Source organism: Chrysoperla carnea, chromosome X (assembly GCF_905475395.1).
Source record: "Chrysoperla carnea chromosome X, inChrCarn1.1, whole genome shotgun sequence".
NCBI lineage: Eukaryota > Metazoa > Arthropoda > Insecta > Neuroptera > Chrysopidae > Chrysoperla > Chrysoperla carnea.
In genome coordinates, this window is record NC_058342.1 from 9,947,932 (window position 1) to 10,020,020 (window position 72,089).

General features: G+C 30.9%; 1 protein-coding gene across 1 annotated transcript; it reads left to right on the forward strand.

The window, feature by feature from the left end:
* The first annotated feature begins 19,433 nt into the window (after positions 1 to 19,433).
* On the forward strand, positions 19,434 to 37,157 carry LOC123302884. Its single transcript, XM_044885977.1, has 3 exons — positions 19,434 to 19,518; positions 20,272 to 21,943; positions 37,079 to 37,157. The coding sequence occupies exons 1-3, from the start codon at positions 19,434 to 19,436 to the stop codon at positions 37,155 to 37,157; spliced, it is 1,836 nt and encodes a 611-aa protein (XP_044741912.1).
* Positions 37,158 to 72,089: the final 34,932 nt, after the last annotated feature.

Sequence of the window (72,089 nt, forward strand, 5' to 3'; positions counted from 1 at the left end):
AACCGAAATTTCTATGTTCAATTCAAATTTCGCGTTTAAAAATGACCACATCTTTTTTTTCATCTCAGGCAGCCAATTGACTCACAAAATCGTGATCAGCGCACAAAATAGCCCCTTAGAAAAGTGTTTTCAGCCATTCACAAAAAAGAAAAAATCAGTAAAACCAACCAGGCGACTGGGCTGATATGGTCTTTGTATGCAAAATATGAAACAACGTCATATGTACCCCTGTGTCACAAACGAAGCACGTGTTTTACCGTTCTAAGTGATATAGCTATAACACTGTGAATTACTTCTACTGTTATAATAATGACACTTAAACTATTGCGTTTATTTTGACACATAACAACAGATTTGCCATATATGACATGCGTAAAAAATATTTTTATCATAAAACTATGTTTGGTCGGGTTATTTGCCATATATCAATTTTTTTTTCGCATATAACAATTAGTCTTTACTTACAAAATATTTGTTGTAATCCAACCTGTAACATGACTAATATTATTCTCTAAAAAACAGGGCAAATAGCACTTTGTTTAGACACTTTCGCTTATTTCTCGAGTTCAAGTGAAAATAGGAAACTCTACAGAGTCTAATTTTCAAGCTAGAGGCCTAAACATTTAGTTTAAGTATCATACAACACCCAAATGCTGTTTAGAATGAAGTTAAACCGGTTAAAAATCATGAAATTTTACAAAAAAATTAAATGTTTTAATCGTTTTTTACAAATATTTCCCACATAACTAGACATCTCTAGCTTCATTTTTCCCGGAGATTTAATAATTTGAAGTTAGATGCCGGTACTAGAATTAGTCGTATTTACTGCAGCAGACTAGGGACTATTTATTAACTTTGTAAGGGTCCCGAGGGAGTAGGAGGGATGTTAAAAAAACACAACACGTCCTTATTTTGGGGGGAGGGGGTTTAGTCCAGTCTTACGTAATATTATGTAAGTGGAAATTAATATTAAAAATCTAGTTTCATTTCGGATGCCGAATGGTTTTCTTCATTCTACAATACTTCGATTGCAACTATATTTAAAAAAATTATTATTGTTTAAAAAAATTTTTAAATCTTAAATATGTTTATTATTAAACATTTTCTTTAGCTGAATATGGGAGCATCAAATCTTGCAACGTTAATTTAAGTGATTTCCGTGTGATGAAAATTGATGAAACACGTGTATTCCCGTGACAATAAACGAAAATGATTTAAACTAATTTTCAGACTTTAAGCTAATTCACTAGGTTCTATTTTACGCAGAGACTTAAAATTTTCACAACTTGTAACTTGTTTATGAAACTAAACATAATTGAACAGTTTTTACTCTTTAGTGATAAATAATGATACTTTTTAGTAAGAAACTTTTTTTTTAAATATATCAATCAGTAAACACAAAATAAATATCAACTACTAAAAAATCAATAAAAAATTTTTAAGCTACATAAACTTTTAAAACAAAATGGAAAAAATGTCACACATTCGTTAAAGAAAAGCGTGGGGCACGTTAAGCTACGATTTTTCACTAATTGAGCCTTTCAATTAACGAATGTGTGAGATTTTTTCCATTTTAATTTAAAAGTTTATGTAGCTTAAAAATTTTTTATTGAATTTTTTAGTAGTTGATATTTATTTTGTGTTAACAACTGATTGATATATTAAGCGAAAGAAAAGCGTTTCTTAGAAAAAAATTTTTTTATCCATTTGAATTTTATAAATAATCACTATTGTTTATTCTTGTCACGTATTAATTTTATTTTATTGTTTAGAAAAAAAAAGATTATTTTCTTTTCAAGTAACAATAGCATTGAATGAAAAAAAAATTTTTATTCGAGATAGAATCTTACATAAGAAAAGGGAGCGGTTCGAGAAATCTAATGTACCCTTACATAGGAAAAGGGGGACTATCTCGCTAATAAGCTTATTTTTATACCATGTATATGTGAAATATACATAGTATATTAAGTTTAGTTCCAGGTTTGTAACGCTTAAAAATATTGATGCTACAAAAAAAATTTGGGTATAGGTTCAAAGAATCATCTAATTAGTCCATTTTCGGTTGTCCGTTTGTCGACACGATACCTCAAAAACGAAAAGCGATATCATGCTGAAATTTTTATAGCTTGCTACGGACGTAAAAAGTTGAGTTTGTAAAGAGCAACATAAATCAATGGGATCTTGGGTTCTTAGAACCCATCTTTTAAACCATTAGAGATAGAACAAAATTATCAATGTCAAAAAATGTTCGTTATAAAATAATAAACAACTTTTGATTGAAACATTTTTTCGTAAACATCAATGTTTAGCCACTAGGGCGAAAATAATGTGCAAATTTTTTAGTATTTATTTTATGAATTATCAGCTATGTGTAAGTGAATATCTTTCTTTATTTATGTTGCGTAATAAAATAAACGATTGCGTCATCAACACTGTCTATACATGGTATTTCAACAATTAACTTAGTCAATTGTTTATTTTTACTTGTTTTTGTTATTAAATTGGATTTTACATGTCATCAGATACAAACACGAAAAAAGTCAATAACTTTTTGTTTTCAGTAATGAAAGTCTATGTGAAAAATCAAATTTTATATTGTTTATAAAAAAATGTATATATTGTTAACTGGTTTGAAATAACATTTAATTTTAATTATATTCATGACAAAAAAGTTTGCGAAACCAAAGAATATAGTTTTAATTATATTCTTTTGTTTCGCAAACTTTTTTTAAAACTTGTTTCGTTTTACTCGATTTCTGTGCAAAACACGAAAGTTTTGATATATTTTATAGAAAATTGAACCTTTTTTATTTGATTTTATTAATCAAACCGTGTGTGTTTCTACAAAGTTTACCTTGTTTGCATTTTTTTGGAAATTTGTGAAATAAACTGTTTTAAATGTGTATATTATATTGCATTATGCGTTTTTATAAATCGTCTAGTTTGTTTCAGGGTCGACCACAGAATATTGAGGTAAGTACAGCACATTTTAAAGTAAATCCCTCACTGACCCTTAATAAAATAGAAAGATTTACTTTTGACGTAATTTTCTTGGTATATCGATTTAAATATAATAAATTGTTCAGCAAAAAAGTTTGTATTTTAATAAAAAGTAATCCATATATCTTATCTATTCTTCATAATTATTTTATGTACATTTTTACTCAAGCTCACCTTGAGTGAAAATATACAATGATGATGTAAACTGATCTCTAAATATACTTACTATCTTAAAGCATCAACAAATATGCATTTTTCTTCTAAAATTATGTCTAGAATTCTAAGTTAATTACAAAAATAAAATTATTTTAAATTACCATATTTGACAAACCCGTAAATAGCAGAAGGAAACTATTCATTTCTTTCAAGAATATGTTATTTGCAAGCTTTATATGATTTTTAAAACAAATGATTAATTTAGATAATAAGTTTTTCCGGTTTTTTCGACATGACCAATTATACAGGGTTGTTCACGCTATTCGACACTGAAGATTATGGCTAAAGGCATAGATTTAAATAAAATTTCTTTCGGGAAGAGATTTTTATTTTGTTAAGTGGAATCCCCTTTTTATTTTTTCATTTTCGGGTTCTACGATCAAAATAAAGGTGTTTCTCATGAGGGTAGAGAAATTATACGTTAAAATTGCTACTTTAGTTTCAGAAAATTCAGAATTTTTTTACCTCGCTTAAACTTCACAGTTTCTGTATTTTTTGAAAATATAGTAGCAATTTTAACGTATAATTTCTCAAAGTTTATATCAGTTTTTGAAACCAAATTTCATTTGGATGCTGCTAATCAATGAGTTTCTTGTTACAACTGTAGAATAATTGAATAACGTATACAGGTTGTATAAAATTATGCATAAAGAATTACAAGTTAAACGATAACACGATAATAACTTTTTTAACTTAAATACAACACAGGGTTTATGTCCACAGCAAAGGTAAATAACTGTTAATTATCAAATACCATTAACTTTCCTAAAGTCAAAACATTTTTAGTAGTTTAGTTATTCTTTTAGCCTATAGAAGCTTTTTTGATTTTTAGTTTGGTATCCAAAATGAATTCAAGAGAAAAGCGGATGGACATGATTTTTATTTTAGGAGAATGCCTGCAAAATTCCTTATTGGAATTCCGAGTTTACGCCCAATAATTTCCTAACAGGCGTCATTAAATAAAGCTTTCGAAAAACTGTTGACTCAATTTAAGTAAACTGGGAGTCAAAAAGAAAAGTCAATTTTGACAGGAAAATTTGACAAAAAATGAAGAAAATGTATTTGCGGTTATTGCATTTGTAATAGAATTCAAAAGAGGCAAGAACCGACAATTCGCCTCAACCACAAATCTTCTAAAACGAATTTTGTATTCGTTTCGTATTTTTCGGATGCTTTGTATATTACGAAAATAACTTTAAAATGCACAGTCTGTAAGGTTAAATCATCGTTGAAGTACTTATTATTAATATCAACCGATATGAGGTTGTCTCACACTCATCGCGACATCAAATATGGCGAACGGGGCCAAGAATGTGATACAACTACCGTACGGGGTTGATGCACAAACGCATGAGTTGTTTGTATGAAAGCAATATACTATCTAACAAATTTTCAAATATTGTTGTTTTGAAATGCAACATAGTTTTAAACAATCTTTTGATTGGTTCTACCACTTATAAATATTATAACAAAATACTGGTGTGATTTTCACAACCACATGAGCAGGTTTATTAAATTTATTTAAAAAAAATTAGATTTCTTCGAGTCGGATCGGAACCAGCGATATATGGATTTCTATTGATTTTAGTGTCTTAAGTCCATCGCAGTACCAACTGCACTTATATTATAAAAATGATACATAATTTTATTTCAAACTCACTGTAAGTTATTAACAACAATCTTCACGTAGTTAGTACAATCACATATACACTAGAAATGACAGTTATGTGCTCGTAATGACCAAATCCTATATTTAAAGCAAACGCACAGAAATTTTCTTTTAATTCATTGATTCGCATTATTTACACGATTAAATATTTCAACTAAGTACAATGTTATTTTCAACCAATAAAACTAAATGACTTTCAACTAAAATCAGTCTCTTTCATAGAAGTAATTATTTTGTTTATTTAAATTCAATGATTTTGTATCAATGAAGTCATATTTTATATTCAATCCCATTTTATTGTAAATACAAATATTTAGCTGTACTTGTTCCAATCATTGTTAAATTGCTTAAAAAAAAAAATATAAGACGTATTTCCTGTCACGTATCAGAATGAAATCCATCATGAACAATTATTTACAACAGGTACAATTATAAATGACTCTAAAAGTATGATAGAAGAAAACCAATATAGATATCTAACTGTAAATTTACCAGAAGATATAGCACCATTATATATCGACGAAGGCGGGATTTTTGTTTTTAAATGTGTAAGGATTCAAATACAATATGACGAAAAGAAAAGACAATGTTTGAAATTTTTTTAAATGACAGCGCAAAAGATTGATATTATTCAAGAAAACACAAGTTATCGTAACGTAGCTTATTAGTAGATAATTTTGGTAATGCAGAATAAAATAATATATGCTATTTGATAAAAAAATAGACGGCATTTCCAAAACACAAACAAGATGGTGGAAAATAAATATTTTATTAAGAAATCTTATAGAACTTCTATTCCGGACAAAAAGGAAATAGAATCTCAGATAACAAAGCTACAGGAAACAGGTTTGATTGAGGAGTCGAATTCTTCTTTTGCTTATCCTATTACATTGGCGTACAAAAATGAATAAAATAAAAAATCACGCCTATGTATTGATTTTCAGGACCTTAATAAATTAGTGGTTTCGAATCCACAGCCATTTCCAAGAATAGAAGATGTAACCGTGAAAGCTGTATCTATACTGTGCTCGACATAAACCCAGCGTTTTGGTCCATTCCAATTAAATTAGAAGGCAGAAAAAAACAGCCTTTGTAACGCGAGAAGGGCACTGCCAATGGAAACGTCACCCATTTGGTTTAAAGACATTGTCTTCAATTTTCCAACGAACAATATTAAATATCTTACGGAAATTTGTGTACTTACTATATTGACGACATTTTAATTTTTTCAAAAAAATTTAAAGATCACTTTCACACACAAAAAACACAAAATTTAGATTCTATAATTTATGCTCTTCAAGAAGATGGAGAAATGTGTCTGCTAAGCATTCGGTTGAATACTTAGGGCACGTGATTGAAAATAGCAGAGTCCGCTGTTTTAATGGCAATCTCAAAGCCATTAAAGATTTCCCCGCGCCAAAAACAAAACAAAAATGTTTGTAAATTTCTTGAAAAATAAATTTTTACTACAAATATTTAGAAAACGCAGTGCAAACTGTAGAGCCAATGAACAATTTATTTAGAAAATTTTCCGTTTAATTGGTGTGACAATTGAGAAAAAGCATTTCGAGCGGTAAAATCATATCTATGTTCCAGCCCTTTATTGAGAATAAATGATTTTGATAAACCAGTCTATACATACACTGATGCTAGTGGTGATGATTTTGGAGAAATCTTAAAACAATCCAATGATCATAATGAATTTCAACCGGTCGCTTAATTCATCTAGTGTTGGGCTATTAAAAAAGCCAGTATATATTTGCAATATTAGTTAATTGGAAGAGAGTTCACTGTTATTACAGGCCATAAGCCCTTAGAAAATCTATCACAATATAACTTTAAAGTAATTTAGACTCCGGGTAAAGATAATGTGGAAGCCGACTAGTTATTCAAGAACCCAATACTTGAAATATTTGAGAAAAACGACGATATAATAAAGGTCGTAAATTCAGTAACAATGCAAGAAATTGTTAATGACCAAAAAGAACATAAGGAAGAGTTTTGAAGAATAAAATGTTTAAAACGAAGGTGAAATATTTTTCAAGACACAGAAGGGGTTCAAACGAATTTTTCTTTCTCAAAAATTAGGCCAAACGTTAATTGAGAAAATTCATTGGAAATTTGGGCATATTGGAGTTACCTTATGTTACAACAAATACGCCCAAATTATTACTTTTATAAAATGGACAAAATGGTTGCAAATTATTGCAATCATGTCTTATTTGTAAGAAAAACAAATCCCGAAGAGTTACCCCTATTAAAAAACTTTCTCATTTAGGTCCGGCAACTAGACCATATGAAATTATGTCGTTAGACACAGTTGGTGAATTTGGTGGTAATAATATCACAGAACGTTATTTGCATATTTTGTTCGACCACTTTTCAAGATTTGCTTTTATATACACCTCCAGTGAATAGAGCGCGAGGGATTTCATACATATCTTAGACCTTATATTAAAACAAAATAAGATTAAATTACTTCTAGCTGATCAATATATAGCTATTATATCCACAGAGTTTCAAAGTTATTTAACTTCAAAAATGTTACTTTATTATTTACGTCGGTAGATTGTCCACAATCCAATAAGCTGAATGAACGGCTTCATCAAATTCGATGTAAAATAAACAGCGAAGAAAAAAAAACGATTCTGAAAATCTGTCGGAAAAAAGAATCTGTGTTTTTATTGCAAGATTTCAAAATGGAACTGAATAAAAAATCACCTTTCTAAAAGATTTCCATTATCAGATATTATTACCTGCGAGATGTTGAATAACAGACCAGATAGCAAAAACTGGAGTTTCAAAATCGAGGCAACTGAGAAACTACAAGAATAAATCTACAAAGCTGGAAAACATGTTCGGAAAATATAATTGTAAAAAAATACTTTGTTCAGCGGGCCAGTGCAGTGTTTTAAAGAAAATAAAAAATGTGATCCGTCAATAAATAATCATAACCGGGAAAATATTGAAGTTGCCTATATCAATGTTCAATGAAAACATCTAGAGAAGACCTGGAAGTTGTCCTGAATAAACCCGATGGGCCAGACATCTTTCAATAGTGTAATACTGGGCAGTACAGCCTAACCAGCTTTATCTTGAAGGATATACCTTAAAATTTTTTTTGCCGGATAGATGTTATACACGGAGGAGTAGCACTGTACCTATCAAATTCGTTTAGTGACAAATGTAAATATGGAACAGAGAATGTGTGTCGAAAAGATTTTCGAATTGTGTTGTGTTAAAGTTCAAATTGGGGCAACCATCGTAAACATAATATCATTCTACAGATCAATCATTAGCAATTATGAAATATTTTTTGAACACCTGGAACGTTATGTTGAAAAAATGTACCTGAAAAATAACAATGCAACATTATCAAGTGTGGTGATTATAATATCGACATTCTAAAAAACTCGAGTCAAACAAATTATTTTAACAATCAGTCTTTAAACCTTTTAATTAAGAAATTTAAAATATTCCGACGCGTACCTTTAAAAATAGTACTAGTTTAATAGATAACTTTATAACAAATTATACTTGTTTAAAAAGTGTGAGTTTTTGGATATGGAATGTGTTTTAGATGTTCCAAAAGCAAGTGTTGAAAAATCGGAATATTTTTATAACAGATCATGTAATGACAACAACATTGATTACTTTTTGAGAGGCTCGTGCACCAGTGAGAATCTGTCCCCACAAATTTAGAACTAACAATAAAGTCTTGTAAATGTACCCATTTATGAGACGCATTTCCACAAACGAATCAGATATCCATGCATATTTTGAGCTCGGTACATTCTTTGACTAGTAATTACAGCCTTTGAGTCGACTACTTCAAACAGAAAATCTGGATCTTGGGCAGGCTATCGAACTAGCTGCTGCTGCGAAACATATTTTGATTGAAAGAAGAGGAAACGTTGGAGAAGAATTCAGGAAAATTTTCAAAACCATAAGCGATATCTGCGATGAATACGACACAGAAGTGCGGAAGCCAAGGTTCGCATCTTAATAGACCCAACGCTCGTATATACAGACTGATTCAGTTGAAAATTATAGATCGAATTTTGAATCATCGGAATATTTTATAAAATTTTAAAAGTTTCTCAACCAAATGAAAAATTTGGATGAAAACTCTTGTTCGACTTTTTGAGCTAGACTGTTAAATTTTGTACGATTTCCATGACATCTGGGTCGACGAAATTAAAATTTGTCTACTAAATGCTTCGGATTCTGGCAGTTTTGCCTGTGACAAAGTGACGAATGAACGCTCCTTTTCAACTTTTCGACGTCTCAAATCATACCTTAGATCGACAATGACTGAAGATCGGTTAAACTGTTTAGTCCTCACTCAGAATAAATCGCGGTGTAGAGGTCGATGTTTGATAGAGTTTTGCCAAAGTTTTTTCTGTACCTCGCAGAATTAACTTATTGAAAGACAGTGACTGATATAAAATTTTCAGTTAATTAAATGTTTTATCGTGATCTCGATGATAACGTGGTCCTTCTCTCCAAATCTCGACTTGCTTCAGCTGTGAAACGAGCTGAAATACGCTCTCTTTTTGAAGGTCATCGGAATCGTGACCATCAGGGAATGTTCTACCGTCATCTAGACACTTGCAGTCTTTCCGTTGATCTTACGTTCTCTTTTCTGCGATCAGCTGGACTCAAGTCCGAAACAGAAGGCTTTATCATCGCTGCCCAAGATGGTGTGATAGCGACGCTAACTCACCAAAAGTATGTATGTAAGGAAGCAGTCTCCACGACTATGTGCAGAGCGTGCAAATCTCAGCCGGATGCACCTCATTTCGGCATGTCCTTCTTATGCCACGAACACCTACATACATCGCTATAACGCTGCCCTCCGCGTGCTGTACTACTTCTTGAGACATAAGTATGAAGTGGACTCTACGCCATTCCTGCCATATGCTCCAGGCGAGATCGAACCCGTCGTCAAGAACGAAAAATGCATAATCTTCTGGAATTTCTCGTTCCCAACTACCAGGCAGCTCTCTGCTACTAAGCCTGATATAGTGCTCCAGGATATCTCATTCAAGACTATGTACATCATCGACTTCTCTGCCCCTGCAGAAACGAACATAGTCACGAAGGAGGAGTAAAACGGACTAAATATCTTGATCTCTTACATGAACTACGACAACTACACCCTGGCTACTCAGTTAAAATGGCTGTCCTCATTATCGGTTGCCTAGGCGGAATTCGTCCCACTCTCGAGACGAATCTATCTCAAATTCCGGTCTGCAGGTCGCATCTTCGTCACCTTATCTCCTCCATGCAGAAGGCTGTTATCATAGGCATCTTTCGTACATTGAGATCGCATCAGACTGCTTTCAAGTAACAGCCCTTGAAGTTTACTTTTCTATTTTTTTCTCTTAGTAGGTTCCACATCGCTGCGGTGCAGGGACGGAGCCTGCTTGACCAGGACATCAGACAAACTTACGTACCACCGACTCGGAAGACAGACGGAGCAACGGACGTCGCGTGGACTGACGGACGTACAGACTACACGGCCACAAGTCAGTGAACTTTCTTCAAAAGACGTAGCTGCCTTGTGAAGATTTATGTCTCTCAAGAAGATGGGTGGCTCTGGGGTGTAAATCATGTATCCGCTTCCCTCCTTGACAGGCATGAATCCGTTAATATTAAAATTTAAACAATAATAACAACAATAATAATAACAATAATAACGATAATAACAGTAACGACAATAATAACAATAATAATAATAGTAATAATAATAATTTAAAAAAAAAAAAATTAAATTATGCTAATTAAAACAACATAATATCTGCAATATAAAAATGAATTTTCGGGAAGTTCTTAATTATTCATTAAGAATGAATGCTCTTGTGCACAGTTTTAAAAAAATTAAAAATTTTTTTTATAACAGTTATATCGTTGCAAATTTCCATTAGTGTTTATAGACTAAGTGCACACGCCTCCTATCTTATCGAAGATAAGAAACACTCTCGTATATACGAATAGACAGGACAAAGAAGTAGCATGTAATATAAATCTTCCGTAGTATTTAAATTGCAAACGGTACAAACAGCTTCTGTGTCAATGGTATATACGGTTCTATTTAGTGTCAGCCTGAGTTTGGTTTTTCCGCAAGCGCGCAATTGGCATACCATTCTTAAAAATGAAATAGGCAAGTTTGACATTAAGTATGCTTGAGCATCCCATTGAAATTGAAAATTATGGTAAACGACTCTATAACTAGAAGATTTGGCTCTTTCTACGTCCTTCCAATATAAAGAGTTTGCATAATCATCAGAAAAGCAGTTTATATTGTAAAATGAAAAGTCGCTGTCCAACAAAGTCAGTTCCATGTTATTATTTGACAAAAGTAACTTCAGTTGTGAAACGTAATTATACCTATTTGTAGATTTACTTTTAGTATCATTATTTGAAAGATTAATGAGACGGCGGAGACAAATTTTTGGTAGCCTGCAGTTATCTAAGCAATTCACACTTTTCCAGCACAACAGAGTCGATCGCACTGCTTTTACTGAAAGGGAACGATGACCAGTTTCTAAGCGGATAATATAGTTGGGAGCATTTCTCGGTAATTTTAGAAATATTTAAAAAAAATTTGTTTGAACTGACTCAATTTCAGTAAAGTATCTCAGACTCCGAACCAGTGCTCAGAATAATAAAGAAGTTGTGACGATACTATCAAAAAGCTGACATCTTGCTGGCCACGACACACATTTTGAATTTACTAATGTTGACATTACTGCACCCGTGGCAATTTTAGCCTTCCGAACGAAGTGTAGAGCAGATTCGTAAAACAATGTAGAACTGGAAAATGTTACCCCGAGGTAGTTAAATTTGTTGACAACTTCAATATTGTCAGACCCGCATCTAAATACTTCTCTTTCACTGACTCTTCCGCCTCTTCGGAAGACCAGAACTTTTGACTTGGAGCAGTTAATAGTCAATTTATTGATGCGCGCATAGTCATTCAAAACCTCGAGCTCTCTGTTTAAATCGTAACAGCTGTTGCCCAGAATTACCAAATCATCCGCATAAAGTAGTAATAATAAATTATTCGTCTCGTCTATCTTTACACCTTGGACACTCCTTTTTCGGAAGAAAGGCTTGATGTCATTTATAAGCGAAGAAAACAGCCATGGACTTAGAGATTCACCCTGTAGGACACCCTCGTTCACGTTAAATTGTTTCGTAAATTTTAAGTTTTACTCGAATTTCTGCATTACGATAGATGGCTTTGAGTATACGAGTGATTTTTGAGCTAACGCCATAGTTAAACAACTTGTGCTACAGTAACTGATGATTAACTGATCAAATGCACGTTTAAAATCTGTAAAAGCTGCGTATACTTTTTTCTTTGGCTGATGTAAACATAATTGGGTAATACAGGAGAGAACAAAAACATTGTCAAGACACCCTCGACCTTTTCTAAATCATGACTGATTTTCAATCAAAACGTCGGCTTCATCAGCCCAAAGCGTCAATCGTTCTAGCAAAATATTCGTAAAAATTTTTAGTGTAGTGTTACAGAGAGCAATCAATTCCACTATAATTTTCCGGATTACTTGCATCACCTTTCTTATGAAGCATAGTGACAGCAATTAGCAAACATTCCTTGGGAATGTCTCCTGTATTCATTATTTTATTGAACCAGGAATTAAGATACAAAATACAGTTTTAGGGGAGATTTTTTTAAAATTCGTTCGTGATGTTATCTAGACCAGAAGTTTTGTTTTCTTATTAGACTTGCTAATACTGGCATACAATTCATCGAGAGAAATTTCACTATCTAAGAAAGGATGTGCTGCGTCCGAAAAATAGAACAAGTCATCGTTCTCTAAAGCTTCGTGGCATAAGTTTTCATAAAAATTTTTTACTATGGAACTTGGTAAATAAGTATAAAAACATCGAAAATGCCACAGCCGACAATATAACTGTCAATGGTAAAACTAGTGTTGATTTTTCTGAAATGGCGGAATATCTTAATGATTATTTCATCAATGCTACTGAAAGCCTTGAAGCCCAATTTAAATTTTTACAACGGCCTACCTCAAGCCGAAAGAAGTACGTTCCTCAATCGCTTTACCGAGCAAGAAGTCTATAATTCTATTTATAGTCAATAATTCCAGTGCAAACTGCTTAAAATTGCTTCATCTTACATAACTGAGCCTTTGACTTTTAATAATAAATCTTTTGAAAATGGGTATTTCTCGAGTTTGTTAAAAATATCAGTAGTGCACCCTATTAATAAAAAAGACTATAAACACAATAGACCGATTGCTTTATAATATAATAGAAGCATTTTTGGGCCATAGCTTTGCTTAATTTCAATCAATGTTTTGTCCAACCTACATGATACAGATCGAAACATGTATCTTTTTGCAGATGATACGATAATCTTTTCCAGCGATACGAGCAAGTTAAACCTTGAAAAAAAGATTAACGCTTCGTTAATGTCTATTTAATCTGACTTAATTGAATTGATGACAATGGCTTAGTCCTGAATTTATCCAAAAACATAATTAAATAGCGATTAAAATTAATTACTTAGGTGAAAAATTTATTTATGCAACAAAAGGAAGTGTCTTCTAATTACCCTTGAAAACTTTTGGCTAAAGCATTTTCAGTAGCTAGCGTAATTTCTTTCAATTAAATTCAAAAATGGCATATTTTTAAGTCGAGTTTCCATCGAAAGCTAACGATTTCCTAAAAAATATTAGTATTTTTATGAGGATCAACTTTCTAATTTAAAGTATTATTCTATATCTTACCATTTAGGATCTAAATTGACTATAAAAGTAACCCGGAGGACTAGGACAAAAATGATGTTCGATCATGATGTCGCCCATTAAACTCTGCAACCTTTTTTAAGTTATTTTTAATTGGCTAACTACAAAACGAGCTATTAGTCATAATAGATTAAAATGGTCCAGCTTGTGGTTTGGGATTACCTAAGAGTTTGGAAAATGCAATTTTTCCAAATCATAATAATTGTAAAATGTTACGGGTAAAAAAACATGGCGATATTCTGTATTTTAAATCATAAAACTTGGAACTTCTCAGTTAGTATGAGCAAAAAATAGTTAAATTGTCATCACAACATGATTGTAAATTAGCCTGAGGGCAAAAATTAAATCTTTTATCCTATGTGAATAAATCTGTTCGTTGACTACACTAATATAGAAAAAATTTATTTTAATTCAAGAGATAACAACCACTTACCCTTTTTTTGGTGACTGACATTTGTGTTTTGGATTTTGAGGGAACTAAATCACTATAAATATGATTATTACGGTTAGCATTTTCATAGTCAATTTTGAATCTTTGTAAAATAATTATTCAACAATGAAAGTAATACAGTTGAGTGCCATATTATTGTTAACCCTATTCTTTACGTATAAAGAAAGTGCACAAAATGAAGTGTCATCGGATAAAGCGCGTTATAAACCATACGAAAATTTATTTACGAAACCAAAAACAACATTTCCAGAAAAATACAAGAAAGTGTATATGTCACCAGCGATATCACAAATTTCCAAAAGCAGTACCAAAATTAATGTTTGTGTAAATAATATAATACAAATTGAGGATCAACTTTTGGAGGGACACGACCAAATCTTTAAAAATACTCGAAGAATCACTGAATATTTGTTAGCAATAATTAGTAAATATACAACACTTAAATTTTACCATACAACCACAAATTGTGATTTAAATATTGATTTCAATCGAGCGGTTGCCGGCAGTGAAGTGAGTTTTACAGTATTTGCCGTTAAAGAACATCGGCCGAGTTCATAGATTTTAATCGATCATGACCAAATTAAAAATTTGGCTTACAGTAAAGGCGTATCGTTGTTAAAAGCTTATATGCGAGTATTAATGAAATAAATCATTCATGGATTTGCCGTTGGTAAAAATGAAAATGAAACGAATTTAGTGATTAGAGCGGTCACTGAGGGTGGAAAACCATTGCTGTTGTCTAAACGAGAAGTGTAGAATTTACGTTCAATTTATGGATCCCGAGCAAGTAGTGGTAATGGCGGTGGATCAAGATCAACTACACGTTAACCAAGAACCACAACACGTAAGGCTAAGACTACTACACGAAGGCCTAAGACTACTACACGTAAACCAAAGACCACACGTAAACCACCACTACGACTAGTGACCCAAAAGAGAAAGCATAATAAAAACTTTCTAGAGAATAAAAATATAATAAGACTTCCTACACCGTAAAAAAGGATAATAGTTTCAAGTAAATGTTTTCTTTATCTTTAATTTTTAAGCAGTCAAATACTTATTCTATTGAATTAAGTGTTAAGAACGTTGATTGAAGAAATATTTACTTGTCATAAAAACATGAACAGTCAAATAAACGCATTTACTACAATCGAGTAATTTTTTCTTACTGTGTTAAGAAAATTAATCAAATTACTAAGTATTATTACTAATCATAATTACAAATTGTAACTATTAATATTCATATAAATACACTAGTTATTTATTTAAAAATTTTTTGATTAAAAAGCGTAAAATTTGTATCTTATTCCAAGAAAATTTCGGAATGATTAATACAGAATTATTAAGTCTGGTTAAATTGATAACTCTAATTTGACCTGAAATTTTCAGGAAATAAGATACAAATATTACATCTTCCCATTCCTACTATCTTTTCATATTGCAACATCCAGATTAAGGCTGTTGAGGCCCTATAGAAAACAATACACCATTAACTTAAAATTTTGAGAAATTGTTCTTAAACATGTTAAGGACGTCCCCATAAATCATGTTTTCTTAGGATCATTTTCAAAATTCTGTATAAGCATTCTAAGTGGTTCGGCTGTTTGAGCAAGTACGGTGAATATTAATTTTTTTCCGGTGAATGATAGTTCAAAGTTCTTTGATAACAGTAAACACAGTTTTGGGGCTGAGGATTGTTCACAGAAACTTAATATATTAGTACACTCCAAATTAAATTTGGTTTGAAAAACTGATGTAAGCTTTGAGAAATTATACTTATACGTTAAAGTTGCTATTGTAATTTCAGAAAATACAAAATATTTCGAAAAACATGAAATTTAAATGGGATAAACCTACATGAAAAACATCTTTATTTTGATCGTAGAAACTGAAAATGAAATATTAACAAGGGAAAACAAAAAATTGACTGAGTTAATTGTTGAAATTGTATAGACAGTTTTGATGACGCAATCGTTTGTTTTTCACGTCACGTAAATAAAGAAAGATTTCCACTCTTAAATAGCCACACACACGTAACTGATATTCCCATATTAATACATACTACAAAATTTTCACCTAATTAGCGCCCTCGTGGTTAAACAGTGATGTTTACAAGGAAATGTTTTCAACAAAAGTTGTTTATTTTTTGATAAGGAACTACTTTTTCATTTAAATATTTGTTCTATCTCTAACGGTTTACAAGATGGGTCCTACGGACCCAAGACCCAATTGACCTATGTTGCTCATTTACGAACTCGACCTCACTTTTTACGTCTTAAGCACACTATAAAAATTTCAGCCTGATATCTCTTTTCATTTTTGAGTAATCGTGATGACAGATGGACAGACGACAGACGACAGACAGACAGACATACGCAAATGGACTAATTAGGTGATTCTAGGAAAAATTTTTTCGTAGCATCAATATTTTTAAGCGTTAAAAACTTGGGACTAAACTTAATATACTATGTATATTTCATATACATGGTATAAAAAAGGGTGTATCATATAAAAAAATTCAACTTTGATACACTCTGCGTTTCCGATAAGCCTGTATATAACGAAAATAATTTAAAAATGTACAGCCACTAACCTTTCATGTATTCCTGAAAGAAAATTTAGTTAAAATCAAGCAGTATAGCCATATTAACCTTCCGTGTCGTATAGCGTGAACAACCCTCTATATTTGACGATACTTTAAATGGTTTTTTTTTTGTTCATTTCGTACAAGAATATGCTATATCCCACAAAGGAAATAACAAACGAACCAATATTAGTCCACGCTTGGGTGAAGATTGGTGAGCATTTAATATTGCCTGGAAACCAAAACTGGCACAGTCTTTCTTCCACTTTCTTGCTTTAAATAATAATTAATATATCTTGTGGTTTGACAAACAGAAACCCTTTTGGTCCAATTTTTGTGCAACCCCGCCCCCTCCAAAGAAACAGTTAAATGACATTTTTTTGAATCCAGTAAAAGTTACTCTCAATTATATGGGTTATTTAACGTCAAAAAGGCTCTTTCTGATCTTTTCGTAAACTTCTTCGTTTTCGAGATAATAACAGTTTAATGTTTGGAAAACTCCAAAAAGGCCATTTTAAAAGCTGAAAAACGGGTCTTAAAATTATATTTTAGAGCTTATCAAAATTCTAAAATAATGGTTGAACATCCTTTATGAAGTTCTGAAGAGAAATTGCTGATTCTATAATTCTAAAGCCTCAACTTTTAATTCTTTAAGATGTTATAATTCTTATTAATAATAGTGTTAGGGATATTTCACAAGTTAGTGTTTTTACTTTTTTCTTTGGTGATTTTAATTAATACCAGGTTGGTATTAACTGACTTTACCAAACTTCCGCTGTGGTGACTATGAGTCTACCTAACACACTTCTTGTGTTGCATAAGTTGTTTTTGAACACTTGTTTGAATCGGTCGATCCATGCCATGGATCGACCGATGTGTGTTCATAATCTTTTATTTTAAAAGAAATCACAATTAATTAGTTTCTTGATCTGAATAGATCGTTTCTTTCGGTTGATTTAATTAATCAATCTAAAAATATAATTTAAAAGTCGAGTCAGTGATTCTGTTCTCATTTTCTAAAGTTTCAATTTCAAGTGTTTGTTTTTCAATGTAGAAACGTGTGGTTTTCTACATTTAAATTTGCTATTTAACAATGTGTTAAAGTTTAATTTCGAAATCGATATTTATCTTGATAATCAAGTTTAATTTTGGATTTAAATTCGAATAGTTCTCAGTGAACCATGTGTTTTTAGTGCAGTGCATTAAACATTTTACATATTTTTTCCCGCCATTGCGGGATTTAACGCAAACTACCATTTTCATCAATTAAAAGTCAATAACCAACAGTAAAACAAAAGGGCGTGAACAAATACAACGTAAAGGTTTGATAATTTACCCTAAATTCCCTTCTTCCTGATTTTATCCATATCAAACCTTTAAATAACAACTTTTATTCTTCTACCATCAACCTGCATAAAAAACTGGTGAGTACATATTTTTGTTATACAGTCCAACAGCTCTCAAACCTTCTTAAAATCGCTAAGTGTTGGGAAATATTTTAATTTTTGTGAACCAGCGATCAACGCCCCAACATTTTTGGTCCTTCGAGCCGGATATACGTTTTTTCATTCAATTCAAATAATCACGTGTTTTTTCGTGTTTTTGTTCTGGACAAACATTTACGTAATAATTCATGCTATTTTGAAAAACAATATTCGACGTCATTTTGATATTTCAAATTTGACAAATAATAAAACTACTCTTTTCATAAAATAGATGTCACTATTGACTATTTTTTTGTTCAAATCACAAATCATAATATTTACATTTTTTTTCCAATTGTCAAAATTTATTAAATGACATTTCAAAAATAAATGTAAATAATTTACTTTTTTTGACTTCAATTGTTAATTTCAATTTTTCTGAAAAAATTTAAAATTCTTTGAATTAAATCGCATTTGATTAAAATTTCGTATTAATTCAATATTATTTAATACTCAATTGATTTAATTAGTTTCAATTTCTTGGGAAAATTCGTAAACGTATGGTTATTGACTTTGATTGATTTTTTTACATTAATTAATTTCATATTCTTTTTTTTCAATTCACTTGTATTCTAAAAGGTTTAAATTGTTCATTCTTGGGTATCAAATAAATTCATTATTCATTCATTGATTTTCACTCTCAAGTATTCGAGTTTTTTTCAAAACGAATTTCATTTCATATAATATTGAGTTTCCGGGTAGCGTATGCTGATTTGTTATAATTTATTAAAATTTTCTTTTGATTTCAAACAAATTTAATTTCAGTGGTTCTGTAGTTCGATTGAGATCATCAACGTATCGCTTATCAATAATATTTCAATTATTTAAAGTCATTTGATTGTTTTATCAATCCTTCATCAATTAATATTATTCCTTTTTTCAATTTTATTTGCATTTTCATTCAAGCATGGCACAAGTCATTGACAGCTTACTCCAATATGGAGAAAACATGGAAGCAGTGAAGGAAAACCTACTCCTTCATCGTGAAAATGCCTTTGCGCAAGTAAACGCAATGTATGACACTGTAAGGGGTCTTACACAAGACGATTTCTTACAATGTGAATTATTATGTAAAGAATTGCCATCCTTCATTGAAAATCATAAAACAATTCAAAGTGATATTTTGAAATTTAATTCTGCCGTAGAAAAACGTAAGCGAATCGAAACAGTTTCAGCTCAAATAGCTTACGATCAGTTGACATTTTCAATCAAGCTGCATTACCACAAAATGAAGGCGTTAATGCCAAACAAAGTTTCTGATTCAACATCGGTTGATTCAGTCAAACCTCTTCAACAAGATAACAATTTAGCTCGTATTAATTTACCCCAATTCAATGGCGATATAGATTCCTGGTTGGAATTTATTTCTATATTTGACAGCCTTGTCCATTCAAAACATATGGACAATATTTGCAAATTTCGTTACCTTAAAACCTCGTTGAAAGGGGACGCTGCAGCAGTGATTTCTGGGTTTGCCTTAACTAGCGAAAACTATCCATTAGCATACGAAGCATTACGTTTTCGCTACAACAATAAAAGGCGCATAGCCAGTTTTTATTTACAAAAAATTTTAGAGTTCAAGACAACCCATTTGTCTAATTTAAATAATTTAAATTCATTTCTCACCACTCATGAAACTGCAGTAAAATCTATTCGCTCTATGGATTTACCAGATTTAATTGATTTCATTTTTTTCAACCTAACACTAAATAATCTGGACACTAATATGCGCCGTGAATTTGAATTACGTCATTCAGACAAGGAGATTCCGTCATACACGGATTTAATCACATTTGTTACTAATCAGCTTCGCTCATTAGAGTTGCAATTACCCACTACTCGCCCTAGTAGCTCAACGTTTCCAAAAGCAAACAAACCCAAATCATTTTTAGTAAACACCGCTCACAACACTAACAAAATTTCTTCATTTAAACAAAACTCAATTTCAAAGTGTATTCGCTGCAGAGGCCCTCACAATCTCGCAGCTTGTCCTTCATTTTTAAAAATGGAATTATCGAATAAATATCAATATTTAAAATCACTTACTCGTTGTTTCAATTGTTTAGGTTCTCATCTTCGAAGCCAATGTGCTTCTAAAAATGTATGTCGCAAGTGTGATTCTAATCAACATCACACTACCCTTCATCCTGGGTTTCAATCACCGGTCACGTCGGCAACCAAAGCCACCGTTTCGGACTTGAATGCGTCTCCCTCAACCTCAATCACTCAACCCCCTCACAGCACCGGTAACGACATCCCGGCGCTGTCATGTACTTCATATGCCCAAAACCCACAAGGGGTCTTACTGGGCACAGCGCAAATTTTAATTAATACCCACAGTGGTAATTATTTTTCTGTTCGGGCACTTGTGGACCCTGGCTCCCAAGTGTCAATTATTTCATTATCATGTTGTCGTGCTCTTGGTTTACCTATTAAACCCACTTCAACTCAAATTTCTGGTATTGGCGCCACCGAAACCTCTTGTCATGGTACGGTTTCGTGTATTTTAAAGTCAAAATATTCTGACATAAAAGTCTCTACAATTGCATATGTCATGTCTACTATTTCGTTAAATTTACCTTCAGTTGAATTGTCTCAAGAAGTCATCAGTCGCTTCACGTCACTCAAATTGGCAGATAGCCAATTTTATAAATCGTCCCCCGTGGATTTCTTAATAGGGGCAGATTTGTTCCCCTCTGTATTGTCATGTACGGATTCTCAAACTATTCAGGGATTCCCTTCCGCCATAAACAGTATTTTTGGATGGTTAATTATCGGTCCTGTTGAGGGCAACCCCCCTACTCAACCCATTTCACTTCTGAGCACTGCTCAAATAAGTGATCATTTACAAAATTTTTGGGAAACTGAAGAAGTTTCGGTTTCCATCCCCTCAAATCCTTCAGATATTTTGGCGGAACGCCATTTTAAAGACACGCATTCGCGTGACTCAACGGGTCGATACATTGTCGCTCTTCCGTTTCGTCCGGGCAGCCTCCCTGCCCTTTTCAACAAGGAGCGTTCACTCGCTTCCTTTATTAATTTGGAAAAAAGATTGTCTAAATTTCCTGAAAAATACAAGGCGTATACCGAATTCATGGATGAATACATTTCATTATGTCACATGTCAAAGGCAACTAACTCATCAGGTTATATAATTCCCCATCATTGTGTCACTAAGGACACTAGTACATCCACCAAATTACGTGTTGTTTTTAACGCATCGGACCCAGGTTACAACAAAATTTCTTTAAATTCATTATTGTTGGCCGGTCCTAAATTACAAAACGATATCTCGGATATCCTTTATTCATTCCGTTTTAACGCAATAGCCTTGTGTTCCGATATACGTCAAATGTATCGACAAATTTTGGTACGTCCAGAAGATCGCATTTATCAGCATATATTTTACCGACCATCCACTGAATCCGACGTCGTTGAATTTGAACTAAATACCGTAACATACGGCTTAGTTCCTTCCGCTTTTCTTGCACAAAGGTGCCTAAAACAATTAGTTATCGACGAAGGCAATCATTATCCTTTGGCTTCTCAAGCCCTTCTGCACAACACTTACGTTGATGATATTATTACTGGTGCTTCGTCTCCTGAACAAGCCAAAACTTTAATGACACAATTACAAACTTTAATGAGTAGGGGAGGTTTTGAGTTGCGAAAATGGACTAGCAACGATCCTTCTATATTAACTGATCTCCCTGTAGATCACATCGAGACGCCATTTATGTTCGAAACGGAGACTGTGTTCAAAATACTTGGGCTGCTGTGGGACCCAAACACAGATAGTTTTCTATTTCAATTCAAATCATTCGAAAACGTTTTGACAAAACGCACTTTGCTTTCCCATGTGGCAGGAGTGTATGATCCTTTGGGTTTTTTAGCACCTATTACCTTTAGCTTGAAGTGTATTCTGCAAAAGCTATGGTTAGATCACTCAGGGTGGGACGACCCCGTACCTCCACATATTCGTCAAATTTGGGACCTCCATCAACAAAACATGTATCTCGTAGCTCAAATTCGCATTCCCCGTTTTATTGCTCCTTCAGAAAGTAGGTCGGTATGGTTGGCCGGTTTCTCTGACGCTAGTCAGCTTGGATACGCTGCTGTGCTTTATCTCTGTTGTGATGATGGATATTCAATAACATCCAATTTATTTGCTGCTAAAACTAAGGTAGCTCCATTGAAAACCCTGAGCATACCGCGCCTGGAACTCTGCGGAGCACTTCTGCTTAGCAAACTCGTCTCGTCTGTCCGTCAAACTATGCCGAATTTGTTCAAAATTCCCCCACGTCTATTCACCGATGCTCACATCGTTTTATATTGGCTCAACACTCCTCCACATTTACTCAAAGTTTGCGTTGCCAGTCGTGTTGTGGCCATTCAACAAATTACTCAACACATGTGCTGGTCATATATTCACACTTCTGTCAACCCCGCTGATATCGCATCTCGTGGACTGACCCCTGATCAGTTTTGCAAACCAACTCAACATAACTTGTGGTTTCACGGACCATCGCTAATTTCGGAGCCTCTCAGTCAATGGCCTCCTCCTTTTACGGATACAGTTTCCAATATTGCTGAGCTGCCTGAAATTAAACCCTTGGCTCTCGCAGCCAATTTAATTACTCCGGATCAAATGTTAGAATTGTTTTCTCACTTTTCGTCATGGACGCGTTTGATCCGAGTTGTCGCATGGATGCTTCGTTTCATCAAACAGTGTAAAGCACGCCTACAGCATCTAGAACCCATTTCTGGTCCGTTGTCCGTCACTGAATTAGATTTTGCGAAAATCAAAATCATTCATATAACTCAAAAATATTATTATTCTTCCGAAATTCGTTTGTTATCCGCTCATAAAGCTCTTAAAGGCAGTCTCAGCTCGCTCAGTCCGTTTTTAGATTCTTCTTCCATAATTAGAGTGGGTGGTCGCCTCAACCGCTCCCCACTCTCTTCAGCTTCCAAGCACCCCATTTTGTTGCCCAAATTGGCACACATATCTCAATTAATATGCGTTCATGCTCATTTGTGTTCTCTTCATTCTGGGCCCAGAGCAGTCCAAGCTTCTGTTCAAGCCGTTTATTGGATTCCCGGGCTTCGTGGTCTTGTTCGGAAAGTGATCCGTAACTGTCCCACATGCTACAGATTCCGTGCTGTGCCCTTCGCGCCTCAAATGGCCGCTTTACCCGAATCTCGAGTCACCCCCTCGAAACCATTTTCTCATACTGGAGTCGACTTCGCCGGTCCATTCATTGTTAAATCCGGCAACCCACGTAAACCTCGTTTAACAAAAGGTTATCTCTGCATTTTTGTGTGTTTTTCCACAAAATGTGTCCATCTTGAGTTCGCTTCAGAACTCACTACTCAATGCTTTCTAGCAGCACTGGATCGATTTGTAGCTCGTCGGAGTCTTCCATCCGACATATATTCCGATCAAGGTCGGAATTTTCTTGGCGCCTCACGCCTTTTAAATGAAATTTCTATTTTCTTACAAGAAAATCGCGAGAACATCTCCGATTATTTGTCTCTTAAAAGTGTACAATGGCATTTCAACTGTGCATATGCACCCTGGTTCGGGGGTTTATGGGAAGCTGGCGTCAAATCCGCCAAATCGCTCCTCAAACGCATGTTCAAGGAATCTTCCTATTCCGTTGAAGATTATTTCACGATATTCGCCCGCATTGAAGCGGTGTTGAACAGTCGCCCACTGTGCGATCTGCCTGCTGATCCTTCTGAGGCATCGTCTTATTTAACCTCTGGACACTTTCTTACCGGCACCCCCTTGACCTCGTTTCCCGAACGTTACCCACCTTGTGAACAGCCCGTTCGTGACCGTTGGTTGAACCTACGACGCTTGGTTCAAAGTTTTTGGAAGCGTTGGTCAAAAGAGTATTTAAATACTTTAATTCAAAGAAACAAATGGAAATCGCCTGCCGCCACCCCTGAGGTTGGGGATGTTGTATTAGTAAAAGGGGATCAAACTCCCCCACTTTCTTGGCCTATTGGTCGTATAATCAGACTTCACATGTCTGCAGACGGTATACCTCGTGTTGCCGATTTAAAACTTGCGGATCAGCAAGTAGTTACTCGGGCGGTCGCCAGACTGCTTCCACTGCGTGGGTCGATCGAGTAGTCCCATTTTATCCTTCGCTCCCCCATTCATTTTATTTATTTATTTTTTTTTTTTCTTTCTTTTCCAAAATTTAATTATTTATGTATATCAAATATATATATAAATTTTCATGAAAAATCATATTGTCCACTTTCATAAAACAAGTTAACATGGATTCTGCTTTTCTTATTAAATTTTTCTATACAAAGTAATAAAATTCTATCACTGATTTTCTTTACGTCATTATAACATTTGTAATGGTCCTTTTGGTGAAATTGCTTCTTCAACAGGAGGATTCAATGTATCCGTTGCCATACAATGGAACATATCTGTTATTTTGTTCAATGATTCATTCATCTTTTTCTGTAAAGTATTTTTTTTAAAAAATGATAGAAAACAACATCGAGTTGAAGTCATCTCTTGGTAGGTGATTACAGCGGTCTTTTAGTCCACTCTTCGTCTGTGATTTTATCCACAGAACATGAGGGCAAATTTGAATACTCCATTATCAAATCTTCAATAGATCTATGCCTTGGATTTTTTTCTTTATGCCTTTCTTGTGATGTAAACTCGGTTAGTAATATGTCAAAAACATTTTTCATTTTTACCTTTATCTTTTATCCTTTGGATTTCAAATATCCTTGTTCTCTCTTATTGCATCTATATTGTTGACATTCTCAATTTGTTCGGTCCCATGTAACTGAATTTTTCCCTTTTTGTTTAGATAGGCTCAAATTCTATCGAATTTGGGGGGGCGACTTATGTTAGGGATATTTCACAAGTTAGTGTTTTTACTTTTTTCTTTGGTGATTTTAATTAATACCAGGTTGGTATTAACTGACTTTACCAAACTTCCGCTGTGGTGACTATGAGTCTACCTAACACACTTCTTGTGTTGCATAAGTTGTTTTTGAACACTTGTTTGAATCGGTCGATCCATGCCATGGATCGACCGATGTGTGTTCATAATCTTTTATTTTAAAAGAAATCACAATTAATTAGTTTCTTGATCTGAATAGATCGTTTCTTTCGGTTGATTTAATTAATCAATCTAAAAATATAATTTAAAAGTCGAGTCAGTGATTCTGTTCTCATTTTCTAAAGTTTCAATTTCAAGTGTTTGTTTTTCAATGTAGAAACGTGTGGTTTTCTACATTTAAATTTGCTATTTAACAATGTGTTAAAGTTTAATTTCGAAATCGATATTTATCTTGATAATCAAGTTTAATTTTGGATTTAAATTCGAATAGTTCTCAGTGAACCATGTGTTTTTAGTGCAGTGCATTAAACATTTTACATATTTTTTCCCGCCATTGCGGGATTTAACGCAAACTACCATTTTCATCAATTAAAAGTCAATAACCAACAGTAAAACAAAAGGGCGTGAACAAATACAACGTAAAGGTTTGATAATTTACCCTAAATTCCCTTCTTCCTGATTTTATCCATATCAAACCTTTAAATAACAACTTTTATTCTTCTACCATCAACCTGCATAAAAAACTGGTGAGTACATATTTTTGTTATACAGTCCAACAGCTCTCAAACCTTCTTAAAATCGCTAAGTGTTGGGAAATATTTTAATTTTTGTGAACCAGCGATCAACGCCCCAACAAATAGTGTGTAAGACTGAAATATTAAGTAACTCTGTCTTACTCATTGTTAATAATGGGAATTAAACATCTTCTTAAGAATTGAAAAATGAGCCTCTAGAATTAAGTAACCTGTATTAGTCTTCAGATCTTTATTAAGTAAAGGATGTTCAAACATTATTTTAGAATTTTGATAATCTAATACATTGGCGTAAAAATGGGAAATAGAAAGTTTAAGGAATTCAAACCCTCACACACCAATTAACCATGTTAATTATAATTTTTGTATGGATTTTTTCTCCGATAAAACGAATTTCAACATATTTTGAAAAATAGCCTACTAAGTATTCAAATTATTTATAAAAAAATAAAAGAAAGCTTTCAAAGACCATAAGACTGAATAGCATAGATTAATAAAATATTTCTGTCATCTATTGAGTAAAAAACAGATTTGAGACACCTTAGGCAGTACGAGGGCCAAGGCAATTTTACTGCCTTGAAAAAATTTTACTGAAATTATTTGTGTCTTATTTTCAACTTTGTTGATGAATTTGGTTATAACTTCATGAATGTAGACGAAAAATAATAAAATTTTTCGATATCTGCCTTGTTTTTTAAAATATCGAAAGCTAAATAAAAAAAATTTTCTATTTTTGATATTTGGAAAATAGCTCTAAATATCGAAAAAATGTATTATTACTTTTCGTCTTATATTGTCGAATTATAACATAATTCACCATCAAAATTGAAAAATATATTTTCTTAATTTGTCTCCCCACTACCGTGCTCTTACATCCTTAACTAGTCGGGCACAACGATTTTTTTTTTGTTTTCAATAATTTATAACAGTTTTAAATTAAATTTAAATAGTTTTTTTTTTTTAATTTAATTTTTGTATTGACTAGTTTTGGAGAAGTCTATGAAAACATATTATTCATCCACCGTTTTTCCATAAAACCAATTTTAAATAAGCCTACTTTTGAAGTCAGTTATTTATTTAAATAATCAGACAAACCGCCTCCCTTAAAATTAACAGAATTGATTTACACTTAGCCCAACTTTAAAAAAATATCAAGTCTTTTATCTTAAATTGCCCTGGCGCTCATTATGATCTTTTTTATTATTTTTGTACAGTAATTATTATATTTATTAAAAAAACAAGTAAAAACAAGCAACTGAGTGAATTAATTGTTGAAATACCATGTACAAACAGTGTTGATGACGTTTGTTTTTTTTTTGCGTCACTTAATATATTCACTCTTAGATAGCCACGCACACAAAACTGATATTCCCATATAATAGATACTATAAAATTTGCACCTAATTTGCGCCCTCGCGGGTAAGCTATGATATTTACGAAAAAATTGTTTCAAACAAAAGTTTTTTTATAAGGAACATTTTTATGTTTAAACTTTTCTTCTATCTCTAACGGTTTATGAGATGGTTCCTACGGACTCAAGAACTATGTTGACCTATGTTGCTCATTTACGAAATTGACCTCAGTTTTTACGTTCAAAGCTTGCTATAAAAATTTCAGCTTGATATTTATTTTCTTTTCTGAGTTATCTTGTCGACAGACAGACGATTACAAACTTGGAACTAAACTTGATAACTTGATATATTTCTCATATACATAAAAATTATGTACATCGTTGAACAACATAGGAGCTGTATAACATTTTTTTTTTCTTTTTTTGCAAAATTAATTTGCATATTCTTAAACGCGTTGAAGTCAGCGTTAAAAAAATTCATCCAAATGTTGTCACTGTAGATCCTCTTCAGAACAAAACCAAACCAAAAATCAAAAAATCGAATTGGGCATTATAGTTAACACATGTGTTTAGTCAGCCATCCTAACTTAACCTAATATTTTGAAATAACAAACAGCGTAAATTCTAGTTGTTTTGTCCGTAAAAAAAATCAAGCAAGAGAATGCTTAAAGATATTAAATACGTAAAAAATGGACCAATATTTAAGAAAATCGAAGAGGCGAGCTGCGAGTTGAGTGATGATTCTAACTCGCCGAGGTGAGGTGATACCAAAACCTCGCCTCGCATCGTACCTCGTGAAACACTGGTTAAATTAAAGTTCGGATAATTAACATGAAAAGCATAAGCGAGGTTGAGTTTTAAACAAGTGTTTTACATCTAGAAAAAATTACATTTAAGATTTTTATGAGTGTAGATAGAATTTAAACGAGTGTAGATTGTTGAAGAGAGAGAAAGAACTTTATTACGAGAAGACACTTTATTTTTTACGAGAATATCTCCGCATTGTGCTGTAGCGGGCTTAACGTAATCAAATTTGTGTAATAAAAAACTGAACTGTCTATACTGAATTAATTATACGAATTTTTATTGTTCCGTTGTTTTTACTACATAAAAATATAATACAATTCGCAACACTTTTATTTTAGTGTTATTATGATAGATAAGTTCTTTACTTCACTCGTTCTGTTGTTAACTTGAAGAATATGTATTGTAACCTGACTTATTGTAATCTGTCTGTATCGCACAATGTATGCAGTTTATATAGTTGCAATCAACAATCTAGCAAATTTTAGAACTGTCACGTATGTTCTATTGCATATATTTTCCTTGTATGTTTTCTATCTTTGTTTTAGTATTATAAAACGATATTTTTTTATTTCTTTTTAGAATTGTCTAGATTACATTTGTTTATATTGTTGGGTTAATTGTTAACACCAAAGTACATTAGAGTTAAAAGTAATGCACTAATTGATGGTTTAATGTAGTTATACATGCTTATTATAAGTATAGTCCAAAACATTTTTTACAACATTGTACGGAGGCAACACCCTTAAATACTTTGATAAAAGTGTTAATAAAAAACTGATGTTGTATAAAAATTGTTATTATTTTACTATTTGTTGATATTTCTTCCAAGTACAATCCCAACTTTGATAAAAGTTGTAGAAGCGTACAAGCGTGTACAATTTTCCACTTTTTTTCCATTTTTTTTGTTGTTGTTTATAAAATTGTAAAAACTTCGTACCAAAAAGTCAAACCGTCTTTTTTGGGAGGATGTAAAAGCACCGTACCAAAAAGAGGGTAGTTGGGGATTTTAATCAGTTTTTTGTAAATTACAAAAAAACTATGTGCCAAATAAAAGAAAGGTCAACTACTGATTTAATTGTACACGCGTATGTTTTTTTTTCGACTCTCTAGCTTCAAAGTTCTTTCAACCCAATGAAAAAGTATCCATCTTGTAAACCGTTAGAGATAAAACAAAAGATAAAAAATAAAAGTTATTAGGTACTTATAAAAAGAAACCACTTTTACTCAAATCCTTCTTTCGTAAACATTACTGTTTACCGGTGGGACCGCAACTTAGAAAAAAATTTTGGTGTCCATATTCTCCAAAACTATAAAAAAAAGTGTGTTGAAAATTTTCGGGTTAACTTTAACTAGTATTTTTTGAAACATTCTAGAAAAATAAGATAAAATTCCAGAAAAAACATTCGAAAAATTTCGATTTGTTCTATCTCTAACAGTTAACATCATGGCTTTTTTTCATTTGATTGAATGGGCAAAAAATTCCGGAAAATACTTCCAAAAATTTCGGCAATTTTTGAAATATTTTCCGGAATTTTGTCTTGCTTTTCTAGAATGTTTCACCAAACCACTAGTTGAAGTTAGCCTGAAAATTTGCAACACACTTTTTTCATAGTTTTGAAAAAAAACGAACATCCAAGTTTTTTCTTAAGCTGCGCCATCACATGTAAACAGTGACGTTTACGAAATAATGATTCATAAAAGTTGTTGGTTTTTTTATAAGAAATAACTTTTACATTTAAACTTTTATTCTATCTCTAACGGTTTACAATATGGATACTTTTTAATTTGGTTGAAAGACTAAATAATTCCATTTTAAAATTTGCATAGCTCGGTCAATTTGGAAGCTGGAAAGTCGAAAAAAAAAATGTGCACACTTAAATCAACTTTTGCCGAATATTTTTATTTGGTACATAGTTTTTTTGTAATTTGTAAAAAACTATGATTAAAACCCCCAACTACCCTCTTTTTGGTACGATGCTTTTACATCCTAATAAACAACTGTGGAAAATTTCAAAGAGGCATTAATTTTTTCTTTATTACCATTATAATTAATTTATTTTTGTTGTGCTATTAATATTATAATCTACAGTGATCAGACTGGGTTACAATTATTCACCACATGAGATAAAACTAACACCAGATGGTAAGGCATTTAAAAAAATAGTTTCAAATTTCCTAAGGTATTGCACGAACAGCCTTTATAATAATACACACACTAAGCCCCATTGGGTTTTAGATCTATCATCGCGACCTGAACAATATTTTATTTCATTATTTATATTTATCATGAAAATGAGTAAACCGTTCTAGTAGATATAAGCATGATTTAATTGAACTAGAAAGTAAATCATAGAGGCGAGTGGTATAATTAGAGACATCTTCCAAGAAAAATCTTTGCAAGAAAAATCTTCCAAAATAAATAATTTTTTAGTAGAATTACAAATCGAAGAAAATAATGTCTACATTTCTTTTTATAAGAAGCAGCGAATTCGAGACTTAGCTCTAGTATTATCTGATTATTTAATCTGTCTAAGCATATTCTGATATTTTGTAAAGATACTTGTTGAGACGTTGGGCTTATTCGTACATTCGTAAAGACACGCACGTCCAGAATTGATAAAATAGTTTTTTTGAAATTTTGCAAAAGCTATATACATGAGATTAATATAGAGAATCAAGTTCAGGGACTGTCCTAGAAACTTTTAAGGGTGATGAGGGCTTAACTTACCTTTCAATATAAGTACAATGGCTTATTCTGGTACGTGGCACTATTTGTATCGCCCTAGAATCGCCAATGTCTAAATTATAAAAAAAACCAATTAAAGTGTGGTATTCCAAGAGCCTCTTCGGTTGATCAAATTAGTTGAACCGGTCTCCCCTATTCATCAGATAAAAATAACTGATTTATTTAAAGATAAAATATTACAACAAATAGTTTTAGAAAATATTACAACAAATTATGCAACAGTTGATGGAATTTTTTCAAGCATCATATTATTTTTGGTGTACAATAATAGCATGGATTTAGACATGGACAACATAGGGTACTTTAATTTCTTTTTTTTTTTTGATAAATATTTACATTTATAAGTTAAAGTAACTTATGGTCGCGACTATCATTTTCGAAAAAGAGCACGATTTGTTTCTTGATCGAGCTAATCAATTTAATGCCATCTATGTACTAACTTACTTATGTACTGTGTGCCATCTGTGTAACAAGTTATCAGCTATATCCGTCTATGTGTGTTTACTTCTACGAAAATGAAGAAAAACTGTCAATAATCAAAGCTATAACAAAACAGTTCCATATTTTCTCAATAAAACAAACATAATCTATCTCGTAAAAAAATAAGTGATGGTTGGAAAAATTGTATGGTTCTGAATATGGAAAACGAGCAGCTTAAAAGTCCCCAAGATAAAAAGAAGCGGTAGCAAAAACAGGAAAACTAGACATATTTTTCCACAAAATTTCTACTACTGAGGAAAACATCCCGCCGATTTCGAAGTTGACTGGTATATTTGAATTACTTGCATGTCTAAACATATCTGATTGCTTTTCCGAAATCAATTTGTACAGAAGTTACTTCGGGTAGCAGTGCAAATAATCGAGAATCAGAGTAAAGGTAAACACGGTGTTCACGGTGAATGAAAAACTTTTTTTGGTAAGGGGGGCGCAATTTTTGTTTGTTTCATTTCCTGAGGTGGAACTTTCTTGAAGTTCTTACAAAATTTGCTGCAGTCTGTCTTTATCAGTCTTTATCAGGCCGAGCCTTTTAAGGATCCATATTTTGAACGTACTAAAAATGCAGGTAGATTCTGCTCCCAAATAAAGCGTTGATTTCCCCTTTCTTGTAGAGCTATCCTGATTTTCACTTTCCTTTATTTATTTTTCAAGCTAGCTAGAATTCTACATACACTGGTAAGTGGGTTGGTTTATTGTTTTAACTTGGTGAATTTCACTGGGCATTTTCAAACTGTTTTCGAATAAATGATATAAGAGCTCTACCCTTTATTACAGCACTACTATCAGACAGTGTATATTTGAGTGTTTTTTGAGACTAAACTTATAGTACAGCGTACGTTGAAAAAAATCTAGAACAAACTATGATTCTTTCAAATCGTACCGATTTTCATGTTTAGGATTAAGTTCTTGTTAACCTCTAGATTAAAGTTTATATAGTGCCTATGGTGCGCTTCTTCCCTGGAAGTGAAAGTCACCTCTTCTGAGTGGTGGAAAAAGCATATTTTGAAAATTCAATACTTTACAAGTTATTGTGGATTGAAATTCACCGTTTTTCGTTGAAAAAAATTATAGAACCAAACTTTTTTTACTTATAATAATGATGGGGAATGTTGATAAATGTCGCTAGTGATCTAAAACCAATGATTCAGTCATTAAAGTCTAAATATTTTTGTATTTTTTGTAATTTATTAGACCGAAAATTCCTGATTTTCCCAATCAAAAACTTTGATTTTCTTGCCCCACCTACGACAAAAAACCAGGTACATCCGTGAAGTAGTAGTGTGTATTGTTGCACTTGTTCATCTAGTATCAGAACAGTTGATCACATCAGAATAATGTACACCAAAGATTCCCAAATGCGTAAGCTAAAAAGCTATGACAGCAGATAATTTTTAATAGGATCAATTTGAAGAATATTATCATTGACTAATTTTAACTTAGCTAATCGGTCCCATGGAATATCTTTAGTTAACAATTGTTAACCAATGCTGATTAATATTGACCTTTTAATGTTTCAATTTCCAAGTTTAATTTTTTTGGGAAATTGAAGATACTATTTTAGCAGTATTCAAAAACAGACTGTTTTGTGGAAAATTTGTATAGTGTTGTGGTTTGCTTTATCTAGCATAAATATCCATCTAAGAGCTATCCAACAAACGTCACATAATGGAATGAAAATAAAGCTTATACCACAAAAGGTGTTAAATCTGCCTTTAGTCTTTTGTAATTCAGTTCATTTGAAAAATCTTATCAGATACTAGCTAAGTAAAAAAACAGGTACCTGGATGACCGAACTATGCTCGTAATTTTTTTTAACGTTAGTTTTCGTTTGACGATTTCGATATAAAGCAACGTTTCTGAAAAAAACCTAGCTAGATAGATTTTTCACTCCCAAAACCCCGAATATACTAAATTTCATGAAACTCGTTCGAGGCTTTTCCTTAAATATAAATCCCACCCGAAGATATCAAGAGCCCACTTTAAAATACGACAAATTTTAGAATATATTTTCGAAAACCAAGGAATTAAGGAGTTCATAACATCAATATTTTTAAACGTTACAAACTTGGGTATAAAAATGTGCTAAAGAGGTTTTTCAGCATTTAAAAAATTACAAAAGCTGTAAACTATGAAAGACGAAAAAAAAGTTTCTTGTTTTTTGCAAAACTTACTTAAAATATTAAAAAATATTCTTAAAGAAGAGGAAATTTCCAAAAAAAAAATTACTCTCCTGGAAATCTATATCTATTATTTATAATTTTAGTTTAACGCTGAAACCTGAAAACAGGTCTTTCTGAGTAATTTTTAGCTTGTTGTAATATTGTCAAAAACGAGTATAAACGAGTACTCATACTAAATAATTTTGTAAGGTATTTAATTAGGATAATTCATTTCAAAATTTGAAAAAATTAGTGTATTCTAAATACTTTAAAGAATTTATTGCCGTTGGAAATTTATCTTAAAGTTAATTTTTCAACAAGTTAGATAATTGTTTGCTAACAAAAGTTTCTTTAGATTACATCATAATTTTTTCAAATTTGTTAATTAATATTTAAAACCTTAAAAAAATTATTTAGGGTGAGATACTCGTTTTTGATGTTATTATAACAATATAAAAATGACGCAAAAAGATCTATTGTCAGCGTTAAATTAAAATAATGGAAATAGACTTCCGGAAGTGGAAGTTGTTATTGGAAATTTCCTCCTCTTTCAGAATTTCTCAGGAAATTTTATAAATATTAATATTTTATGAAATATTGGCAAAAAATGAAATTTTTTTTTCATCTTTTAAATTTTTTATTTACTGAAAAACGCTTCTAGCACATTTTTCTAGACGTCATTCCGAATCCAACAAGCTATGTATTTTTGCGACCAGTATTTCTATTTTTTATCAACTTAAACTTGTTAAATAGACTATTACACTTTCCTGTAAAAAGTCTGTAAAAAAGTTTCCTGTAAATATTTCTATGGTTAGAAAATACTTCTTATACATTTTCTAGCGACGTTATTATTTTATAACAACTAGAAGTAATTGTATCGATAACAAGTTTCCCAGAACATCTCTTAGAGATATTCACAAAGATTGAATCGTTCATATTTTTGAGTGTTTATTGTTATCAGCAGCGTTGTGTTGATTTTGTATGACGTTTGAGCAAAGCTAATAATTTGAAGTATATCTATTATTTATTATTATTTGTGGCTATGATAATATAAACAATTTTTTATTTTTTTAATAAATGTACGCTATGTGTTAATAAGTCTATGATATATTACTGTATATATAGAAGTCATTTAGATAAGTACTAACTAGTACAACATACCTTCATTACATGAACGTCCTTAACAATTCAAAAAATATCTTATACGCTTAATAATTCATTGTATTGTGTTGATATTAACTAATTTTTTTTTTTTTTTTGTTAAAAAAATAGTGCAAATTTTTTATTGAAATAAAACTGAACTGTGGTTATTAAATAATTTTTATATCATTAGTTGGTGAGTAATTCCTTATTTTGATTATTTAAGTTTATTTTCAATAATTAATACATATAATTTGAATTGTTGCCGGCTCAATGGTTATTCTTGCCCTATAGCAGAGCCATAGAGTACCCCATTCACTTCAGTATTGATTTGTATATCTCAGTTATTTATTTCGATTGTTGCGAAATACATGTGATTCGTGAAATTAACGTACTTGTTTCAATAAAGCAATTATGCTCAAAAGACAACTTGCTTAAAAATTTAAAAAAAAGGCATCACATACCTAATTACAAGAAATGCAATGCAATATATTATATACCAGATCATTTTCGAACTAAACTAGGGGCAGATAACTTTTTCGTCGGTTGCAGTAAAAATAACAATCGTTATAAAATTTTCTTTGAATGATTCATGGATTTAAATGCAGATCTTGTAGCTTAAGGTATTTCTAGCATAAATGCACTTGTCGACAAATTTGGTTTTTTATTCAGAATAATGTTAGCTATGAGATTCAGAATTGAATAAAAAAAAGGAAAATTGAAAGTAATATTTTTAGAATAAGATTAAATAAAAAACATTTAATATTAATTTTCGTTTTCGAGATATTAATTTTGGTAGAAACTAAATACCATGCTGGAACTACCTTAATCTTAATGAAATTTAATGCGCATTGGATTTTTTATTTCCAATTTTTGCTCATTTCTGAATAACGAGAAGTGCATGATATAAAGCCGCACCATCAATATCTGTTAATTACTGTGAAATTATACAATTTTCTATCTAACAAAATAATTTAAAAATTTTTTTTCTTCTTACCTTTACGCCCTTATTTTGAGGCGCTCTGTGCAATTACGCAAGTCACTCATAGATAGAGCTACCAATTAAGAGTTAATTTTCAAAACTCTATTTTAATAATAATACATCGCAAAGATCTATTAAAAATAATTGACTGAGTTAATTGTTGAAATATCATGTATGGAAAGTGTTGAATATCATTATTTTTTATAAATAAGAAGAGATTAAAAAACCATTACAATTATGGCACCCAATTGGCCACCAAAGACTACTACAATTTTGTTAGTTTTTTCGAGAATGATTCTCAAGACCACTATTTGAAGATACCTGCAAATTTTCAACTATCTATTTTTCATAGCTTTGGTGAAAATGAACAGCAACGTTATGTCCTAATTTGCGCACTCAGGGAAAAAAGTGATGTTTACTTTTGTCCTAAATGGGTCCCACGGGCCGAAGATCTAATTGGCCTATGTTGGCCTTTTACGAACTTAAACTGATTGTTTACTTCCTGAGCACGTTATAAAAAATGCAGCTCGATATATTTTTTCGATTTTAAGCCATCACAGACAGACAGGCGAATAACCAGAATTGAAATAATTAAGTAATTTTATGAACACCCAGAGCAAAATTGTGTTTGTTGCATTGATATTTTTATAAGCTTTCCGAACTTGGGACCTAACTTAGTATACCTTGATATATATTTCATATATACAGAGTATAAAAATATTTGGCTATAAATTCTAGCAAACTGCATTTTCTTTGAATTCATTATGTTTTTTGTATTCATTCTCCACTTTGGACCCGCGTTCAATACGTCATAAATTTAAAATTTCCTCATAAATTTAAAATTTCTCAAAACGTAAAGATATTATAGAATTTTTAATTTCGGTTTTCAAGGTAGATACAATAACATTCTATCAGAACATTAATAAAGTTTTATTTAAATCTAGTAACAATGTCACAATTTTACAATGCCAAATGTGATTCATTTTTCAAGTTAAGACAACTGATTATACTCAACCAATGTAAGATATTTTTGGCGGGAAGTTATACAATACAAGATATAGGTACCAGCCTAAAGCCTCAAATAACAACAATTTACAGTCGGTTTAAATATCATCAATTTTAAAACAAACAAATAAATTTTCAGATAAGTGTTATTGTGTTGCATCGTTTAAATATATTCATATTAAATAACCTTGAATTACGGTTCGACATGTTTTTTGGTAATATCTCACGATTTCACATTTTCATTTTTAATTATACACGGTTAGTAATAACAATAATTTTTAATATTAATTAATAATATTTATTTATTAGTAACAACAAGGAAGAATTAAATCAATCGGCAACAGAGTAATTGCCGCATAAACTCCTCTGACAGAATAAACCCATGAATCACACTAGCGGATTCGGTTCTTTTTTATTATAAAATCTTTCATTAAATGATCTTTTTTCGGGTATAAACGAAATTCTGGACGCCCCAAACCAATTCTTTAGTGTTCCAGCTTCTCCTTTGACCTGTTTGAACCATTTTAATTTTTTTAATATTTTTTTTTTTAGAAAGGTGATTTTTAATGAAGGAGCTCTAGAGCTTTTTAATCAGGAAGATAATTATTCGTTAACGATAAAACGTACATAACGTTTATAACGACTATCGGATACAACGACCGTCCATAAACATATTATCCCTTCAATGTCGTTATAACTGGTTTTGATTATCTTTTTTTTTTTCAAATAATTTAAATATTTGATGAACGTGTTCCATTTGGTATAAAACGTCAATTTTTTCCTTGAAAACCGGATTAAAGAGACAAGTAGCTTAAAGGCTTATGTTTATACCATGTAGGTATATATGAAATATATCAAGGTATAGTTTATAGTCTCAAGTTTATATCGCTTAAAAATATTGATGCTACGAACAACATGGTATAAGCGCTCAAAAAATCACGTAATTAGTCCATTATATTTTTCCGTATGTCTGTCAGCACGATAACTCAAAAAATGAAAAGATATATCAAGCTGAAATTTTTATAGCGTGCTTAGGGCGTAAAAGGTGAGGTCGTGTTCGTAAATGAACAACATAGGTCAATTTGGTCTTGTAAATTAGAGATAGAACCAAAGTTTAAGTGTAAAAAATGTTCCTTATAAAAAAAAACAAATTTTGTTAGTAATATTTTTTCCTAAACATCACTGTTTACCCGTGAGAGCAAAAATCAGGTTCGAAACATTATACAGTGTATACAAGGTGTTGATAATTGATTGCAGAACTCTTGGCTTCTTAAATGGGCTTGTAAAGACGACCGAAAAAGCTCAAATTTCGATCTTAAGCCTTATTTCCGAGATAATTAATCAAATCAATTAATAAATTTATCAAATGCCAGAGCACTTAGAAATAGAAGGATGTCTTTATAAGCTTATTTAGGAAGTTAAAAGGTATGCAGTCAATTATAGAACACCTTCGATACAAGTAATGTATATATTTTAAATTTATACGTTGCGTATATTTTGTTTGCTTATAGCATATGCATTAGCTAAGTTGTTTGTTTATATATAGCTTTGTTTGTTTATAGGATATATAATATCCAATTAGAAAGAGGATATTCTTATTACTTTGTGAGTAAGAGTAGCTATCTATTTTACTTACATGACGAAAAAAAACAAAAGATTGCGTAATAAACACTTTCTACACATGCTATTTCAACTATTAACTCAATAAATTGTTTGTTATCACTTGTTTAATTGTGGAAAAGAAGCTTTTTTTAATATTTTCTATTATAATTACATGTAAAAATCTCGAAAATGATGATTTTTAAGAAATTATCACAACAGCTATTTTTGACGTAAAATGAGCCAATAGATATAAATTACTTACGTTATTATTTCACAAAAAATTGACATATGGCTGCTGTTCAAGAGAAAATTTATTTAAAAAATTTGCACTAGATTTTTTATCTTTACACTCTTGATCCTTTTTAATAATAGTCTTTTGAATAAGAATATGTAAACAAATCAAATTCAAAAGTTTTTTCCGAGGAATGCACCGGTGTTTTCTTCACTAGATAATATTAAATCAATTAGCCAATTTTTGTGACATATATATTTGTGTTATATATTATTTTAACTTTACTAATATAACAGGTTGGCTGATAAGTCCCCGGTCTGACACATAGATGGCGTCGCTAGTATTAAATGCATATTATTTTTATATAGTACCAACCTTCAAATGATTCGTGTCAAAATTTGACGTCTGTAAGTCAATTAGTTTGTGAGATAGAGCGTCTTTTGTGAAGCAACTTTTGTTATTGTGAAAAAAATGGAAAAAATGGAATTTCGTGTTTTGATAAAATACTGTTTTCTGAAGGGAAAAAATACAGAGTCCGGAAACTCATTATCAAGCCAAGTTTTTGCTTCCACTGTATTTTTTCCCTTCAGAAAACAGTATTTTATCAAAACACGAAATTCCTTTTTTTCCATTTTTTTTCACAATAACAAAAGTTGCTTCACAAAAGACGCTCTATCTCACAAACTAATTGACTTACAGACGTCAAATTTTGACAGGAATCATTTGAAGGTTGGTACTATATAAAAATAATATGCATTTAATACTATCGACGCCATCTATGTGTCAGACCGGGGACTTATCAGCCAACCTATTATAGTTAAATTTAATAACCAGCTGGTTATGTTGTTAATTTGGTTATATCGGAACTTTTCTAGCCTCTCATGGAAGCTTCTCCTTATTTACAACCCTCAATAGTAAGTTACAGCTTAGGCTGAGTAGTCATGCACTTATTACCATCTACTCCAAATTAAAATTTCTGCAATTAAAAATAGTATATAACGACCCTATGCCAGAAAGTTTAATTTCCTGACACGTATGATATGAAGGCGAACGTGAAGCCGAGGCTTTATATCATACACGCGAGGACATCCAACATTCTGGCCGTGGGTTGCATACTATTTATCTCCTAGGCGAAAGTACAGTCCCATAAACGTAATAATAACGATTGCAAATTTTTATACAAATTTTTTTAAACTAAGTACAAATTATTTTATAACAAACAAAAAATATTACGTATGCTGCAATGACAATGTTACCATGGATTGTAAAATTATAATATTAATGAAACCATGGATAGAAAGAAGAGTATATAAAATATTTGAATGCGAAATTTTTCTTGCCAATTTAGCGACATTTTTATTACTTTACACAATTTAGGAATGAAAATGGTGTGTAAAATGGAATGAAGATACGAAAAATATGTTGTCAATTTGTCAAAAATATAACTTTATTTCTATATTTCAGCAATTTGAACTTGTTGACTAGACTAATAATCCTTGAATGTTTAATTCCTGATTAAAAATGTGATTTATTTGAAGAAGTTTTCATTTTATAATAGAAGCTTCTTCTCGTGATTTACAACCCTCAGGCGTTAGTTAATGAGTAGGCATGCGCTTATGATGAATTCAACTTTCTGGCCAGTAATGATGACATTGGAGGGACTATATGTTTATGAATGGTCGTTGTATCCGGTAGTCTTTATAAGCGTTATGTACATATTATCGTTAACGAATTATTATCTTCCTGATTAAAAAGAGGTCCTTCATTAAAAATTCTCGCAGAGAGATCCTATTACTCGCAAATAATTTAGTCGAAGTTTTACTGTCAGCTTTTAAAATTAACAATGCGTGTTAATCCGGGTTTAACAACATTTGCATGGTGCACATTTTCGACTTTCTAACTTCAAAGTTGACCGAGATATGCCAATTTTAAAATAAATTTTTTTTGCTCATTCAATCAAATGAAAAAGTATCCATCTTGTAAACCATTAGAGATGGAAAATACAAGTTATTCCTTAAAAAAAATTGATCATAAACATCACTGTTTACCCGCGAGGGCGCAACTTTGGTGTCCATTTCCTCCAAAAAAAAAAGTATATTGATTTTTTTCATGTATTCATTTTCATTTTATCATGCATTAATTTTTTCTTTATTAACATGATATTCTATTTCCTTTTATTAGACTATATATAATAAATTCATTCCAAAATTTATGATATATAACATTAAAATGGTAAAATCCTTTTTAAATCTTAAATTTTTAGATAATAATACAAGTGTTCAATGAATTATGGTTAACTTGCCCGTGCTATATTATTTCACCCCTAAGAAGTTACTAGCAAGTATGCTCTCGGGTCATCCTCAAGTTGAAGTTGCCTGCAAACACTAGTTGAAGTTACCGACAAATTTTCAACTCTCTATTTTTTTATAGTTTTGGAGAAAATGGACACCAAAGTTTTGTACTAATTTGTGCACTCACATGTAAACAGTGATGTTTACGAAAAAATCTTTCAAATAAAAGTTCTTTATTTTTTGTAAGGCAAAACTTTTACATTTTTACACCTTTTGTTGTATCTGTAACGGTTTACAAGATGGATCCTTTTTTATTTGATTGAATGGGCAAAAAACGTACCATTTTAAAGGACAATTAAATCACCTAGATTAGTTGAAATTTTTATTTTTTGATGCATAGTTTTTTTGTAATTTGTAAGAAACTGAATAAAACCTCCAACTAACACCCCCCCCCCCCCGCCCAAAATAAAAGGGGAGGCAATTAGGCTTCGCCCCTGAGTGGTCGATTTTTTGGTACGAAGTTTCTTCAACCTAATAAACAATTGTGGAAAAATTCAAAGATACAACTTTTATTCTTTAAGTTATTTAGTTTCATTATACTATAAAACCTCCAAACCACCCGTCCAGGCTGATTATTCTGAATAGTTTTCAAGTGAAGGCGAGAAAAGTTTTTTGAGTCGAGAATAGTTATTTTCAATTTTGTTTTTGTTTTTTTGAAGAAAAGACTATTCTGTTTTGTTTTTCATATTTTATTATGATTTAGAAAAATTATTTTTGTAAAAATGTTTTTTTTTTATTTTGGAAAGTCTGAAAAAAAATTAAATCTAAAATGATTCATATCTAATTCTTTCTAAGAGCTTTATTTAGTATCCTCCCAATTGTCTAGTGGTTTACCTCAATTACCGCAATTCGACATTTTCGGTTCTCTTTTATTTTCGTTGAATTTCTAACTTTTGTGTTGCTTTTGTTTTGTTTTTGTTTTGGTTCTGTGTGTTTGTGTTTTTATTTTTTTTTTACTTTTTCGTTTTGATTTTTGTCATTGAACGGCGCAATTCTTATGCCAAATCTAAAAGAACGATTTTTGTCGATTGTAGCGCGATCTACCGAAAATCGGGAAAAATTTCTTAGACAAAATGTTTGTCTTTTCTTCTGAAGAATCCAAATCTGCAGAAAAAAATAGGGGTTTCCATTTGATTTTTTCAAGTTACACCCCCTACCCCTAACAGGGGTTGAGGGTGGAGGGTGTTTTTGGTATGGTTAGATAGAGTTTCAAAAAATATTTGATACGTGTTTTTTCGTTTCAATTTTTTTTTAAAACTATTCAGAATAATCAGCCTGGACGGGTGGTTTGGAACACCCAGTATAGGTATTCTTTTTAAATTATTATTGTTTTTAAAAGATCCATTTATTATATTTTTTAATAACTGTAATAATTAAAGACAATTTTATATGTATACTCAATGTCAGAAAAAATGCTAGGTTTAAAACATTCTAAGTGTTACTATTATAACATAACATATGATGAGTACGCTTAGAATGTTTTAACTGTGGCATTTTTTTCTGACAGTGAGTATACATGCTTATCTGTTGGAACTTGAATAATGTAAATACTATAAAAAAGTCACATAATTTACATTACAATTTATTATCAATTTTATATTTTTCAAAAATGTTTCTTGATGGCAATCACTAAATCAACTAATGTCAAGGAATTTCCTTCTTTGAATTTTTATAAAGATATTAATTTAACACTAAATGGAAATTATTCTTTCAACCTTGAAATGGATATGGTTGAATAAAAATATGTTAATATTTTTTTTTTCTGAAAGAAATTTATTATTCTCACCTCAAAAATATATATAAAAAAAAATTATTTATTCTATTTAAAATTTTAACTGTTATGTTGGTAGGGTTTAATGAGAAATCGATATCATAAGATTGAAGCCAAATTGGTTCGAAGATTATATTTGAATGATGGGCAAGCATAGTATTTTAATTAATAAATTAATTATGCCATGTATTGAGCAAATAGAACAAATTTAGGAGAGTAAAAACGGCAATCGGAAAAAATAGGCTGAAAATTTTGGTTTTCTGAATTTTTTAGTCGTTGCGTTCAAAAATGGGATACTAGTAAAGCAATTTTTTTTCCGATCTTTTTTTCCCTAAATTTCTAAAAACATATATCTAAAATATATATTTAATTTATTTTTTAAATTATCAAAAAATCTTATCATATTATAAAAAAAATTATATGGAACCTCCTTGGAGGCAGAGTGAGTAATAATGTTATAATTATACACAATACACTCAAAAATGTAGTCGACTTATTAGCTCAGTTGATTAAGGAGTAACTAATTCCGTCCGCTGTATGCTAAGGGTAGCGGGTTTTATTCCAGCCGCCGCAACAAAATTAATTTAATTGGGCTTTAAAGCCAAAGTGTGTCCTTTGTGGACAGCCAGTCTAACCTAACCTTCTAAAAAAAGTAAAAAACTTATTGTTCTTAGACATCTGTAGCCACTGGATGGGGTTTTACTAAGATTATTTAACCTGTTTTTTAACATTATCTGTATATTATCTCGGTTATTATAAGCAAAATAGAAAATTTTTTATAAGGAAATCAATGAATATAATGGATAGATTGTATCAGCTCCGAAAAGTCATATCCACCACGTATTGTTTAATACAAAAATAGTAATACAAATTGTATGCAAGTATTTGAACAAGGTTAAAAGATGGCGAAATCGGTGTACAAAATTTCGCATCTTAAATATTTAAGACACTAATTTGTGCTTTGAATTTTTGTTTTTATTTTTTAGTGTAGTGTTAGAACATAAAATTAAAGCTTAGACACCTGGGTAACATTGACACTACTCTCGAGATCACTTTCTACTCTTTCTCTTATGTTTAGTTAGGTTATATTGTTGCCTTAAAGGCTATAAATTTAAAAAAGCGATGGGTATAATTTTCGGAACTCGACCCCGGAACTTATAGATTTGGTAAATTATTAAATTCATAGATTATTGCAGTAAAAATTAGCACAAAAAAACGAAAAAAAACATTTATTCACGAAATTTTGGTAATATCCCCTATTCATAATGCAGTTTAAGAACCCGATGAGTACCTAACAATTGAGGGGGTGGAAATAGATTTTTCGACAGGAATGCTTGCAAAAGTCCAAAGGCTGTCAAAAACTTAGCCCCTTTGATAACCGAAGTGTGTGGTTTCGATTTTTATGATATTTTGCGAGTCGAATCGAATTCACGCTTTAGCACATCTATAAAAAAAAGCATAGACGATAACAAAAATTCATAAATCGTAAGCGTAGAGCTTGTAACCAACCTCGCATAGAAAAATACATTTAAATAGATATCACGTCAATCAATTTTCGAAAAATTAAGATTTTCAAATTTCCGCATTCAGAACCACTGGGAACGAGGAACTATGGAATTTCCACGTTCGTAAGCGTTAAAGACTCATCGCATTTTACTAAGATAGTTAGTCAATCTACTTATTTCATTTACTTAAGTTGATTAAGTGAGTTTTTCTTACATTTTCGAGGCAAAAGCTCGTTTGTCTCACGAAGGGTTGATTTAAGCGTTTGTATTGTATTTATTCTATAGCCATAATGACACACAGATCGATACGGTGGGTATTCATCAAACTTTCGACTACCCACCTTATTTCTATCCCCGCTTTCTTTAGGATCTCATCGAATTCTTATTCTGCATTATGAATGGAAGCTATAGCACCAAAAATTCATGGACGAAATAATTTATTATCTATGTTTCTGTTCCTGTCACTGGTTTTTTTTTTTTTTTTTTTTTTTGTTCACTAGGTTACGTTAAGTATATGTGCTTTGCCACCTTTCCACTGGTAATTTTCATTTATTTCGATGCACTATACCAACCCAACACAACTATTATTTAATTTTTTCTTTTGTTGTGACGGCGAGAATCGGACCGGCCGCCCTAGGCATACCGCGAACGAAATTGGCTACGCCTTAAAACCAACTGAGCTGCAAGGGTTTTTGTTTACTAATTTGCATACAATTTTAAACGTCAAGCCTGTCGGTTATATAATGAAGTTTTTTTATGATACAATGGCGTAAACTTATAAAGACAAATAAGTTGCTAAGTAATCTAAATGAAAGGAGAATTGGAAAAAATACACTCGCACCAAAACTTGAATCAGGATCTCTTGGATTCATGCCAAACACCTTACCAATTTGGCTATACAAGCTTCTAGACACAGAGAGTAATTTTTCCAACTGATCGAAATATTTTTTATGTTAAAATCAAATTCACTGTAGGTAATAGATTAATTTTTGTTAAACTTATTTTAACTACTATTAGTAAATATTTGAATACATAAATTCCGTTTTATATTTACCTTTGAAATTTCAACCTTGCTATGCTTTAATTTGACTAATGGAATTGATACAATCCCACCATTTCTAGAGATGTTTTTGAATAATTTTATATTTCATATAAAATAGTTTTTATAAAACTCGATTTTCCAATCCTCCTCTAAGTCTCACCCAAATATAATGCAGCCTTGGTATTAAAATCTCTACTCAAGTGTCAACAAAGGCTAATAAATCAAGTCTAAGTTCGCCAATTTTTTTCTTGGCCCCCCTAGACCCCAAAACTCTAGACTAAGAAATATTGAACTAGTAGATGGCATATATCATCGGCATATAATTTCGTCTAGATGAATCATCCAAAAAAATTGTCGTAATTTCAAATTTCTGAATGTATCTCCGCGAAAAAGCATAAACTTTCAGATTGTTGAAATTGTAGCTCAATAATTATTATTCCCTGAAAGGGAAAATCTTAAAAAAGGGTATGATATTACCTCAATTTTTGCTTAACAATTCTATTCGGACAAACTCTGTGTTGGTGAGTGTATTATCAGATTTGGCATTTATTTATTTTAATTATCTTGCAAGCCCCCTTAAAATTTTCAGAATTGATAAAGACTTGGTCCAATTTTTTATAACAAAAAACAAGCCTTTTATTCAAAATTGCCCTGGTGCTCGGACATCCCTAAGTAATAAGTATGTCATATTCTTTGTTGTAACAAATGATAGTCTACATTTGTTATAGTTTATTTCTCTTTTTTACGGTAAGGATATTCGGACACGATCGTGTGTTTAGCCTGAGTCTCCCGTTAAGATATTTTGTAGTAGATAATTTGCGTGCAGAATATTATCTAAATTTTTGAGGAAAAATTAATAGTTTTTTCCTGCGTTCATTCACTGATCCACAGGCTCACCATACTTTTAGTAGGGTTGAGTTAGCACGAGTTTGTGGATTTTTTGGCTCTATAGTTAACCCTGTGGTTACCTTGATTCATTGAACCTCAGAAAACCTGCGAAAAGTTCAAAAAACTTTGATAATACTCTGTTCACGGTAATCATCTACTCGAAATAAGGTTAACGTGAGACTCAAGATACACACATGATCGTCCTTTTCACACTTTTTTATTATATAATAAATTTTATTAGTTTTTTTAAACTTTTCAATATACACTTATTAAGATGTGGTGGAACTTAGCAGGGTGATTTTCGAATTTAAAAAAAAAATAAAAGTTGTGCTTAAAAATTAGGAAAATTACAGAAATGGCAGCCAAAAATATATTTTTTTGTCAGGAAGGTGATTTCGTTTTTTCGAAAAAAAAATCTTGGATAAAATTTTGCTAGGTTTGTGCTACAATGTGCCGTCGAGAAAATTCGAAAATTCGGAAAAATACAGAAATGGCAGCCAAAAATAAAATTTTTTTTTGTTGGAACTTAGTAGGGTGATTTTCGAATTTCAAAAAATGAAAAGTTGTGCTATAATGTGCTAGAGTTGTGCTACAATGTGCCGTTGAGAAAATTGGAAAATTCGGAAAATACAGAAATGGGAGCAAAAATAGGTTTTTTAGTAGCAAGTTGATTTCTTTTTTTTCGGAAAAATTAAAGTTGAGTAATATTGTGCTAGGGTTGTGTGTGCTACAATGTGCCGTTTAAAAAAATATTACATAAAAATAGCATAAAAATTGCTAAAGTTATTAGCAAAAATTCCTTTTGACCATAACTGTTACCATCTTTGTTATTGTACACTTGTATAACATATACCTGTGTCAATACATCCATCATTGGTTCGCACATACATACGAAATGTATATTTCTGTTATTGGACTTATTTAAAAAAAGGCAAAAGGCAATTTATTATTTGCCTTAAATGACTATTTATAAATGAATTATCTTATATATCAATTATGGAAATCTCTTTCCACTAGAATACAATAGTTAATAGATAGCTCTGATGATGATGTTGAAAAAGATGTTCCTATATATAAAAGTAAGTGTAAGTTCGATGGCGTCAGTTTTGCGCGGTACAGGTGAGTACATTTGAGAAAATGAATAGGACACTTCCTCTGAGAATATGAATAGGACCCCTGCGCTAGAAATATGTACGGTGTTGATGGATACTAGATCTGTATATGTATTCAAAGTGAATTAAAGCCTTACCGGATATCCCCAATTAGTCTACTGATTAATTGCTACGATATGAATTCTAAATTGTATATACACAAATATGAATATTAACTTCATGGGAGTCATCGTCTAGTGGTATGTTTTTGTTTCGGGAAATGTCATCATATTTAAGCCATACGCTTCCAGACCAATAATAAGCAATGTAATGTCCAACAGAACTCACACTTATAGAGCCTTTATACTCGATAACTCCAGGTAAGTTATATTGAGCACCACCTATGGTCACAAATTTTGGAACATTACTAAGGGCTTCTTTTACATTCCTACCAATGTCAACTTCGAAAAATAAATGCGGTCCGTACTTAATGTCTTGTATTTGTGATAGTTCACAACAGTTTGGGGTATTATATTTACCCATCGATAATGCCTCTTCTAAGGATTTTATTCCATTGGAAAGTAATGGACTATAATTTATGTTAATAAAGACGTTAGTTTGGAATTCGCACATTTGCACCACATTTTGAACATTTACATTCACATGTTCGACTTGATAGAGAATAAAACAATTCAGTTATCAAGTTTGCGATGTTGCATTCAGCTTGAAGCGTAATGATATTTTGTGTAATATGTTGGGCTAGTTGTGAAACATTTAGCAATATTTTTGCACGTTCTTTATAAAATTGTGCGCACAGACCTTTTGTTACCAATGTTTGTATGTATTTATGTGTGCCTGTTCTACCTTCTTCTACAATTTTCTGGTAGCTTGTATTATTGCATGCAACCATTGCCAAAATCTGACAAACACTGTCAAATGTGCAAGTATTTTCGGCCTTCACTAATCTTGATCCATCACGTACAATTTTACAATTATTACCATTAAGTATTAAAGGCAAGGAAGTGTTTTTTCCAATATTTGATGAATCAAACTGTGGGCATCCATTTACATATTTAGATTTTTTTGTTGATTTATTTATATTTCACCAATTGTGCTGTTCTTTTAATTCCAATATTGCTTGATTAACATGCTCGTTTTCTAATGTTGTTGATGAAACGGGTATGGATTTCATGCTTGGCTCTAAATCGATGTTTTTGGAATATTCATCAGGATATTTTTCTACATCATTGACATCACCGCTATAAATTGATTCATCTGAGCTGCTTAATCGCAATTTTAAGGTTTTCTGATCTTCAAATTTTTTGTCTTCACTTTCAATTTTAGCATTTAATATTTTGTCTCCATCTTTTACATTAATTACATTCGCACTTCTTATATTTGGTTTCGTTAATTCCATTTTCGAAAATGCGACTGCTTCTGTTTGGCCAGCCATTGCTAATTTTATTTTACGAGGCAGTGACAGCAAATGAGTAGCCACAAATTTATCAGCGCGTAGTGGGTGTTGTTCATTAATTAATGTGCGATGTTTTAAATCATTAAACTCTGATTCTACGGCTGCTGAAGTTGCATTAACTGAACCACGGCCAGTAGCTTTACGCATTATTTCGGAAAAAATAGGAAAATATGGCAACAAAGACTTCAAGCAGCTCGCAAATTTTGAATTATAAAATCCGTTGACATGTCCAATATCGTTTTTTGCTTCATTTCATTTTCAATTTTTCAAGACACTTGTCATATAAATTTTCCCCCCATTGGAAAATGTTCAAGCCTTCTTCGTCATATGAATTTAAAAGCTCCTGATGTTTTGTCGTTTTTTGTAATTTTGAATCAAAGCCTACGGAGTCTTTAGTTAGAATTTCAATATCTTCAACTAGAATCTCTTCCTGAACTAGAATATCCGTTATTTCTTCAACTGAAGTTCCCTTAATTAATGAAGTTAAACGAATCCTTGCAGTGTCGAATAAGCTGAAATTATCCCCATTACGACTTAAAACTAACAAAAAAATGTCCTCAGCAACTGTTTCAAACGCATCTAAAGTTTCTTGTTGGCGCAATAGAGCAACTGATCTGATACACATTTCCACCTTGATATCATGTTAATAAAATGACAAATATCAAGACGAAGTATACATATAGGTGCATTCTTGATTGTGTCGGTTAAAAATTCAAAACATGATGTTAAATATTCTTTTAAGCTTGCTTTTTGTGCAAAAACTCTAGCAACGCTGCCAAGGAGGGCTTTGTCAAAGTCAGTAACTACTTCTTCTGGCAAAGGAAGTGAAGATATCTGCTTGGCTCCTATTCTCAAAAACTCTAACAGCCATTTAGAAATTGCGTCAGTATGGTGTTTTGCAGAGAGCATTTTGAAAACAGGTACAGTTCTATTATTGGCTTGACATACGGCCTGATAAAGATATATAGGGACTATAATTATTAGGTCTTTTAATAGAACGTACTACCGATCCAGTTCCGTCGATACATAATGTTTTATAGACTGCAAGTTGTTCTCTAGACCAGTAATGCACAAAAAATTCTATAAAGCCAATAAAATGAATTGCTGTTCCGTACTTGGTACCAAATTTCATATCTTCAAAGCTTTCGAAAATATTATTTGTTTTTATCAATCCAACCATTTTATCTCTTATTTGTATTTTGCTTTTCCAAGAACTTTAGAACTACCAATGCAATCTATCAAACGATCACCTTCTTTTCGCCTCCAAGTACTAGGTATAAAATTTTCATCAATCATTTCCCTAGCAACTTTCTGTCTACGCTCTCCTTTCAACTGTCTTTTTGTAGAATGTTTTACCGGTCGATCAAATTCATAAATAAAGCATTCCATCTTAATTGACTCCTTCTGTTCAGGGACAAAATGAGCTTTATAATCTGGACAATCCCCAATGACTTTTGGAAACACTCCAGAGTCAGATAGTTCAGCATATGAGTCAGAATGCATGTGTCCATGCATGTCGCCTTAGCCGACGCAGTTCATATTTTCCTTTTCTTTGAAAATTATAATGCATAGAATCGGGTACAATATCGGACCAAGACTCAGTGAAATCAACTTGGAATTCAATGACTGCATCCAACGTGGAGTTCAAAGAGTCATTACTAGAGTCGATTTTTTCAGCTTTATCAACGATGTTTGGGGATTCCAATATTTCCGACAAAATATCATACCTATTCTCTAAAAGAATTGTATAAATATAATTAGGTTGTTTACGTAAAGAATCTTCCATAGCTTCAGAAAGTTTTTTGTCTACTTCACTTTTTGGAGGTAAAATTTTCCCATTATTAGAAATTACTTCAAATTATGATGATTTCAATAATTCTATTAATTGCATTATAAAAGGAGGACGTGGTTGTTCCATGATTATCAATTTGAAGATTTAAAAAGAAAAATCTACCATATACGTATAAAATCTAAAAAAATTAAAAACAACAAAACAAAACAAAAAACAAACAAAAAAACTGAATTCTAAATGAAACTGAATTCCAAATCAAATCTTTAAAAAAATTACTACCAAAACAAATAAAAAAAAAACCAAAAAAGAAAAACAGGATTCTAAATAAAAACAAAAATTGCTTTTATAAAATCAAAACAACAATATCAAAGCAAGAGAAAACAGAATAAGAAAATTCTGATTTGTTAAGGATGTATGAGCATGACAACAATGTTTGATTTAAAGGCTCAAAATTTGTTTGTAGGTAGTCTTTTACTCAAAGAATATGTGGTTAAAATTTCAGCTTAGGTATCCGTGCAAATTTTTAAGAAAAAAGTCATTAAAAATCGATATAAAATACATTGGCTCTTATGGAGGATTCTCAAAAAACGACATATTTTGGAAGTTTTTGATAATTTTCATTTGGAATTAATGAAAACAAATTAAAAAAAAACTTTTTAATAGAAAGTAAACATATTAGCAATGAATTAGAAAAGAAAAAAACTAAGTGTCACCGTCCATATAAGGGATGTAAGAGCAGGGTAGATTAAGGGTTGAAATTATTTTTATCTTATTTTCAACTTTGATGATGAATTTTGTTATAACTTCATGAATGTAGACGAAAAATAAGAAAAAATTTTTCGATATGTGTCTTGGTTTTCGAAATATCGAAAGCTAAATAATTAAACAAAATTTTCAATTTTCGATATTTTGAAAATTAAGCCAGATATCGAAAAATTTTATTCTTACTTTTCGTCTTATATCGTCAAGTAATAATATAAATTTATCATCAAAATTGAAAATATCTCTTTTAAATTTGTGTTCCCACTACCATGCTCATACATCCATAATAAACGAAAAAAAAAAAAAAAGTATTGATACCCAAACAATAAATGAATATATGTATATGTATATCAAAAATACACATCATTTAAGTATAATATCAAAGCGTTGGTTGTCTTCATAAGGTACTTTTTTGAATTAGTTCAAAAGAAGAAATATACATTTCAAGGACGAGCATATGTACGAACCAATTTAATTTATGTCTTATGTATAGATACAGCCATTTGTTATTCAAGTGTAAAATTGCAAAGAAAGGTAACAAATATGATCAAAAGGAATTTTTGCTAATAACTTTAGCAATTTTTATTTTTTTAAACGGGACATTGTAGCACACACAACCCTAGCACAATATTACTCAACTTTAATTTTTCCGAAAAAAAAAGAAATCAACTTGCTACTAAAAAAACTATTTTTGCTTTCATTTCTGTATTTTTCCGAACTTTCGAATTTTCTCAACGGCACATTGTAGCACAACTCTAGCACATTATAGCACAACTTTTGATTTTTTGAAATTCGAAAATCATCCTGCTAATATTTTTTTTTTTCGAAAAAACGAAATCACCCTGCTGACAAAAAATATATTTTTGGCTGCCATTTCTGTATTTTCCCGAATTTTCCAATTTTCTAGACGGCACAATTCAGCACAACTCTAGCACAATTTTATCCAATATTTTTTTTTCGAAAAAACAAAATCACCCTCCTGACGAAAAATTTAACAATTACGTATATAATTTTTGGCCCCCATTTCTCTATTTTTCTGAATTTTTCAATTTTCTAGATGGCACATTGTAGAACAACTCTAGCACATTCTAGCAAAACTTTTCTTTTTTTTAAATTTGAAAATCACCCTGCTAAGTTCCACCACATCTTATTAAGAAAGGTTTGGTCTTTTTTATTTGCTGGTAAACCATTCCCTTGAAAAATGTCAACTTTTACTACCTCAAGACAGTTTGAGTGTACTTTACCTAGCTATAGTTAACTCTTACTAGTATATGTTAATCAAATTTCAACACTTTTCAGTTTTAATCAACTTTTACTGAAAAGACCAGTAAGAATCGATTTTACTTCAGTCACCTCTTACTGAAGAGCCAACTTTTCTTGTACCATGTGTACTAATTTGTAAAATTTCTATAATAGCTTATACATTGAAATATAAAAAAATTAAGATTCGAGAGTAAAATAATATGCAAATATATTTTCAATTTAACACTTCTAATGGTCGTAATGTAATGGTGCTGGTGCAGTTAAATATTTCGATAAAAGTGTAGATAAAAGGTTGATCTTGTATATTGTGGGTTTAATACTACCCATTTGTTAATATTTCTTTCGGGTGCAAAAAAATTTGATAATAAACAAGGCTATAATTAAACACAATTAGTTCAATTGTGGAAAACACTCATTATTCGCAGCTGTTGGCAAGAAAAGGGCTAAATGATAATGTTACTGTACCCCAAATGAAGTAACACCATATGGCATGACATTTGAAAAGAAATTAACTGTTCATAAGAGTAACTAATAAATATTAAAACAATTTTAATTATCTAGTTAGTGTAAATGAATAAATACTTTAATCTCTTAATTATTGATTACTTATATATTACTTAATTTTTAAATGCCGTTTAAATACGAAATTAGTGACTGTTGTTTTATCGCTTACGCTTTTACAAATTTATTTTACAAACATTGAACAAAAAGATTAACAAATTAGAATAATGACTGCTGCTTTATCTTTTACGCTTTTACAAATTTATTTTACAAATATTGAACAAGAAGATTAACTATATTACACTAATTTATTAGTCAATCAACACAAAGAATAAACAATTCGATGTGTTACTATGGCAAATTCAAATTTTTATATAAAATAGATAATCTCTACAAAAAAGCTTAAAAATTGAATCATGTTAAAATTTCGTAATAAATTTTCAAAAAATTTAAATGTATATTGAAATAATATTAAATACCTAATCAAATAGTGAAAATTGCAATTGATAGACTTAATTGTTAAAATAACTTGTTTTTAAATGCTGAATATCAGTACTTGCTTAAAACAAGTGCAAACTAACAATTGAGTTAATCGTTAAAATACCAGTGTTGATTAAGTAATCGTTTTACGCCATGTTAGTAAAGAAAGATAGTCACTTTGAGATAATGTGAGTGTGGTGCATTACACATGATTGATATTCCCATATAATCCATTTTGAATGATGATTTAAACTAATTTGGGCCTTCACGGGTAAACATTGATGTTTACAAAAAAATATTTCAAACAACAGTTGTTTATTTTTTGGTAAAGAACATTAGAACGTTTCTTGTATCTCTAACGGTTTACAAGATGGATTTACGGGTCTAAGACCCAATTCACCTTTGTGGCTCATTTACGAACTGGATCTCACAATCGAACTCGAGCTCCATTTCAGCTTGATATTTTTTACGTTTTTAAGTTATCGTGCTTACGAACAGACAGACGGGCGGACAACCGGAAATGGACTAATTAGGTGATTTCATACCAAAATTTTTTTGCAACACTTATAACAAAATTTTATTCGTAGCAACAATATTTTTAAGCGTAACAAACTAAACTTTAAGGGACTAAACTTGGTACCAATCAATGAATGAAGTACCATGTTTGATTAACAATCGCTGGTAATCATGGCATTCCACCCGACCCTGTCGTTGGCGAGATGAAGAATGTCAATATTTGACATGTTTAATTCTAAGCTTTTAAGATAACTATGACGTTTTCTTCCTCTCAACAAAGATCTAAAAAATTTTCCTGTAAGGATATCATATAAGCACTTTTTTCTAATAATATGACCCAAGAAATTGAACTGACGAAATCTTAAAGTCTTTATTAGTTCACGGACTACACCCGCTTTTTGTAGAACAAGTTCATTTGTTGTTTGTTGGGTCCATTTCTCAACCAAATTTCTGTCCCAGCTAATAGTTTTCAGCAGCAGTTGACACTGTCCATGTTTCACATGCATATAATAAAACCGGCCAAACATAGCATTTTAAAATATGAATTTTGGTTTTATTACTTATGGTTTTGTTTATTCATATTTCTTTATATTTATTACACGTCGTTTTATTTCACTTATGCATTTACCGTCTGATGTAATGGTCGCGCCAAGATATATGTATTGACTCACTTGTTCCAACTTTGCATAGTCAGTCTTTAGATTCATTTTGACGTTAGCTTGTTTGGAAATTATCATACATTTAGTCTTTTTTGCGTTAATTGTTAATTGTTAATAAGTTAACCTTAACTTATTGACATTTTTTCCACCCACGTTAATATTATCGATATTTTCAAAAACAAGTTCTGCGTATAATTTAAATAATTCAGGTGAAATAATACATCCCTGTCTCACTCCCTTCTTTATTGTTACGTATTCGGAGACACCACCATTAAACTTTTGCTACCGTTTGATTCCAATATAAAGATTTTATCAATCTTTTTCGTCGATGTAGATTTTTTCCAGAATTGTAAAAAGCATTTCATGTGGAAAATTATCAAATGCTTTACTGAAATCCTAAAACAGATATATGGTGATTTATTCAACTCATAAAGATCTATTGCATAACACTCGGAATTGGAACAATGAATTGCGTGTGCCTTTTCCTTGAACGAAACCATTTTGGTCCTCTCCTATTTTCGGTTGTATTTTAGTATGAATTCTATTTAGGATTATTTTACAGATAATATTTGTTACATGACTCATTAGTGATATTAAATTTAGTATACCTTGATATATTTCATATTAATGTTACAGGATAAGTTGATTCTTCTGTAAGAGTTGACTCTTCTTAGGTTAATTAAAGATATAAATCAAAACAAACGCATAATCACAATGGAAAATATGTCTCTATCTAATGAATGAACCATTAAACTTCTCAGTGAATCAACTTTTGCTAATCCACAGCAGGCATAGTCAACTCTTGCTAGGAAAAGTGTGTTTCTCGTAACATACAATTAAAAAAATTAAAATAATAACAACCTCATCCCGAAGTTTTCCGTTTCATATTTAAATAAAGTAAAAATACTTTCAAACAATTTCCTAACAATTGGAACAAGTGCTGCTAAATATTTGCATTTACAATAGAATGGGATTGAATTTAAAATATGACTTCATTGATACAAAATCATTGAAGCTAAATAAACCAAATCATTACTTCTATGAAAGAGATTGATTTTAGTTTAAAGTCATGCATTTTATTGATGGAAAATAAAATTGAACTTAGTTGGAATATATAATCGTGTAAATAAAGCCAACCCATGAATTAAAACAAAATTTCTTGGTGTTTGCTTGAAATATATTAGAGGATTCGGTTATGATGATCGCATATCTATCATGTCTAGTCCATATGTGATATCCAACTACATGAAGATTGTTGTTACTAACTTACATAAAGTTTGAAATAAACTTATTGATCATTTTTGTAATATATACAGTTTTTTGGTATAAATATACCACAAGCATCTTTAGCAAGCTGTGGACATAGACACTTGAATCAATAGTAATCCATATAAATAAACCTACTAGCATATATAAATATTTTATTTTTTTATCTGCTCATGTAGTTGTGACAATCACATCAGTATTTTTATAATATTTATAAATGGTAATCAAAAGATTGTTTAAAACTATGTTGCATTTCAAAATAACAATATTTGAAATTTTTTAGACAGTATATTACTTTCATACAAACAACTCATGCGTTTGTCTCAACTTCACCGCACAACCCTGTACGGTAGTTGTATCACATTCGTGGCACCATTCGCCATATTTTATCTCACGATCAGGTTGAGAAAACCTCACTTCTGGTATGAAGAATTTTTTTTCAGTGTATACATGGTATAATCATTCACTTATACCATGTTTATCTAGTATTATCTTAATTGATGTTTATCTAGTGCTATATCTCTATATATTTTAATACAGATATAAATAGTACAGTACGAATCGACGTATAAAAAAAATTAAGGTGGAACTCATGCGCCGATTCGTATTGTACTAATAATGTTGTAAAATAAAAATTATACTCCCGATGGATTGTCCATTAAATCAATGCTTAACTAAGGGTAGATTTCATTATTTATGACAAAATTCCACAAGTTGTACTTTGTACATAAAATTTTATTAGTATCTTTTCCGGCATTACATTTTCAATTAGTTTGATATTTCATCATTTTTTGATAAAATTATTATTGTTAATAATACAAAATCAATTCAAATTTCAAGTATTTTCTCTATAATATGGAGGATACAGGGGCAAGAGGAAAGCAGGGGAAAACCGAGAAATATGGGCTACTGTGACTGATTCGAACGATTGATTCTCTAAGAAGTTTGAAAACCAAGACTGGCCCGATTTTTAATTAGCTCCGAATGCAATGCATGCATGTCAGGCGGTCGCTCAAGTTTAGATATTGACCCAAGTCTAGGTGGAAGTTTTGGAAAATCCTTTTGCTTATTCGCCATTCACGATTCTTTTAATGTGGTGTTTAGTTAGGAACTAATAGTGTTTGATTCCTATGTACTATGGTACAATCCTTTTTAACAAGTGCAGCGTCGAGGGGCTGAAATTCTGGGCCAGTCAACCATAGACTCCATCGAGTCCTGCTTTGACGAACACCGGCTGAAACAAGGCTGGCACAAAAAAGAGATGGCTGTAATGACGCGTCAGAAAGCCCTTTAAGTCGGATATTGGCGAGGCCATATTTACGCCAACAAGGGCACTGCGTTACCTAAGAGTGACGACAGACGAAAAGCTGTCCTTTCGCGAACATCTTGAAAGTGCATGCACAAAAGCTAACAAGACAGTATCCAGCCTATTGAGAATCTTGACCCACACAATAGGCCCACGAACGAAAAAAAAAAGTTCTTCTCAAAGTAGTTAGTTCAATCCTAGTCTGTTGGCTGGAAGTAATAGAGGATATGTTGAAACAGAAGATCTATTGGCGAAAGAAAAAAAGGAAGGAGAAAGGCTATCGACCTACTAAGAAGGAAGTCAGAGCCAATTTGGCCAATGGCCAATTCAAGGTGGACCTTCATACCAAACCGAAACGCTGAGCACGCTGTTATAGTATGTGAACGTTGCAAACACTATAGAGCCAGTAGGACCATAGGAAAATCTCCCAACCCGGCAAGTTTAGTAGTCCTCATTCTAAAACGTGAAGAAAACTGGTCGGAAATGGCAGCTTACGCGCGACAGCTTCTACAAGATAAAATCTTAGAAAGAGACAAATAACAGGAGCAGACGTCGTAACACAGACTGAGGAATGATTGCAGAGGAGGTTTTTAATCGGTGTAGAGATTTTCGAGTCCGATATATCAGACACAATATCTAGGCTACCCCTGATGATACGTAAAAGTATTTTCCTCATTGAACACAAAAAATAATGAAATTACCACGTAGGACATGGATCGACCTCTTTGATTTGTCTGATGATGATAACCGAAAATACAATTCTTTGTCCACCCTAGTGAGTGTATTTATACAGTATAGAGGTTGTTTGGCGTTCACATAATATATTTTTATTGTTATTTATAGATACAATAATCATTTAAATATTATTAAAATTCTGTAATTTAATTTAATGGATGTGATTTATTGGGGTCGTTCACAAAATGATAATAAAACAATTGAAAACAAACAAATGACTGAGTTAATTGTTGAAGTACCATGTATAGACAGTATCGATTACGCAATCATTTGTTTTTTTCCATCATGTAGCTAAAGAAAGATAGCCACTTTTAGATAGCCACACAGATATACTTGACACACACACACATATCTGATATTCCCATATTATACATATGATATAATTTGCGCCCTCACGGTTAAACGTTGTACGAAAAAATGTTTCAGGCAAAAGTTGTTAATTTTTTTATAAAAAACTGTTTTTAAATTTAAACTTATGTTTTATCTTCAACGATTTAAAAGATGGTTTATAGACTTAAGATTCAATTGATCTATGTTGCTCATTTAAGAGCTCAATCAAACTTTTTACGTTCTGAGCACGCTATAAAAATTTCTGCTTGGATCTCTTTTCGTTTTTGAATTATTTTGGCACAACCGGAAAAGGACTATTTAGGTGATTTTATATATAGCTATACCAAAATTTTGTTCGTAGCAGAAATATTTTTAAGCGTTACAAACTTGGGACTAAAGTTAGCACACCTTGATATATTTAATATATACATGGTATAAATAATGTTAAGCTGATACAATAATATTTTGGTTGTAAATATTGAAATTTTATTTACATTCACTGTGACTTTATCAATCGGAGGCTCCATCAGATAAAATGATAATTAAAATAAAAAATAGAAAACTAACAGAGCGAACAAAGAAATAGCTATGTGAAGGACATTGAAAAATGATTTTAACCTCTCAAATAATTCAAAAAAGGCAGCCCATATTTAAAAGGACAACATTTTAATAAATAATAAAAATATGTTTCTGATACTCTGAATAAATATTATCTATTACTCTTTATCTAAGGCGAGTATCAGGGCAAGATATTTTACGCATAAGACCTAAAATAAAAAAACAACACCTCATCTGGTTATGTCGAAACATCTAGATCGTAAATTAAGCATGCAAACGCTTAGTCCGTGCTAGAGGTTCCATTTGTGAATGCAAGGGCTAAAAACTTCAGAATCAACTCCTCTATAGTCGACAAACTCAACCCTACCAACTCGTAATTACGACAACACTCCGGGTCTATAAAATTTAGTGTCTATTGTTCCGGTTGTATTTCCCGATTAACGTCTAACACATGTCATTAATCTTTCATTCGTCGAAAGAATTTTTCCAAGACAGTTAGAACTGGCTTACGGGAATATCAATTACCAAAATATATAATGCAAAAATCTGCTCAAAATATAGGCCCATTTCGATCGTTCGAAATTTTTTGAGTATGCGTCTTTTGAGTTTTATATATAGAAGTAGACCTATTGAGTATGCTCCGATTACTTATATGCACCAGGTATTATTATTGGTCACGGTTTTGCGATTTAATAAGGCTTTCGATACAATATGGATAGAAACGTTGATTTTTAATTTACCTCTTGTTTGGAGCAAAAGTTGCCTAAGCAATTTGTAACAGTCAACGGAACTTATTCCATTATCAAAAACATGTGATCCTTTTTAGCTCCACAAAGTTCGATACTTGATTCAGTATTATTTATTTTATATATCAACGATATTTGCTACTGCCACAGTTCAAATAATCGCAAAAGCCCAAAGCATTGAGAGAAACAAGTAGAAAACCATCTTTGGGTTCTTAAAAGATACACCGAAGTTTATAGCCTAAAGGTGAATGAGCAAAAAACTAATACAACGGTATTTCTTCTGCGAAATTTTGTATTTCCTGTCATTTATAATGCGACTGATTAGTTCAGACCACTTTTTGCAAATCGGCGTTCTTGCTTCGATGGTTGACAACCATCAAACACAACGTTTTCATTAATTTTATTAGAATTTTGTTTTTCTTCATATAAAATATGGTATTCTTTGTTTGGGGGAAAATTTTCAGCCATGCGAAGATAATTTTTACTCGACAAAAAATGATACTGCAATACATGCAACTTCGAATTACTGATTCATGGAATACTTCAAGAGATATAAAATATTGACTCTTCCTTCGTTTTCCAGCACTTTTTACATTCGTAAAAAGTTATCTAAGTCTACTACGGTGGGGTGCACACACTAACGTCAGACTCGACACGTTGCTCACTTTCAGTTTCAAAACATAATCACACTATTTAAAAAAAAGTTCATAGCTAGCTTAAAAGATTATAATGTGGAGGAAAGTAACTTTAGAAAATTTAAAACCACGCTTAAACATATTTTTACCAACGAAGTTCCATACGATATACATTATTTGTAAAACTCTTGATTTATAAATTTTTTATATTTTTATTATACAGTGAGTCGCATTTAAGATGAAGAAGACATCCTCACATTTTCGTTATTTATTGCAATATCGGTTTAAAATTTTGCACAGTCATGGATCATTTTTTAACTTTAAACTCAGCCTACTACAAATTGAAAATAGGGTCCATTCTAATTTTACCTAGCATCAGAGGTGGTTATATATTTCGAAAAAAATTATTAGAATTTCATGACAAAATTCGGATTTTTAATTTTTTCATTATTTTGTTATCTACTCAAAATTATTAAGTTATTTTTTAATTTTTTAACTAGTGTGCTATGGAATGAAAAAATTGGACAAATTGATCATTTAATAGTTAAGGTATTCAAATATTTCAATAAACTTGTAATAATTTTGAGTGTAGACCACAATAATGTAAAAATCATAAATGCGAATTTTGTCATGAAAATCGCTATATGGGTATAAAAAATTATTCTAAACAACTTTTCATATATATTTTTTCGATATTTCTATCCATTTCTGACGCTACGTTTAAAGATCAGATTTCGGTTGCGTATCTTAAAAAATGTAATCCATCACCCTGCCTTCTTCTAAAATGCGACACACTGTATGTGTCAATGGATTGTGACGAATTCAGTCGCGGGTTTAGGCTTGATTGCGCCCTAGTTTCTAGAATTTTTTTTAATTTTCCTAGAATTTCTCGCAAGACGGATAGTTGATGTTACTTACAAATTTTCACTCTCGTATAGTTTTGGATGAACACCAAAGTTTTTTCCTAATTTGCGCCCTTGGGGGTAAATAATGATGATTACTGAAAAATGTTTCAAACAAAAGTTGTTTATTTTTTATACGGAACATTTTTTACATTTAAACTTTTGTTCTATATCTAACGGTTTACAAAATCCCAATTGATATATGTTGCTCTTGTACGAACTTTTTACGTGCTGAGCACGCTATAAAAAATTCTGCTTGATATCTCTTTTAGTTTTTTACTTATCGTGTTGACAGACAGAGACACAGACAGACAACCGGAAGTGGACTAATTAGGTAAATTTATGAACACCTTTACCAAATAAAAATTGGCTCAGGGTACTGTACATTGTGTGATAAGATTAATTTCACTGAAAAAATACAAACATTAAAAGACAATATCTGGATGACCGAGCTTTGCTCGGTATTTTTTGAGTTAAAAAGACACAAATTTTATCACTAATTATAAGACCCATAAAGATTTAATTATATTGTATAAGACCGTTTAAAATGTCTCCACACAAATACTATTTTGAATATCCCGGTAATGTCGTTTATTTCATTAACTACGATATACACCAAAAGATGTCAGGAAGAGTCATATTTTGCGATGTATGTTTCAGTTTTTCATGAAAAAACGAATAAAACGACGTTTTTTTAAAATGAAACCTTGTTAGATCGACTTATCGCCCCAAAAAACCCCTACATACTCATTTTCATGAAAATCGTTGGAGCCATTTCCAAGATCGTTGATATATATATATATATATATATATATATATATATATATATATATATATATATATATATATATATATATATATATATATATATATATATAAATATATATACAAGAATTGCTCGTTTAAATATATAAGATTTATAGAGGTACATAAATGTGTTCTCAAAATTTTTCTATTCATTACACTTTTGTTTTTTAATATTCCATAGTATTTTTAGATAAAGACTAATATTGATAAAAGACAATCTGTTTAAAAATTAACAGTGCGGCAAATTAAAAAGTAATTTCAATCGTTATAATATTCATACATTTTATTGAAAAGAATCGGTTTGCCCATTAATTGGTTTGCTTTTAAAACTTTGACGTTCCGAGCCTAAATCCAGCACTGGACGAAGCAAGCATTTTTGTAAGATATTCTGCTAAATAAAATTATTATACTTATTATGTGGTATCTGTATAAATAGATAAAATTCAAATGATAGTAACCACAAAAGTTCCGAAGAATATGATTCATTCATTCCATCAACTTATAACAATAGCATTGAATGTAGGTAAATTTAAATTTTCATACTGATAGGTAATAATATTTTATATCTTTATATTTTAATGTGTATTCATAACCTAAAAAAAATACATATTTGTTTATTTTCTCATTAATTAATATTTTACGCCTAGCTTGCATGTGTACCATTATAGACAGAGACCTGGCCATATGATTTACTGATGGTCATGGTTACGATCTATTAAGCCTTTAAAATGATAGTAATGTCCCAAGTCGCCCTGTAAATGTCTAATTGGACTTAAATTATTACTTAATAATGTAGCTTTTTAGTAAACCAAAACTTGATTTGCTAATCATGGACGAACTTTGACCAAAAATTGGCTAACCAACTAAGGTTCATAAGATTTGATTCAATTGGTTCAGATTCGATTTTATCGACAAACTAGAAATTTCCTATTTGGATCACCCTTTTCTTCCGAAGACAAAAGAAGGCGTTTAACATTTTATTTGAATACTTTTATATTAATAAAAACAGCAAAACCTCACATAATAATATTTTCTATCATATAGCAAAGAAAATTTCATGATACCTCGAGAGATAAAGCAAATAGATATTAGCGACAATTATAATGTTGTTTTTTTTTTTTGGTATATATATATACATATATATATATATATATATATATATATATATATATATATATATATATATATATATATATATATATATATATATAATATATATATATAGAGAGAGAGAGAGATTTATATATATATATACCTATATATATATATGTATATAACAATTCAGAAATCCAAGCAAAGTCAGTCAAATATAGATTGTACTATACATTTCATATTGAATAATGCTAAAACAGTCTTTACGAACATTGGTAAAGATAGGACCTAATGAGTGTTGAAATTTTAAGATGGATCTAATCAGTGTTGAAGTTTTAAGCCTTTGCGTTCAAAAATGGGACACTTTTACAGAAAATGCATGTAAAATTGTAACTTGAACTTTGATATATAGTATACGATAATATCTCCGTTTTCTGTAATTTTTTTCTGTAACTTCAGAACCCAAACAACTCTTGTATAGTCCACAAACTCAGCCCAACCAACACTTAATTAAAGCAATGTAGAAAATAATGAAAATCGCTCGGTTGTTTTTCATAAAGCACTTTATTACGACTTTATTTTGATTGTTTATATGATAGTTTACGAGCATTTTAAGACGTTTTTGTATATTATTGATTTTTTCTCTGAAATCCCGAATTTGTTTTTCACTTATTTATGATCGATTTCACCTCAATTTCAATTGCTAGCATATAATTAGCAGTTAATTACCACGCCTAGTTTATAACTGATTAAGCATTCATCCTAGTTTTAAAGAGACCTGATTTTTAGCTCCGTTATTTTGCGAAATTCGAGGCTTTCCTATATCAATTAGGCAATTTCACGATCCTGACCGTGCACTTATGAAACACCTAATTGTGTTTCTTAAACATTCATTATTTCATTATTATTTTCATTGTGCTGCATCACATAATGCTAGCAACGCGACTTTAGGTATTCAGTTGCGGTGTAGATTACAGAGCACCATTTCTGATTTTGGTACCTAAGAAGTACCTAATTTTGGAATTTTTCAAATGCGATTTCCGCACTTTGCGTCGTTGGTGTAACTAAGCTAAAATCTCTTTATTTCTGTCACGCAATGATTAAGAGTTTAAGTAATTTTGAATGAGATTGTACTTAAATTACTTCATTAGTAATTAATATTGATTTGAAGTTTATTTATTAATTAATATCTATTATCTACATATTTTTATTTATCATATAAAATATTTGGTTTAGAATGTAGATTAAATATTTTATGATATGAAGACAACACACGACTTCGGCAATACAATAAAGACATATTATTGTCAATTTATCATTGACATTATTAGTGTGAAATAAATCAATACTCTTCAATATATGAATGGGCAGCACATTTAGACAATGTTAAATAACTATTTGAAACCTTCTATATTTAAATTATAGCGCTTGACACGTGCTGAGAGTTACACAATTCGTGTTTAATTTTTAGATTAGTCTACACCGGCTGCTTCGCCCCTTTAGTATAGACAGAAATATCAAATTTTTTTGATGCCAATACAATTCGTTTACGATGCTTCATCCTTATCACAGAGATGTTAAAGAGCACACCAAAAATCCTTTATAAAAAGAACCTGCTTGGCTGTATTCTTAATGAACGACTATGGATAAGAGAATATTGACAATCTCATACTTATCGACTTCCTTCAAATATGCATCAACAGAAGGCGTTAATGCAGGAGCTCCTATTCACGAAATGACATCTATTTTAAACGAAAACATAGATGTATCCATGGCAAAAATACGACGATTTATTGCCTTTTATGAAGTTGCTATATAAGTTTGTCTGTGTATACAAAGTTAAAGATAAACAAACAAAGTTGATTTTATCACGGTTTTATTTACAAACTTGAAAAAAATGAGTAATTAATCGTCAGTCTCTTATTACCTTGATACTCAAATTAAAAGTTGACGTGGTGAAATACTAAAGTGATAGAATCGAACTTGGGCAAGTATTGGACAATTCTTGGTATTCCGATCTTTTGCTCAAACTCGAACTAAGTTTAATGAACTAAGCCTTAGCTAGTGTTTTGCCAAATTTAAGATTAGCCATTTTCTTTTATTAATTGGATTAAACCAAGCATTGCTTTTATTAAATATAATAAACCAAGGTTTACGAATTCGTGCTCATGCCCTGGTCATTGCTAATAAGTTAAATCGTTATCCATTTTTATTTGCACCCAGGCTTCGGGCAAAACTGTCATCATTTGTTATAAATTCAAGGCTGAACCAGGTCAGTGTTTGTTGCAAACTTGAACTGAAGTTCTACAATCCCCTCCCATATTTAAACCAATATTGGCCTAGTTGTTGTTTTCTCTTGTGGTAATATTTGTAAACGCTAAGTGCATCAAAATTATGTAATGTTGATCTAAATTAAGTATATAAAAACTAACATATTTTAGTTGAATACATACATTCCTACTTAATGTTTCGTAAAATTACTTTTGGGCACGAAACATTAAAGTTTGTAGTTAAATTTTTATAAAACATTGTTTTTAGCTTCTGAAAATATAAAATTCATATCTTTTAAAGGTCATTAATGATGTGCCGATTCATTTTATATACATCGAAAATAATGTTTTTGAAAATTATAGAAAGTGGAATCAATATTGTTTCTGGTATAATATAATTGATTCATTGGCCCAATGTTTTTAAAAAGCTTGAAACTGTTCAAAATTAAGAAAAAAATTTATTTTTTTATTCCTTAGTACTTTTAAAAAGTTTCCTTAGTAGTTAAAAAGTTTTAACACATGATTCTAAAATTATCTAGATAAGAATGCCCTTACTCTATCGATTTGAAATTTGGATATGTTATAGGTATTCATATTCTACTTGAACTAGGGGTAGTTTTATTTTTCGAAAATCCTGTTAATTTTTCCAAGTTTCATTGTTCACACCCAGATACTTTTTTTTTAATCCACTGTGTCTGGGTGTGAACAATGAAAATTGGAAAAATTAACAGGATTTTGAAACTGCTCTTAGAATAATATTTAATTTAAAACCGATAGTTGTACCTACACATTACTTTATTAAAAATAAAACTTTTCTTCTCTCATTATGTTCTTTCGATTTTCAAATTCAGGAATTTTTATTCCATAATAAATCAGGAATTTTTTAAAACTAACAAAGTAACAAGCAAAGGGTATCTACACTAGGTACCTCTTATCAAAGGGTAACAACACTAGGTACCTCTTTCTATTCAACTATACATGAAAAGGAAGTGAACCTTGCTTCAAATCAAGTATGTTTGTTTCTTCGATATGTCGTTTGCAATGTAAAAGCAATGTTAAATCCAAGTTTCCGACCTGGGAAAACGACTGAATCATGCCCAAAAATAAGAAAAAACGTCGAAAAAGTTTACCTTATTTCAGATTTTGTCGATTTTGACCTAATTGGACTGGTTTTTCATCAAAAACTATGGCATTTATTTTTAAAGATGGTTAAATTTTCAACAATTTGAGACCAAGCTTGTAATTTTACGACCGATAGTTTCGGATTTTCAATTTTAGGTTGTCTATTTTTCAAGTGATTTTTCGCAAAAATTCATATTGAAAATCGTTAGAGGTAGAACAAAAATTGAAACATAAAAAATGTTCATTATCAAAAATGAACAAGTTTTCACAAAATTTCATATTGAAAATCGATAGAGATAGAACAAAAATATAAACATAAAAAATTTTAATTATCAAAAATGAACAAGTTTTGTTTGAAACATTTTCTCGTAAGGATCACTGTTTACCTGTGAAGGCGCAAATTATGACAAAATTTTGATGTCCATTTTCTCCAAAACTATAAAAGATAGGGAGTTGAAAATTTTCAGGTAGCTTCAACTAGTGGTCTTGTGAAAAATTTTGGAAAAACGAAAACAAATTCTAGCAAATACTTCTTGGAAAATAGTGATGTTTATGAAAAAATGTTCTGAAGAAAAGTTGATAATTTTTTTATAAGAAAAATTTTTTACATTTAAACTTTTGTTCAATCTCTAACAGTTTACAAGATAGAATTTTGCGTAAAATCGTGTAACATAAAAAAAATAGTCCAACTTTGAAAAAGCAGTATCTCAGAAACTATTGGTCCTATAAAAACCAGTTTTATCTCAAATTGTTGAAAATTTAACCTTTAAAAAAAATAAAATTTTGATGAAAAACCAACCTTTTCGGTTCAAAATCGGCAAAAACTGAAATAATGCCAAAATTTTCGATGTTTTTCTTATTTTTCGGCATGATGCGGTATTTTTCCGAGGTCGAAACCTTGGATTTAACTTTGCCTTTACATGGCAAAGAACATATCAAAAAAAACAAAAATACCTGATTTTATGCAAGGCCCAATGTTTAATTTGATTGTAATAATAATAGAATTAGCAATGGACCAACCATCCAGAATCTTATACCTACTAAAAATTTAATAATAGACGATTCCGTTCCTGAGTTCTTTTTGGACCAATGCTTCTATTGTTTGAACGAAGGCTCAAAGAGTACTTACTAAATTTAATAAATTCATTATCATTTCTCGGTAATTCTACCAATTATAATTGTTTTATTATTTATTATTTATTTGTTTTAAAGCCATTTACTTTAACACGCATAGTTAGTTTAGGAACTAACAATGCTTAATATGCATTTTGTTATAAATGTAATGTATTAAAATAGCGCTTATAATCATTTTTATCTGTTGAGAGATTAGTATTAGGGATGTTCCGACTAGTCGGTAAAGCCGACTATCCAACCGGCTTCTTACTTTGTATGTATTTGTCAATAAAGTATATATAGGGGGATGGCAATTAAAAATTTTTAAAAACCAGTTCTTCCGGTCAAAATCGGCAAGAACTGATATAAGGTCAAAATTTTCGAGGTTTTCTTATTGATCCGGTCGTTTGCCGAGGTTGAAACCTTGGATTTAACATTGTCTTTACATTGTAAAACATATAAAAAAAAAACAAAAAACAAAAAAAAAAACAAAAGTACCTATTTAATGCAAGGTTCACCCGCTTTTAATGTATAGTTTGACTGAATTATTACATAAATTTTAGTTCATTACACTTTTAAGTCAATGACTAAAAAGCGTTAATAGAGTAGTTCATGCATAAAGCAATTAAATTATCAGCAATTTTGTTTCTCATTGAATCGTGGCAAGTCTGTTAGTGCAGCACGGAGCGGTGAACGTAGAAAACATTTCGAACCGAGATTTTTGCGCTGGGTTTTTTTTAAGTGGTAAATAAAGTCATCTTGCTTAGCTGAAAAGTGGTCAGTATGTTATCACCACTATTTTGGGGCGTACAAAGAAACACTTGGAGTTTGATCGACTTAAAACTTTTTAAATAGGTAATCGCTTTTACTTTAAAAAGCTTATTTTTGCCTGTTGATTAAAGTAGTACTTTGAAATGAGATGAAACTAGGTTCTGGAAAAAAAAGGTAAAACTAGGTGAAAGAAAAAAAAATGGCCATACAATTTTGTGAAGATAACCACATTTCTCGAAATCTTATATGTTGTTGTTACTCTAGAAAGTTTTTTTTTGTCCTACCCTTACCTTTCCTATTCCTTTATCCAATTTTATGATTCACCCCTCATTTTCAAGATTATTGGGCATAAGTTTGACGAAAAATGTACTCATGGCCTAATAATGTACCGCTTAGAAAAAAACGCCCTAGACAAATAAATTTGAACGAAAAAATATCATAAATTTAAATAAATTTAAATAATACGTTTATTAGGCAAACATGTTAGTTTTTACAGATGCTCTCCTAATAATACTCTAGACATATAATATTCAAAACATTATTAGGCAAACATATAAATTCTTACCGATGCTCTCCTAGTACTCTACGCATATTAATTACAATTTTAATACATATACTGCTAATATTGATTTAAGAACTTTTTTTTTCATCACTTTTCTACGAAATTTGTTATTTATTTATTCGTTATACAATCGTTTGAAATTAGGAATGTAGGTAGTTACATAATTGTATATATCAGCCTTAATTTTTTCGCATCTTTAAAATATTAGATATGAGACAATCGTAAAGAAGCTATGTTAAGCAACCTTTTATAGTGAGACTGTGTTGAAAAAAGTTTTGTTTTGTCTCGCACTTTTTGTTTTGTATTATAATTGCTCACTGCGTTAAATAAAATTTAAATAGACTAGAAAAATCAGTGAGTAAAATTTTGAGATAATAATGACTAAATATATCAAGATGGATGATTTTTTTTAAATAAATCACTGATTTATAATTCTTAATTTTATGAAGACAATATCACTAAAGATTAAATTTTAAAAAATTACAATTAATTAATAATTCTATTGATACGGTCATTTAATTATTTATACATAATAAGGTAGGATATGTTGTTTGTGAAGTTACTTGTATTTATCATAGTGGGGAGGACAGACGGATTCATGAATCAATTTATTTTGTAAGCCAGTTGTTTCCTGTGACTACATAATCTTTTACATGTTAGGATATGTTACGGATTCGGTTAGTGATTGGATTTAAGGAGGTATGCAAGGATTAAATAATACTAGGGATTTCAATAAAACTATAGAAATACATTTTTTTATTAACAAAGTTTCCAAAAGTCACAAATAAATTCCATGGTCACTGGGCTTTTTATTTTATTTTATCGTTCAAAGTTGGCTGCAAAAATGACGAATGATATAGGTTATCATTTTCAATTGGATATTTCTATATCAAAATACCTAGAGAGTGTGATACAAAATTGTCTAAACTATTTAGACAATCTTATAGTTTATAATAATATCATAAAAATATTCGGTTGTCGGTGATATAAAAACAAAATTTTATTTTAGTTATAAGTTCGTCGAAGATCCATCTTTTGATGAACATAGACGACAATTGTTGAAGAGCGATATCTATATTATCAAATTTATAAGCAGCACTTAAACACAATATGTTATATATTTTTGTAGGTGCGTGGTATTGTAAAGCCAAAAATAACTCATTACTAGACTACAAAGCAGGTATTTGGTTTATATGTAAGTATGCACTGTGCAATAAACCAAAACTTTTTTACAATATTTTAGGTTTACAATCACCTTAATTTTATAATATTATAAAAAGGTCCACTCTTTTTCCTATCTACCATCCGTATGGGAAAATAACTTGTCAAGATGGTGTTTTTATTTTCTTCGTAAATATTCATTAATTTACAATTCTTGTATGAAGGATGTATGAGCGAGCAGACAGATCAAATTATTACAGGTAAACAAATAAAAAACTATATATTCTCAATTTTGATAATCAATTGTGTTATAACTTGAAGATATAAGACAAAAAGTAAGCAAAATTTGAACCACATATTCCTTGAGTAAAAGTGTACCTATAAAAATTTTGTTATTTTTAAATCAAACATTATTGTCATGCTCATACATTCTTCATATTATTGAAATAGGTCATCAAAATTTTAAAACGGTAGAATATTAACGCTTCTACACAGGATGCTGGAGCAGTAGGCTGACAATAAAAGGTAGAAAGAAAAAAGTTATTGAAATAAAAATCACGTTACTCGAAATTAAATCTAATTATATAGTATTTATTTCAATAACTATGTCTCAACTCGAAGTCAACGAAAATTCATCCTTCTAAAAAGAAAATACTTACCTACATTTTTGGAATTTTCGCGGGAAGTCGCGGGTATCTTAAAGCATGTATATAAAAATGCACTACAATCGGGTAGCCACGAGAAACTAAAAAAACTTATGTTATTAGTGCTCTTTTTGTAAAGTACTCGAAAGTCTTTTGGTTCTCAATCGGTGAATATATGATAAGTACGATATTTCATAAATTATGTCAATAATTCAAAATTATTTCCAATAATTTTTTCAACTAGTTTTGCTTGCTTCAGTTGTTTGTCTCGCTTCGAAATTTCCATTTCTTCTTCCAACACTTATTTTTCTATTTATTACTTTATGATAATTTTACAAAAGGAATAATTTTATTTTTTATGATATTAAATTTATCTCGTGTTATATTATTAATAAATTAATATAAACGTGTCAACGTGCCCCTCTTTCAACTAAAAAAATCATAACAAATAAATATTTGTTATATAATATTAGTGTAGGAGGAATCGGCGCATGAGTACCGAAAACTATTCCACTTCAATTTTTTTATGCGATCCTCTTCAAATTGCCCTCCTTATGATATAAATGCATGTTGCCAGGGCGCAACCCGGTGCCATATTGTTTAAACCGAAATTGTTTAAACAATTGCAAGGAATTGTTATTTTTCAACCGGACAAATTTTTTTTATATTCTTTATTGAAATACCAATAAAAAAGGTCCTATGACTTTTCACGATAAAGTTAATATTTTTAAAGATATGAATTTTTAAAGTTTCGAAAAATCTCAAATTTGGGTACTTTCGACCCATGAAAAATATATTAAAAAAAAAACATAATGTCTAAGTAATATTTTTTTTTTAAATTCTTTATTCAATTGTTAATAATATTGTTAAAAAAGATTTTAAAAAATTTCATTGTTTATATCTTTTTTTTAATTGTTAATTCCATGCGCTCACAGGTATGCGTTGCGTCGGCTTCTATGTGTCTTGAATCATTATTTATCAATTATCTTAAAAACTATCAACTTTATCAAGATTGTTAAAGAGAGCAATGTTATTAATAATTAAATTGTCTACAATTTGTTTTAAATAATTTTTTTTCTGAAATCAATTTTTCAAAAGTTATTTAAGCATAAATCGAAACATGTAATTAAAATTACTTTTTCATCAGTTTATATTACTTTTTTGTTATTATCATAGTAATTTTTGCATTTATATCAACAATAATAAGATATAATGGTTACTTATTATTGTTGTTCACATTTAATTATGCACACAATATTTACATCATGGTCTTTCGACTAGTTTTGATATATAATATGTTACATTCAATCGTAAACTAAATTGACAAATGTCTTGTCTAGCAATCTTAATTAAAGAGAATTGAAAAAAATACACTCGAACCAGGACTCGAACCCGGACTTCTTGGATTCATGTCAAGCGCCCTACCAATTAGGCTATTCGAGTTCTAGACACGAATGCAATTTTTTCAACTCAATGAATTTTTTACTTTGTTTATCCACCTTATTTATTATTATTACTTATTATTGTTGTTCACATTTAATTATGCACACAATATTTACATCATGGTCTTTCGACTAGTTTTGATATATAATATGTTACATTCAATCGTAAACT

Excerpts from the sequence above, each read along its gene's own strand:
- LOC123302884 (XM_044885977.1), top strand. The coding sequence starts at position 19,434 with ATGAAGGCGTTAATGCCAAACAAAGTTTCTGATTCAACATCGGTTGAT. Across the intron at positions 19,519-20,271 it reads ACAAGATAACAATTTAGCTC|GTTCTCATCTTCGAAGCCAA; the intron begins GTATTAATTTAC and ends TCAATTGTTTAG. Across the intron at positions 21,944-37,078 it reads CACATCGAGACGCCATTTAT|AAAGGTGATTTTTAATGAAG; the intron begins GTTCGAAACGGA and ends TTTTTTTTTTAG.